Genomic DNA, 62271 nt, shown 5'->3' on the forward strand with positions numbered 1-62271 from the left:
AGAGAGGATGAAAAGACAGAGGGGGAGAGACAGACAGACACCTGCAGACCTGCTTCACCGCCTGTGAAGCGATTCCCCTGCAGGTGGGGAGCCGGGGGCTCAAACCAGGATCCTTCCGCCGGTCCTTGTGCTTTGCGCCACATTCACTTAACCTGCTGCGTCACCACCTGGCCCCCAAGATTATAATTTTTAAATTAGTTTCATTTATGTATTTGATACAGAGAAATTGAGAGGGGAGGGAGGTGGAGAGGGGGAGAGACAGAGAGACCCCTGCAACCCTGCTTCACCACTGAAGCTTTCCCCCTGAAGGTGTGGACCAGGGGCTCGAACCCCGGAACCTTGCACACTGTAATGTGTGCGCTTAAGCAGGTGCGCCACCGCCCGGCCCCCCAAGATTATGACTTTGTTAAAGATTCCCCAGAGCGGAGGGAAGTGATCCAGATGAACAAAAGTCACCGTCTGCAAGGACCCGGGCTCAAGTCCCACCCTCTCCACCTTTCTGTATTTCTCTGTCTCTGTCCAATAGTAAATAAATAGATGAAAAGATCTTTTAAAAGAGAAACACTGATCTTAAAAAGGGAGAGAGGGGCCGGGTGGTGGTGCACCTGGTTGAGTGCACCTATTACAATGTGCAAGGACCAGGTTTGAGCCCCCGGTCCCCACCTGCAGGGGGAAAGCTTCAAGAGTGGTGAAGCAGGACTGCAGGTGTCTCTCTGTCTCTCTCCCTCTCTATCACCCCCTTCCCTCTTGATTTTTAGCTGTCTCTATCCAATAAATAAAGATAATAAAAATTAAAAAAATTAAAAGGGAGAGAGAAAGCTATTTTTTTTCTATTATTATTTTTTGCCTCCAGGGTTATTGCGGGGGCTCGGTGCCTGCACCACGAATCCACCGCTCCTGGAGGCCTTTTTTTTTGTTTTGTTTTTTCCCTTTTGTTGCCCTCACTGTTGTCGCCTTGTTGTGGTTGTTATTGTTGCTGTTGATGTCGTCGTTGTGGGATAGGACAGACAGGAATGGAGAGAGGAGGGGAAGACAGAGAGGGGGAGAGAAAGACAGACACCTGCAGACCTGCTTCACCGCCTGGGAAGCGACTCCCCTGCAGGTGGGGAGCCGGGGGCTTGAACCAGGAGCCTTATGCCGGTCCTTGTGCTTTGTGCCACCTGCACTTAACCCGCTGCGCTACCGCCCGACTCCCTTGTTGTTTTTTTTTTAATTTATTTAATTAATTTATTTATGTATTTATTTATTACCAGAGCACTGTTTAGCTCTGGCTTATGGTGGGGGGGGACTGAACCTGGGACTTCAAAGCCTCAGGCATGAGAGTCTGTTTGCATAACCATTATGCTGTCTACCCTCCGCCCTGCTTTTTTTTTTTTAAGGTGGGGAGACCACCATCCACATTGGGCCCCTCACAGCACCCCCTACTTCCAAGCGCCTCCTCCACCAAGAAGCCCCCGGGGTGGCCCAGGCGCCCCTGGCTGTCAGGCTCTGGTGCCTCCCCCATCCGCCACAGCTGCAGGGAAGGGGCTCCGGAGGCCAGGAGATCTTTCAGCAGCCGCCCTCCTCTTCCCTGGCTGTGGCGGGGGAGGGGAGGGGGACAGACGCCCCTCAAGGGTCCTCACCACCTCGCTTCTGCTTCTGCTGCTGCAGCCCATTAAGCCTCTTTCCCTCCACTTACAGCTCCCGCCACCCGCAGGCGGCTGAGACCCCAGGACCTGGGCGGGGACTCCAGGAAGATGCTCCCGGACAGCTCCCAGCCCGCTGGGGCTCCGGAGAAGCGAGCCTGCAGGCGGCAGCTCGGCCTGCGGGAGGTAGGGCTCCAGGCCGCAAGTTCAAGTCCCAGCCCCGCCTTCTGCCAGAGCTGAGCCGGACTCTGGGCCCTCTCTCATAATCACCACACAGCTCTATGTTTTAAATAAGTTTTTATCTTAAAAATATGAGAGAGAGAGAGAGAGAGAGAGAGAGAGAGAGAAGCAGGGCATCCCTCTCTCTGGCACCTGTGATGCCAGGGGTGAACCTGGGGCCTCAGGCCAGCGAGTCCAGGGCACCGTCTCAGGGGCATAGATAAACCTGTGTTTTAAATATTTCATGGAGTTATTTCTTTTTCATTTTTTAAAAGATGTTTTCTTTTTTATGGTTTAAAATTTTAAAAAACTATTTATTCCCTTTTGTTGCCCTTGTTTTATTGTTGTCATCATTGTTGGATAGGACAGAGAGAAATGGAGAGAGGAGGGGAAGACAGAGAGGGGGAGAGAAAGACAGACACCTGCAGACCTGCTTCACCTCCTGTGCAGCGACTCCCCTGCAGGTGGGGAGCTGGGGGCTCAAACTGGGATCGTTACGCCGGTCCATGTGCTTTGCGCCACGTGCGCTTAAACCACTGTGCCACCGCCCGACCCCCTATTTTTAATTTTTTAATAATTTATTTATTTATTCATAAGAATGATAGGAGGAGAGAAAGAGCCAGACGTCACTCTGGTACATGTGTTGCCGGGGATTGAACTTGGGACCCCCATGGTTGAGAGTCCAGTGCTTTATCCACTGTGCCACTTCCTGGACCACTTTATTTTTAATTTTTTATTGTTTTTATTGGATAGAGACAGCCAGAAATCAAGAGGGGAGGGGAGAGAGACAGCTGCAGCCCTGCTCCTCCACTCGTGAAGCTTCACCCCTGCAGGTGGCGGCTTGGGGCTTGAACCCGGGTCCTTGTGCCCTGGAATGTGTGTGTTTAACCAGATGAACAGCTGACTGGTACAAATTTTTATTTATTTTAATGAGAAAGAGAGAGATTGACTGCTGAGCCCTGCCGGAGCTCTGGCTCATGGTGGTGCTGGGGCTTGCACCTGGACCCTCGAAGCCTCAGGCAGGAGAGTCTGTCTGCAGAACCCCTGTGTTATCTCCCCAGCCCTCAGAAATACAAATAAATTAGCAGACCTCTAAAGAGAGAGTAAGAGCAGAAGCGAGCACATGTCACCAGGCACAAGGACCCAGGTTTAAGCCCCCAGTCTCTACCCTCAGGGCTAACGCTTCATGAGGCAGAGCAGGGCTGCAGGCATCTCTCTGTCTCTCTCTGTCTCTATCCAGTAACAAAAATAGAAAGAAAAAGGCAAGAATGGCTGTCAGACCGGTTTCGCGGTTGGGGGTGGGGTGCCGCTCTTGGTCTGTCTGTCAGGATTCCCAGGGCCTGCGAGGGAGCTGGGGGGACACCGAGTGGGCCGTGGGGGCCCCAGATGGGGAAGGCAGCACGGGGTGGGCCTGGGAAGGCAGAGGGAGTCAGGGAAGTGCGGGCACTGGGGTTGGGGCTTTGTGGGTAGGATAGGAGTTTCCTGGTTCGTGATGAGGAAGGAGAGGGTGGCAGACACCCGAGAGATCAACATGGGGGAGCCGCCCACCCCGTGAGAAGTCAGCGCTGTCGGCAGCGTCCACCCATAGCTCCCCCAGGCGCCCAGATAACAAACAACTCAGCTCAAAGGAGGGGTGGGGTGGGGGGCTGCTCAGAAGGGAGCCGGGCCCATGAGGGTGCAGAGTCCCCCCCCAGCCCCGGGCCCCGTCTGTCCCACCCCCTCGCTCCAGGTTATTAATTTTCAGAGAAGATGCTTTTTGTATTTCTTTCCAGGCAAAATATTGATAATGGGCTTAATGCATCTGAGGCCTTTGTGTGCTGAGCACGCCGGGAGGCCCCCTCCCACCCCAGACGCGGCCCCCCTCCCGCAGCCCCTCCCGCAGCCCCTCGCCCCCACACAGCCAGACGCCTGCCGCTGGCTGGTCGATGCCCTGCGCTTCCTGGCCGCTCAGCCCCTCCCCCCCAGCCGCTCCTTCCTGCCCCCCTGCGGGACCCTCACCCAGCCCAGCGCTGGCCAGCCATCCGTCCTTCATCTACCACCCATCCTGCCATCCATCCACCTACTCTCTGTCTCTCTCTCACTTTATCCATCCATCCATCCATCTATCTATCCATCCACTCAAACTTTATTCATCCGTCCATCCTCCCATCCATCTGTCCACCTGCCCACTCACTCACCCCATTTATTCATCCAGCCATCACCCATTTTCTCATTTATTCACTCCCTCACTCCCTAGTCATCTCTTCCTCCCTCCATCTACCCATCATGTACCATCCACCATCTATCCATTCATTCACCCTTCCATCCATCCACAATCCATCCATCCATCCATCCTTCCATCTATCCATCCTCCATCCATCCATCCATCCACCATCCATCCATCCTCCATCCATCCATCCATCCTCCATCCATCCATCCTCCATCCATCCTCCATCCTTCCACTCAACCATCCATCCATCCATTCATCCATCCATCTATCCATCCATTCATCCTCCATCCATCCATCCATCCTCCATCCATCCATCCCCCATCCATCCATCCATCCATCCTCCATCCATCCATCCCCCATCCATCCATCCATCCTTCCATCCATCCATCCTCCATCCATCGTCCATCCATCCATCCATCCTCCATCCATCCATCCTCGATCCATCCTCAATCCATCCTCCATCCATCCACTCAACCATCCATCCATCCATCCATCTATCCATCCATCCATCCTCCATCTATCCATCCTCCATCCATCCATCCATCCTCCATCCATCCATCCATCCTACATCCATCAATCCTCCATCCATCCATCCATCCATCCATCCATTTTCCATCCATCCATCCATCCATTTTCCATCCATCCTCCATCCTCCATCCATCCATGAATCCTCCATCCATCCTCCATCCATCCATCCATCCTCCATCCATCCATCCTCCATCCATCCATCCTCCATCCATCCATCCATCCATCCTCCATCCATCCATCCTCCATCCATCCATCCATCCTACATCCATCAATCCTCCATCCATCCATCCATCCATTTTCCATCCATCCATCCATTTTCCATCCATCCTCCATCCATCCATGCATCCTCCATCCATCCATCCTCCATCCATCCATCCATCCATCCTCCATCCATCCATCCTCCATCCATCGTCCATCCATCCATCCATCCTCCATCCATCCATCCTCGATCCATCCTCAATCCATCCTCCATCCATCCACTCAACCATCCATCCATCCATTCATCCATCCATCTATCCATCCATCCATCCTCCATCTATCCATCCTCCATCCATCCATCCATCCTCCATCCATCCATCCATCCTACATCCATCAATCCTCCATCCATCCATCCATCCATCCATCCATCCATTTTCCATCCATCCATTTTCCATCCATCCTCCATCCTCCATCCATCCATGAATCCTCCATCCATCCATCCTCCATCCATCCATCCATCCTCCATCCATCCATCCTCCATCCATCCATCCTCCATCCATCCATCCATCCATCCTCCATCCATCCATCCTCCATCCATCCATCCATCCTACATCCATCAATCCTCCATCCATCCATCCATCCATTTTCCATCCATCCATCCATTTTCCATCCATCCTCCATCCTCCATCCATCCATGCATCCTCCATCCATCCATCCTCCATCCATCCATCCATCCATCCTCCATCCATCCATCCTCCATCCATCCATCCAACATCCATCCATCCAACATCCATCCATCCATCCATCCACCATCCATCCATCCTCCATCCATCCATCCATTATCCACCATCCATCCACCCATCCATCCTCCATCCATCCATCCATCCTCCATCCATCCACCATCCATCCATCCTCCATCCATCCTCCATCCACCCATCCATCCTCCATCCATCCATCCATCCACCATCCACCCATCCATCCTCCATCCATCCATCCATCCACCATCCATCCATCCATCCTCCATCCATCATCCATCCATCCATCCTCCATCCATCCATCCTCCATCCATCCATCCATCCATTCTCCATCCATCCATCCTCCATCCATCCATCCATCCATCCATCCTTCCATCCTTCCATCCATCCACTGATACTTCCACCCATTCACCCACTCGTTTATCATTTTGCTCCCAACCCACACATTCTCTTTTTTTACCATTGGACAGAGACAGAGAGGAGTTGAGAGGGGAGGGAAATGGAGAGGGAGAGAGACAGAGAGACCCCTGCAGCCCTGCTCCCCCACTCATGAAGCTTCCCCCCTGCAGGTGGAGAGCGGGGGCTGGAACCTGGGTCCCTGTGTGGGTTCCTGCGCTCAGCACTGTGTGCTTAACCAGGTGCACCGCTGCCACGGCCCTGCACCACATGAGACGTGGCCCTGGGGCAGTGCTGGGACCCGACCCCCCCGTCTTGGTAACGTGTGCGCTCTGCCCACTGAGCTACCCAGCCCACACCCCTCAGCAGCCACTGTGCTGTGTAAGTCACGTGAGGGGAGAAGCCAGCCAGCCGCACACGGCCGGGGCCGAGCCAGGAACCGCGGGCGTGCAAGGCATCCACTCTACCAGCTGAGCTGTTTCTTCTCCAGCTGTTCATTATCCATTATCCATGCACTCATCCACTCCACCTGTCCCTCCATCACCAATTCACCCATTCCCTCACTGACTCCTCCATTCTCACAGGTCTATCCCTCCACTCAGCCATCCATCCATCCACCCACTCATTCACTTACCCATCCTTCCCTTCAGTCACTCACTCGTTTGTTTAACCATCCGTCCATCCATCCGTGTATCCATTCATACTACCATTCACCCATCCTTCACTCCTTTATTGACCCACCTCTCCATCCACTGTTCAATCACCCATCCTCCACCCATCCTGCATCCATCCATCCATCATTTACCAATCATCCATCCATAATCTATCATCCAACATCCTCCATCCTCCATCCATTATCCATCCATCCATCCATCCATCCATCCATCCATCCATCCGTCCATCCACCCTTTTTCCCATGCATCCATCCACCCACCCATCTCCCAGTCTCCAGGCCCGCACTAGGCACACCCCCATGCAAGGTGCTGAACAGGGAGGGGGCTCCTGAGGCCTGGGGGCTGGAAGGGTGACGTGGAGGGGCAGGGGCAGCGGGAGCAGACTGCAGCCAGACTGGTCACACTTCAGGGTCCCCTGCCTGCAAGAGTGGCTGCAACCAGACGGCCGGACCCCCGCTTCTGGAGGACCCCAAAAGCAGGGCCAGGTGGAAGGCAGAAGGTGCTTGGCCATGGCAGGAACTTGGGTGCAGGGGCGAGTAGGGGCGCTCTCCTGAGTGCCTGAGTGCCGGTGCCTCCTAGCCCAGGGGCTTCCCCACGCTCTGCTCAGAGTCCAGACCTTGCATCTCCTGTCTTTCTTTTCCCCTTCCTTTCTTTCCCTTTCTTTTTTTCTTTCCAGTGCCCAAGTCATCATGCTCCAGGACCTGGGTTCAAGCCCCTGGAGCGGTGCAGCAAGCGTCTCCTTCCCTTCCTCTCTGCCTCTCTCTATTTCTCTCTGTCTCTGTCAAACAGAAAACAAAGGGGCCGGGTGGTAGCACACCTGGTTGAAAGCACAGGTTACAGTGCACAAGGACCTGGGTTCAAGCCCTAGGTTCCCCCCCCCCACCTGCAGAGGGGAGGCTTCATGAGGGGTGAAGCAGGGCTGCACATGTCTCTGTCTTTCTGTCTCTCCCTTCCCTCTCAATTTCCGTCTTTCTCTATTTAATTAATAAGTAAAGATAATTAAATGAAAAAAAAACCTATTTTTAAAAAATGTTTATTCCCTTTTGTTGCCCTTGTTTTATTGTCGTCGCTGTTGGCTAGGACAGAGAGAAATGGAGAGAGGAGGGGAAGACAGAGAGGGGGAGAGACAGACAGACACCTGCAGACCTGCTTCACCGCCTGGGAAGCGACTCCCCTGCAGGTGGGGAGCCGGGGGCTCGAACCAGGATCCTTGCACCGGTCTTTGTGCTTTGTGCCACGTGTGCCTAACCCGCTGCGCTACCGCCCGATTCCCAAAATAACAGCTCTTTTTAAACAGGTCACAGATGGGGAACTGGGTTGTGGAGAGTCCACAAGTGTGGGGCTCCCTGCCCAGGCCCTGGAACAGCCCCTCACCTGTACCCGGAAGCCTTGGGGCCCTCACCTGTGAGGAGAGCCAGCTCACACCTGTTGGCCCTGGGCTGGCGGGGTAAACTGAGGCCCTGGGCCCGGGACAGAATCAGGGAGTGGGGGCTCAAAAGCCCACCCTCCTGCCCCAGGTCAAGGCTCAAGCTGCCCCCACCTTGATCAGGGGTGGGGGCAGGGCTGGGTGTCCCCCAGAATCCTCTGAGCACCTCACCCACCGGTGAGGCCACTGAGATGGGTGGGGGGCTCCCAGGGGCCCTGTTCCAGAGCTTTCCTGGGTCTGGTGGGAGACCCCAGGCCACCGGATGTCCCTTGGGATCCTGGATAACCCCCAATCCCCCCCCCCCCTGCAACCCCTTGCCCTTGCCATGCGGGGTCTGAGGGCCCAGTAGGGCCCTTGGTGTGGGGACACCTGGGGACAGTGCAGACCCTCAGCCCCTCCGCAGCTCCCCCTACCCCCCCAGGCCTGAGGACTCACCTGGGACCCCATCCCCATCCTGGGGGGGGGGGCTGGACTGAAGGGAGGTCTCAGGCCCCCCTCCCTCCAGCGGTGAATCCCAGAGATAGAGACCTGTCTGTCTGTCCTATGGGCGAAGAGAAGGGAAGCTGAGCCTTTGGGGGGAGCTTCTTGGAGGGACCCCCAAGCTTGTTAGGGAGATGGGTTAAGGGGAGTTGTAGTTGTTAGCGCCTAAGGAGGAAGGAGGGAGGGAGAAAGATGGAAGAGGGGGTGGAGGTGGGGAGGGGACAACGGGAGTGGGACAGGAAGGGAAGGGGAGGGTCTTTCTTCCCTGCAGTCACCCCAGATTGGCCCCTCTGAACCCCCAGAGTGGGGATGTCAGCCCTCAGCAGAGGGGAGGGCTCCCCAAGGGCCGGGCCCTGGAATGGGTGCAGAAGGTAACCCCCATTTCCTTTAGGGAGTCTTCTCCCCAGACCCACCCTGCCTGCCCACCCCCAGGGTGCCCCCCCATTGCAGGCCAGACAGTCCCCCAAAAGTCTAGATGGTCTCAGGGGGGGGGCGTGTCTCATCCCAGCACCTGGGGAGTCCTGCCTCAGTTTCCCCAGCTGCCCCCACGTGGGGGTGCAGGGTGGGGGGGCAGAATGGGGGCTCTGTGAGCCCCCACTTAGTGACAAAAGGGGCAGAGAAGCCCCAAGACCCCCAGCCGGCCAGTCAAGGCCTGAGAGACGCCCCTCTTAGCCCCCTTTAAAAAAATAATTTATTTATTCCTGAGAAAGATAGGAAGAGAGAAAGAACCAGCCATCACTCTGGTCCATGTGCTGCCAGGGATCGAATTCAGGACCTCATGCTTGAGAGTCTAACGCCTTAGCCACTGCGCCATCTCCCAGACCACAAGCCCCCCATTTTATTATTTTTATTTATAAAATGGAGATGTTGACAAGACCATAGGGTTAGCGGGGTACAGCTCCACAGTCCCCACCCCGACTCCCTTTCCACCCTCCCCTCTTTTATCTGACTGAGTCATTGAGCTAACAGCCCGGCACCGGGCTGAACCCCCTTCTTTTCTGGGCTGGGGGGGCTCGGACTTCACGACCCCCAACTCCTACACCCCCAGCCCCTAGTCCACCACCTCCCGGTGAAGGTGAAGCCCTGTCCCAGCTGGGGGGCTCCCTGGGGTGGGCCCCTCTCGGCTCCACTTCTCTGTGGGCCTTCCGCGGCTCCCCAGAGGCCGGGCGGGGAAGCGGCCGGGCAGCCCCGGGGAGGTGGGGGGCCGCCTCCGACACACCCCGGGCAAAGCAAAGCAAAGGGCGAGGGCGTGCCGAGATTAATGGCGCCTTAATGGGGCTCCGGCACGCCGGCTCCTGCGCCCGGAACTCACCTGCGGGCCAGGGCGGGGTCCCCACTCCCGCCCCCCACCGTGTCCTGGTCCCAGTGCAGGTGCGGCCTTTCCCGGGAGCCCTGGGCCGCGCCGGGGTGGGGGTCCTGTGCCCCCCAGGGCAGCCCGCCCGAGCCCCCCAGCTTGGCCGCCCCCAGCCCAGCCCCAAGGACCCCAGGGCGGGCGGCGGGAGCCTCGCGGCCGCGGGGGAAGCTCGTTCAACGCGGGCTTCGTTGCGCGCGGGGAGCGGCGTCCTGCCGGGCCCTTGGCCGCTCCGCCAGCCGGATGGGAAAGGAAGGGGTCGTCTTCGGGGAGCCCCCCTGCGCCCCCCAAGTTCCCCCGCTGGGGTTGGGGGCGCGCCGGTGGAAGGGAGGACGGGGCGACTCGGGAGCTGAGGGGCGCAGTCCGGGCCAGGGGTGTAGGGGGGTGCGTTCAAGTCCCCACCGAGCTGCTTCCGCCGGGCCCTCCGGGGTCATCTGGGGGAGCAAAAGGGGGCGCAGGGCCCCACCCGCCTCCGGGCGCGCGCCCACCCCACACAGTGGGACACGCAGGGTGTGGGCGGCTGGGGCTCCGCACCCCCCAGCCGGCCCAGCCCGGGGTCCCCGCCGCGCCCCCGCACCCCCAGGCCCTGCGCTGCAGCCCCCACCCCACTCCACCCCGCCGCCCAACGGCCCCCCAGCGCGCATTTTGGGGCGCCGCTCTGGCCCCTCTCCAGACCTGGGGGGGGGCCGGCGGCTGCCCCCCCAGACCCCAATGCCCCCACAGCCGGTGGGCAGGACCCCGCGTCTGGGGGGCGCAGGTTGAGGGGGTTGGAACTGGGTTCCCTGGAGTTGGGGTGCTGGGGCGGGTCTGGAGGGGTGTCCTCACGCCCTGGACACGGTGCAGCTCCGCCGCCCCACCCCTCACCTTTGGGTGCCAGTGACTCTGGCTGCAGCCGGAGGGGGAGGGGCTGGGAGGCGGGGGGGGGGGGGGGGGGGGAGGGAGCGGCTGAGGTGGCTGGCAGGGGGTCTTGGCTGCCAGCACCCCCATATTAGGGGGCAAGGCTGTCCTTGTCAAAAGGGGACGGAGAAGCTGGGGCATGGCCCTGGGGGCCGTGGTTGGGGCTCCAACCCCACTCCAGTTTTTCCTAGAAATCTCTGAGGGTCTGTCTGCAGGAGCTGGAACTGGGGAAGCTGACCCCCCCAACTCATTCTCTGCTAGCCCGCCAGCAATTTGCCTAATGACCCCAGATCCATCGATCTATTGGTCCTGAGCCAACCCCTCCCCCAAGCTCTATTCTATTTTACTAATTACTGGGGTGTGGTGGTGGGGGTCAGGATGGGTCCCCAACATAGGAAGCGTTTGGCTCATCTCTGTGTCCCTGGGTGGAGACTGAGACCCCCCAATTCTGGGGAGTGCAAGTCACAGGCAGTCAGGGCCCCTCCCCAACAATTCGGGGGAAGGGGAAGCCCCCAGGCCAAGGAGAGAGAGGGGCCCCCTCCCCCCTTTCTCCATGGAGCCTGTGATGATCCAAGAAGTTGAAGAAAAGGGTCGATTCTCTGTCCCTAGCTTGTTTGGGGGCCTGGGGGCACCTCTCCAATTTGCACAGACCCCCCTCACTCCCCAGGCTCTGTCCTCCGTGGCTAGGAGGGGGAGATTTCAGCAGAATCATCGACTTCCAACTCTCACGATTATTTTTAATGATTGAGACGGTTGCAGAGTGGACTTGTTGGGGGGGAGGGGGCTGGGCAACTCAAAACTGCCCCCCCCTCCAGTCTCTGGATTCAGCCGGCACGGAGTGGGGTGCCCGGCTCCCCCACCCCACTCCACCTCGGTCTCCCCAGCTGCTGAATGAGCCTGAGGACCCCAAGCTGACCTTAGAGAGGCCCTGTGGTGTGGGGGGCCGCCAGGGTATGGAAAGACAGCCAGAGGACCACGCCCCCCCCCCGTAGTGTCAGGGACCCCCTAGGAGTCACCCACACTAAATTCTGAGTGCCACCGGGGTGCCCTGTACCCCAGACCCCCAAGCCATTCCCGGGCTTGGATCTGAACCCCCAAACCAGGCGCCAGCAGGGTGGGGTGGAGGGTGGCTACAGGACCCACCACGGGGCTCATTTGGGGGAGACACATTTTTAAGATTCAGGGACCAGGAAAGACACAGGGTGGGGTTCAGACCCCCACAAAAGGGTTTTCCCTCCACACAGCCAGAGGCCTGCTCCCCCAGATGAAGGGGGATCTGGGGGAAGCCCCCCTAAGCACCCTCCTCCCTGCTCCCCACAGGTGACAGAGAAGGGGGGCACTGACCTGGGGGCTCCCTCCCCGCTGGACTCTAGCCTGCAGGTGGAAGCACCTTTGGGGGTCTCTCCTGCCTCCCAGAAGCGGGGACCCCTCCCCCATAAGTGCGGGAGTCCCTGGGCGCCTCTCCTGTGTCCAGGCCTTCAAGGAAAGGTGTCCCCCTCCCCAAAGAGGAAAGGGGGGTCCGGGCAAATGCAGGTGGGGCTTCCCAGGAGCTCCAGAACGGGGTGGGGGGCGGCACAGGGAAGAGAGAACCGGCCCAGAAGGGAGGGTCTTTGGTGCCCCCAGCCCAAACACAGAGACCCCAAACATCTGTGGCTGGTGGGTGGTGTACCCAACCTCCCTTCCCTAGAGAGGATGGGGGCGGCTGTGTCTGTGTGGGGGTGGGAGGCTGAGTGCACGGCCCCGCCCGGCAAAGGGAGGCCTGGGGGTGTGCTTGGGACGCTGTGAGGGTGGGGGGCTCGTGGGCTGGGCGCTCATGCGGGGCTTTGAGGTGGGGGCTGGTGGGGTACGTGTGGGTGGGTGGGTGCTGTGGGAATGGGGGACCCTGGGGTGCGTGTGGGGGGCTCTGGAGCTGGGGGCTAGGGTGGGGGGCTATAGGGGAGAAGGAGGGTCGTGGGGCGCTCTGGGGGTGCGTGTCGGGGACCCTGGGGGTCGGGCGCCCCTGGCAGCCCCCCAGGGAGAAGCAGGGCGCGGGAGTGGGGGCAGAGCCAGGGTCCCCCCAGCCTGTGTCTCCGCGGCGCCCGCAGTCGGGGCGGCGGGGGCGGGCGTGACGTCAGGCCCCTCCCTCTCTGCTCCCTGACCGCCGGTCCCTCCTCCTCCTCCTCCCCCTCCTCCTCCTCCTCCTCCTCCTCCTCCTCCTCCTCCTCCTCCTCCTCCTCCTCCTCCTCCTTCTCCTCCTCCTCCTCCTCCTCCGGCCGCCGGGCCGCGCAGTCGGGCGGGCGGACAACGGCATGGAGCTGGGGCTGGAGGCGCTCGGGGGGCTGCCCGGCGTGGCGCACACGGGGGCGGCCGAGCTGCTGGGCCCGGGCCCTCCCCGAGGGACGGGCTCGGGGGCGCAGCACCGCGGGCTGGTGGCGCCGGGCCGGCCGGGGCTGGTGGCGGGCGCGGGGCCGGCGGGGGGCGCGGGGGGCCCCGACTTCCGCGGGGAGCTGGCAGGCGCGCTGCACGCGGGGCTGGGCCTGGCCTGCGAGGGGCCGGGGCTGGGCGGCTCGTACCCGCCCCTCGCGCCGCTGCAGCACCTGTCGCCGCTCGGGGACAAGTTCCACCCGCACGCGGCCGCGGTGTCGGGCCCGCACGGCGCTCACCCGCACCCGCACCCGCACCCGCACGCGCCCCCGCACGCGCACCCCGGGGCGCCCCCGCCGCCGCCGCCGCCGCCGCCCCCGCAGCGCCTGGGCGCCCCGGTGAGCGGCACCTTCACGCTGCTGCAGGACGAGCGCGGCGCGCTGGCGCCCGTGGGCCCCCTGTACGCGCCCTACCGCAAGGACCCGCTGGCCCCGCTGTCGCCGCTGCACGGCCCGCAGCCCCCGCCCGCGCCCCCCGCGCTGGGCGCCTATGGCCCCGGGGCTCTGGCCGCCGACAAGCTGCTGCCCGGCGCCTTCGAGCCGCTGCTGGGCCGCGCGGAGGACGCGCTGGGCCGGGGGCTGCCCGGGGGCGCGGGCGGTGCGGGCGGCCCCGGGGGCGCGGGGCTGCTGGGCGGGGGCGCGGCGGGGGCCGGCCCCGGGGCGGCGGGGAGCGCGGCGGCCGAGGAGATCAACACCAAAGAGGTGGCGCAGCGCGTGACGGCCGAGCTGAAGCGCTACAGCATCCCGCAGGCCATCTTCGCGCAGAGGGTGCTGTGCCGCTCGCAGGGGACCCTGTCGGACCTGCTGCGCAACCCCAAGCCCTGGGCCAAGCTCAAGTCGGGCCGCGAGACCTTCCGCAGGATGTGGAAGTGGCTGCAGGAGCCCGAGTTCCAGCGCATGTCGGCGCTGCGCCTGGCAGGTACGACCGAGCCTCCCCGGGCGCCGCGGGGGGCTCGCTGGGGGCGGCGGGAGAGGCTCCGCGGGGGCGGGGGGACCCCATTGTGTGCCGGCGCGCTGGCGGGGGGAGCCCCGCACCCTGCCGCCGCGGCCACTCCCCTCTCAGACCCGGGGCCAAGCGCGCACCGGGTCCCCCCAGCCTCCACGCCCCGCGCTCTTTGTGGCCGGCCCGCGAAGGTCAGTGGGGCGCCCCGGCTCCCCAGTCCGGCGCACGCGCGCGCTCTGGTTTTCCCGCCTGCTCTGTCTGTCTCTCTGTCTCCGCATCTCTGTGTCTCCACACACGCAGCTCCCCCGGGACCCCGGGTCCTGTCCCTGCCCCCAGGCCCCGCACACACTGTCCCGACAGGGCCCGCGGGGTCTTCAGCCACGCAGCAGCGCCAGGACAATGGCCGCTCCAGGCTCCACAGACCCGCCCGGCCGGCCGATCGATGACTTCTAGGCTCCGCCTGCCCGCCCCGGCGGATGGAGGGGGACCCCGAGCTGGGGAGGGGGCTCGGGTTGGGGGCCCCGGGGAAGCGGACCCCTTCTCTTCGCCCTCCCTGGCCTGGCCGGCCACCGTGCCTCAGTTTCCCCGCTCTGCAAAGAGAGACCTGGAGGGCTTCCCGCAGGGTGGCCAGAGTGCAGTCCAGGGGGCTGGCTGGGGGCCATGGCACAGGTGGGGGGGCGGCCGGTAGGGGACACAGCGGGCAGAGCGGACCCGAGCTCAGGCCTGAGGCCCTGGGTTCCTGCTTTGGGGGGCCAGAGGGTGGGTGTCGCTGTCTCTCTCCATCTCTCTCTCTCTCTCTTGCTCTCTCTCTCTCTCTCTCTAATAAAGGCAGGTTTGCATTTGAGGGGGGCCGGTCAGGTCACGGGGGTGCGCTTGGAGGGGATCCCAGACATCGCAGGGGATCCTGGTCCCAGAGGAGGCCACCGCCACCTCCCGACTTCTGACCCTGGGTGCTGAGGGGTGTCCCAGGTGAGGGTCCGCTCTCCCACCTGCCGTATATTCCAGAGCTCACCGATGGCCCCGGGTGGGTACACACCCCGCACCCCCTTTTTCTCCAAAGGACCCCAGAGTGGCACTGAGGTGGTCACACCTCGGCCCCCCACCCATCTCCCCGACAATACCCCGTCCTGCTCTGCCCACCCCAGGCCCTGTGGGTCAGAGACAGAGAGAGAGAAGCAGCGCTAGGGAAGATAGAAGGAGTAAAACAGACAAAGAGAGGCAGAGCAGGGGGTGCGGAGGGCTCAGGCTGGGGCAGAGCAGGGGGTGCGGAGGGCTCAGGCTGGGGCAGAGCAGGGGGTGCGGAGGGCTCAGGCTGGGGCAGAGCAGGGGGTGCGGAGGGCTCCAGGCTGGGGCAGAGCAGGGGGTGCGGAGGGCTACAGGCTGGGGCAGAGCAGGGGGTGCGGAGGGCTGCAGGCGGGGGCAGAGCAGGGGGTGCGGAGGGCTACAGGCTGGGGCAGAGCAGGGGGTGCGGAGGGCTACAGGCTGGGGCAGAGCAGGGGGTGCGGAGGGCTGCAGGCGGGGGCCCACTCCATGTAGGGCCTGCACCCCAGGTCTCCCCGTGCCCCTCCAGCTCCCCATGGGCCCCAGAGCCTGGAGAAGCTGGGTCTTCAGTTCCTCAGAAGCACCCAGAAAAATGGGTTCTGGATGCTCAGTTCACACATCTGTCAGCACAGGGTGGGGAGGCCAGGGCCTGGCTCTGACCCTGTGACCTGGAGAGAGAGAGAGAGAGAGAGAGAGAGAGAGAGACTGTCAGTAGCCAGCCGCCTCCTCCTAGCAGCCCTCCAGGACCGGTAGGCCACGGGTGAGCAGGGCTGGGGGAGGGGCGGTCGATAAATTCGAATTACCGTCTCTAATTCATCACTGCCGGTCGATGGCTTCGGGCCGGCTTCAAATATTGTTTAAATTGCAACTCCCAAGGAAAAGGCTTCCCCCTTTCATTTTTATGGTAACAGATCAGGAAATAATATATATAATATATGTCATATATATATATATATATATCAGGGGTGGAAGCTGGGCATGGAGGTCCCCCTCCTGATGGGGGGGACTCGGGCTCCCTGGGGGACTGGGGTAACTGAGGCGCGGGTGGGAGGACCCCATTTCTGCAGGCAGGCTCAGAAGTGGAGGAGTAACCAGGGAGCCCTGTGGGTGGCCCCAAGATGGGGGTCTGGGGGGGTGGAGGAGCCAGGCAGACACACAAAATGCCCCCAGCTTGTGGCCAGCCCCTTACCCCCCCCAGAGGGCTGAGGGACCGAGGGGCTTTCCACCAGCTCAGTCTGGGAGGGTGACCTGCAGGGAGGGGGCCCCAGTCCCCCAGAGTAGCACAGAAGGTTCAGCTCCCACAGACCCCCTGGCTGCACCTCAGGGCTCCCCGTCACCCCAAAACAGGGGTCTGGAGGTCCCCACCAGGCAGGGGGAGGCTTGCTGGGGTCCCTGACCCCAAATGCTGGGGGGCAGCACCAGGACCCTCGAGAGTGATCGAGGGAGGGACAGGCTGGGGTGACCTAGACCCGGGAGACAGCTCAGACCCCACGGTGACCCCCAGAGCTGAGCAGGGCCCTCCCCTCCCTCCCTTCCCACCACCCTTCCCACCTCCCTCCCTCCCTCCCTCCCTCTGCCTCTCCCTCCCCTGCAGTCTCTCCCTCTTCTTTTTTGTTTAATTCTTTATTGAGGAATTAATGTTTTCCATTCAACAGTAAATACAATAGTTTGTACATGAACCACATTCCCCATCTCCCTCTCCTTCTGTCTCTCCCTCTCTCTCTCCCTCTCCTTGAGTCAGTCTCTCTCTCCCTCTCAGTCTCTTCCTCTTCCTTTCTCCCCCTCTCCCTCTCCCTGTCTCTCCCTCTCCTTCAGTCAGTCTCTCCCTCTCTCTCTCCCTCTCAGTCTCTTCCTCTTCCTTTCTCCCCCTCTCCCTCTCCCTGTCTCTCCCTCTCCCCCACTTCCTCTCTCTTTCTCACTCTCTTTCCATCTCCTCCTTCAGTCTGTCTCCCTCTTTCTCTCTCTCTCTCCTCCCTCTCTCTGCCCCTCTCTGTCTTCCTTTCCTTTCTCCTCACAAGTGTCCAATTCATGTCTTTTCTCGCTTGTCACGGGAGTTCTGTGCCTGCATGACCCCGCTGCTCCCGTTTTCTTAAGAGGGTGAGAGACACAGAGAGGAGAGACAGCACGGTCTTGCTTCCCCTGTGCCCCCATGAGTGGCAGGCACAGAAACCCGGGTTCGAGCCCCCGTCCTCACCTGCAGGGGGAAAGCTTCCCGAGTGGTGAAGCAGGGCTGCAGGTGTCTGTCTCTCTCCCTCTCTGTCTCCCCTTCTCTTTCCATTTCTGGCTGTCTCTGTCCAATAAATAAATAAAGACAGTAAAATGGTTTTTAGTAAAGTATTTTTTAAAAATAAGCTATCAATAATGTAACAATATAAAGATCACAGCTCGGGCTGGGGGTCAGCACAGGGGTTCTGCAAAAGACATTTCTGCCTGAGGCTCCAAGGTCTCAGGTTCAGTCACCAGCACCATCATCAGCCAGAGCTGAGCGGGGCTCTGGGCCCTCCCTCCCCTCCCCACCCTTCCTTCCCTCTCCCCTCTCCCTCTCTCCCATATAGGCTCTTATCCTCCTTTTAAAAAATCACTTCTTTTATGAGACAGAAGCAGAGCCTCACTCTGGCACATGTGGTGCTGGGGTTCGAACCCGGGGCCTCATACCCACCGGTCCTAACCCTCCCTCTCCCCCTCCCTGCCTGGGAGCTCTGCGTGATAGTGGGCTCCCCCCAGTCTGCCCTGCCCCCCCACCATGGGTGCCTGGCTCCCCCTGAGTGGAGTTGGGGGTACCCCAACTGAGGTGGCTCAGGACCCACCTCCTGCACGGGTGGGGGTCTAGGTCTGGGGTCCCTTGAGACCTGAACCCCAAGAACATCAACTAACCAATTGCCCACGCCACCCCAGCAGTCTGAGCAGTGGCCTCCAGGCTCTGTGGTCGGGGGTGGGGGTGGGGGGGTGGGCTTCCTCGGAGCCTGTAAGGGAAAAGCCCTGGGGGGGCACAGTGCCCCGGGGACCCCCTTCCTCACCTTGGTTTCCCCGCTGGCTGGTGAGAGGGCCGGCAAGAGTCCTGGTCTTTTGGGCCTGCAGGGGCAGCGCCAGGATGCGGATCTGGGGGGGGGGCAGTGCAGACGTCTTTGTGCACAGACCCCAACTCCAGAAGCCCCTGCCCCCAGACTCAGAGTTGGGGTCACCCTTGGGCGGGCCTAGGCTGCCCTCTGGGTGCTGCATGGACCCCATGAGCCCCCCAAGCCCCCTCCCGCGGCTTCTTGGGGCAAGCCCCACCCCCACCACACCCCGGGTTCCGGGTTCCGGGGTTTGACCTTCCCAGCACTACCTGTCATGGGGGGCCTGTCTCTGTGTCTCCATGTCTCCATGTCTCTGCCTCACTCTGAAAAACAGGACCCAGGGGAGTCTGGCAGTAGCGCAGCAGGTTAAGCGCAATTGGCGCAAAGCGCAAGGACCGGCGTAAGGATGCGGGTTCGAGCCCCCGGCTCCCCACCTGCAGGGGAGTCGCTTCACAGGCGGTGAAGCAGGTCTGCAGGTGTCTGTCTTTCTCTCCCCCTCTGTCTTCCCCTCCTCTCTCCATTTCTCTCTGTCCTATCCAGCGACAACGACATCAATAACAACAATAATAACTACCACAATAAAAACAACTAGGGTAACAAAAGGGAATAAATAAATAAATAAATACTTAAAAAAATAAAACAGGACCCAGTGGAGGGTGGGAGTGAACTCCCTCGTGGTGCCGTCTGTCTGTCTGTCCCAGGGTTTAACAGAGACGAGAGATACAGAAGCTCTCTCCTTTCTCCCGCAGCTGGCAACACCCCCGGTTCTGGGGAGCCTCCCACCCCACGAGGGCTGGCTTATCTCTCTCATGTTTTCAATATTCATTATTTATTATTATTGTTTTCTTCCAGAGCCCTGCTGAGCTCTGGCTGCTGGTAGTGCTGGGGGTTGAACCTGGGACCCCCCGAGCCTCAGGCAGGAGAGCCGAAGCCCTGTGGCCTAAGCCCGCCATGGAGGCCCCACACTGTTACTGACTGGTCCTCGTTGTTGTTGGTTCTGGAGCCTCACAGCCTGGACTCTGCTGATCCTGGCCAGTGTCCTGGCTTATGCCAGGTGCCCGGGGCGGCCCAGTAGGGGCGGGGGGGGGGGGGCTCTGCTTTTGCTGGGTCACGGGCCTCGAGGGTTGGGCACCGAACCCAAGGGGGGCTGCGAGGAGTCTGTCAGCTCCTGGTCTGGGCCCCTGTGGCTGTGGTGATGGGCTGCCACCCACCTTCTTGCAACCCTCTGTAGGGCCGGCTCTAGCGGGATGCAAGCCCTGTGAGTCTGCACGTCTGCCTGCCCGCAGGTGCAGGGCATCTCCGAGAGCGAGGCCCCCCCACAGCCCCCAGACCCATGTCCCCCCAGACCCATGTCCCCCCAGCCTCCAGACGGAGCCCCGGGGTGGGAGACAGCCAGGTGGGGGAGACAGCTGGGTGTGAGGGGGAGACGGCCGGATGGGGGGAGAGAGCCAGGTGGGGGGAGACAGGGGACAGGACAGGTAGGGGCCATTCTGTCATGGCTGGCAGAGTGAGGTAGGGAGAGGGTGGAGGGCTGAGCCCCAGATGGTGTTTCCTCTGGCTGGGTGCAGGGAAAGAGGGAAGGAGGGAGGGATAAGTGAAGGGATGGTGGGTGGATGTGGGGTGGGCTGCCGGCCTCCAGCTTCCACACTCACTCACTTTCCACCCTTGGCCCCTTTGTGGGCAGACAACCCCCCAACCTAGAGTCAAGGTCACAGGACCGAATTCTCCCCAACCCAGGGACACCCGGGGAGGAGAGGACGACGGGGGGGGGGGGGGGGGGGGGGGGCGGGGGGGGAGGGAGAGAGAGGAGGGGAGGGGCTGAGTGGGGAGGGTGCTGGGCCTTGGGGTGCCCTGGCCACGCCTGCAGGATGTGGTGGGCGCCCTGACTTTGGAAGGAGGGTCCCCAGGCCCTGCGGGCAGGGGGGCTCAGCTGGCCTGGGTGGGCACCGAGGCTGGGTGTCGGCCACTGCCCATCCCCCCACAGCCTGGCCCTAGTGTGTGACGTGGGGACCCCTGTGGGCAGTCAGTGAGCAGGTGAGACTGGGGGTCCAGGTGATGGAGGGGGAGGTGACGGGGTGTCTGGGGTGCAGCTGGGCAGGGAGAGCCCAGCACTAGTGCACAGCGCCCCCTCCTGGCCCCACAGGGGCCAACGTGGTCAGGTGCAGAGGCTGGACAGAGGGACAGATGGATTCAGGACCAGGCCCACCAGAGCTGGGCACCTGATGATGGGGTCCCCCCCCAAACTGGGGAGGAGAGGGATTCCGAGTGGGCGACCGAGGGGCCGGCTTGGTAGAGTGGGGACGGGGGCACCCTGGGTTTCAGGGGCCACCCCAGTTCAGACCTCATGAGGGGGGCTGGGGGTCAGCTCCCAGAGCATCACCACCCCCCACCCCCGCAGACAGACACAGGTCCGGCAGATCAAACCCGGGACTAAGCACTGAAAGGCTGTGATGACCACTGCGTCCTGGCCAGCAGGGACGGGGTGCCTTCCTCCAGTCACTCACTCACAGATTCATCCATTTACTCATCCATTCACTCACTTGCTCCCTAGACAGTGGGCTCCTCAGACAGGTCCACCATCCCCGTGGAGCCCCAGCCGTGACCGTCCCCACCCCTCGCCTGGTCCTAGGGGGGTCTTCTCACTCAGAGCCCCCCAGGACAGGAAGGTGGGTGACACACCCCCTCCCTCAGCACCCCACTGGTGCCTCCCCCCTCGGCCCCCCACAGAGGCTGGGGGAGGGGCGGCAAAGGGGAAAATCACAGAAAGCAGCAGAAGACCCCTCCCCGCTCCATGACCCTGGATCACGGCCAAGCCCCCAGCCTGGTCCTGCTGCCCTCCAGACGGAGACCTTGCCCCCCACAGCCCCCACCTTGGGGAGAAAGGAAGGCTGGGAGAAGGCCCCAGAGCCCCTGCCCCAGGCACAGCACTCAGTGCCCACCATCACCTCCACTGCCCCTCCACCATCCCCACCTCCATCCCCTCCTCCATCGTCTCCATCATCCCTTCCTCCATCACCTCCTCCATCATCTCCATCATCCCCTCCTCCATCCCCTCCACCATCATCTCCATCATCCCTTCCTCCATCACCTCCTCCATCATCCCTTCCTCCATCACCTCCATCATCACCTCCTCCATCATCTCCATCATCACCCCTCCATCATCTCCATCATCACCTCCTCCTTCATCTCCATCATCCCCACATCATCTCCATCATCACCATCTCCATCATCCCCACCTCCATCACCTCCTCCTCCATCTCCTCCATCAGGTCCTCCTCCATCTCCTCCATCATCTCCTCCTCCATCTCCTCCATCAGCTCCTCCTCCACCTCCTCCATCAGCTCCTCCTCCATCTCCTCCATCATCTCCTCCTCCATCTCCTCCATCAGCTCCTCCTCCACCTCCTCCATCATCTCCTCCTCCATCATCTCCATCAGCTCCTCCTCCACCTCCTCCATCATCTCCTCCTCCATCATCTCCTCCTCCATCTCCACTCCATCAGCTCCTCCATCATCTCCTCCATCATCTCCTCCATCATCTCCATCATCTCCTCCATCAGCTCCTCCTCCATCTCCTTCACTGCCACCCCAACCTGCAGTTACCACTCTCTCCCTCTTGCCTCATTAATAAGTGAATAAGAGGTTTTTTATAAGTACATTATTATTACGTATTATTACTACTATTTTGCCTCCAGGGTTATTGCTGGGTTTTGGTGTCTGCACTAGAAAACCACTGCTCCTGGAGGCCATCTTTTTAAAAATTATTACTATTTTTTTTTTTGCCTCCAGGGTTATTGCTAGGTCTCAATGCCTGCACCATGAATCCACTGCTCCTGGAGGCCTCCCCCCCTTTTGTTGCCCTTGTTGCTATAGACTTGTGGTTATTATTGTTGTTATTGATGTCGTTGTTGTTGGGTAGGACAGAGAGAAATGGAGAGAGGAGGGGAAGACAGAGAGGGAGAGAGAAAGACAGACACCTGCAGACCTGCTTCACCGCCTGGGAAGCGACTCCCCTGCAGGTGGGGAGCCGGGGGCTCGAACCGGGATCCTTATGCGCTTAGCCCACTGTGCTACCACTGCCGCCTGGCCCCCACAAGCATGTTATTTTAAAATAATAAGGAACTTGCCGCTGGGGAGGTGGCTCAGCAGAGAGCCGGAATCACAGGTGTCAGAACAAGGCTCTGCTCCTGTCTCTGGCTCTCTACTGCTAGCGTACACATACACCCCAACACTCTGTGCTCACCCACACTCATCCTGTTCATGGGGGGCACAACCTGCCCCTGCCCCCACCCCTGGGGGCAATGATCTTTTATTATTATTATATTTAAAAAATATTTCATTTTATTTTTGAGAGATGCAGACACAGAGAGAAACCAATATTTATTTATTGCCTTTTGTTGCCCTGTTGTTTTATTGTTGTTGTCGTTATTATTATAGTTGTTGTTGTTGTTGGATAGGACAGAGAGAAATGGAGAGAGGAGGGGAAGACAGAGAGGGGGAGAGAAAGACAGACACCTGCAGAACTGCTTCACGGCCTGGGAAGCGACTCCCCTGCAGGTGGGGAGCCAGGGGCTCCAACCGGGATCCTTACGCCCCCGGTCCTTGTGCTTTGCTTTGCGCTAACTGCACCCGCTGCGCTACCGCCAGACTCCTGGCAATGATCTTTTTTTTAAAAAATATGTTACACTATGTGGGCTTAACCCTGTGAACCACCGCCAGGCACCCAAAAGTACTTTATTTATTGTGTGGGACCACACGCCCCCACCACCTAGCAGGGTGTGAACAGGCGCAGAAGCGGACGATAAAAACGAGCGTCCTGGCGTCCACGGGGCAGGGCAGCAGCTGTCTGCAGCCACAGAGCCAAGCCCCGTCTTTGCTGGTGCTGGGGGATGGCAGAGGCAGAGTGCCAGTCACGCCCTTTCCCCACCGGCTGCGGGAGGCAGCTGGTTAACAAAGCGCCAGGACTGGCGGGAAGATCCGGGTTCAAGCCCCCGGCTCCCCACCTGCAGGGGAGTCGCTTCCCAGGTGGTGAAGCAGGTCTGCAGGTGTCTGTCTTTCTCTCCCCCTCTCTGTCTTCCCCTCCTCTCTCCATTTCTCTCTGCCCTAACAACAACGACATCAATAACTACAACAATAAGAACTACAACAATAAAACAAGGACAACAAAGAGGAATAAATAAATATTTTTTTTAAAAAAGGGGAGCCACTCTGCTCTCCCGGGCTAGGCGGGTGCCTGGGGGGGAGGGTGCGGGGCCTCTGGCCCAGATCTGTGCTCATTCTCCCCCTCTCCCACTCCACCTTTCTCGGACTCCCCTCCCCCTCCTCCCCTCTGGCTCTGTGGCCACCCCGCTGCCTTCCCCGCATTCACCTGTGCTCCTGCCTCGGCCACCCCCACCCCCGTGTGCGCCCCCTCCCTTCCACGCACCCTCTGCCTGTACCCCCCATCCTGTGCGCCCACCCCGCCCTTGCGCACTTCCCCGTGCACCCCTCCCCACGGGCCCCCATCCCCTGTGCCCGTCCCGGGCGCCCCTGCCACGTGCGCCCCATCCCGTTCACTCCTCCCCGTGCGCCTTGGCCCATGTGCCACCCACCCCGTGCGCTCCCACCCCCTGCGCCCCTCTCCCCTGCGCCCCTGCCCCGTGCGCCCCGTCCCGTGCGCCCCGGTGCTCTCCCACCCCCTGCCCTCCCCGTGTCCCCCCCCCGCGCCCCCGTCCCGCCTCCCCCCCCCCCCCCAGCCTGCAAGCGGAAGGAGCAGGAGCAGCAGAAGGAGCGCGCCCTGCAGCCCAAGAAGCAGCGGCTGGTGTTCACGGACCTGCAGCGCCGCACGCTGGTCGCCATCTTCAAGGAGAACCGGCGCCCGTCCAAGGAGATGCAGGCCACCATCTCGCAGCAGCTCGGCCTGGAGCTCAACACCGTCAGCAACTTCTTCATGAACGCGCGGCGCCGCTGCACCAACCGCTGGGCCGACGAGCAGGGCGCCGCGCCCGGGGGCCCCGCCGCCACCTTCCCCAAGGCCTGAGCCGCGCGCCCCCGCCGGCTGCAAAGCACAGAGCGAGGCGCGGTGTTTGGACGCGGGAGCTCAGCAGGAGCCCTCCCGCCCCAGCCCCGCGCGGACCTGCCCCTCTCCACCCACTTCTCTGCAGAGTCGCCAAACCCCCACGTAGAGCCCCGACCCCAAACCCAAAGCAAATGTCTTTCTCCGCCGGCAGAACCGCCCTCACAGGGCCGAGTGCCCAGGGGCCCCGTCCCGGCGCCGGACCCCTCGTGTCAAGAATCACCTGCCTTAACCCGGGGAGGCGGCGGATGCCGGGGCGCAGCTCGGACCCCGGCCCCGTCCGCCGGCGCACCCAAGTTCACTCGGGCACCTTCATGGAGTGGACAACCCCCAAACCCGTGGAACACGGGGACCCCGGGAACTCACCCCCCCACGCACCACCCTGCTGCCCGGGTCCCCAGAGGGGAGGAGGGGGCTGGTTCTGGTCTCTCTCCAGGGAAAGAGACGGAGACGGAGGACCAAGACGGGGGTCTGCCGCCCCCCCCCAAGGTGCTTCACTCTGCTTCTCTGATTTTTGCCAAAGTAAAATGTTTTGGGCGGGGAGGGGAGGGAGACGAGGCCCTGGCCTCCTGCTGCCCCCCCCAAGTCCTGGGGACCCCAGAGCGCTGCCCCAGCTCCGGCCACTGCCTCCCAAGGAGGTGGCCCCCCCCCAGGTAAAGGCTACCTCAAACTGTCTTCTGTGGTTGAAGAAATCACACCTGATACCAAAGACCCCCCCACACACACACACAAGGACTTGTGCTGGTCGCCTGATTCTGGCCAGGGGACCAGGTGTGTGTGAGCCCCCACCTCCAACCTACCTCCCCACCTGGAGAGAGAGAGAGAGAGAGAGAGAGAGAGAGAGGGAGAAAAGAGCTAGGTCGATGAGTGCCTTTTTCTTGAACCAAAGATTGTGTGAAACATTCTCTTGTCGACTGGCTACTGGACCCGAGTGATGCGTTATTTATTGTCTATTGAAGGCCTGCGGGGGACCCTGAGTGCCCCCGCCCCCACAACCTTGTCCTACCCAGGCCTACCCCCCTAAAACACACCAGCCCCCCACCCCTCCAGCTTCCCTGTTCCCTGAGCTCCTTTGGGGGGACCCCTACCCCCACTTGTCCCCTGAGCTCCTTTGGGGGGGACCCCCACTCCCACTTGTCCCCTGAGCTCCTTTGGGGGGGACCCCCACCCCCACTTGTCCCCTGGGCTCCTTTGAGGGGATCCCCCCAACGCCACCTTGTGAGCAGGTGGTCACACACCAAAGACCCATCCAGACAGGGGCAGAAGCGCCCCCACCCCCTGCCAGCACAATTCTTTTGAGCCTTTGACAATTTTTCTGAAATACCTCAAGATATTTAATGTATAGTTTATGTGAGAAAGGGAAGGAGGGGAAAAGAAAAGAAAACCACACAAAAACCTTAGCTAGTTTTTGGATCGCGTGACTTGAAGCTTTCTACCATTCAAATTCTAATTTTGCAAAAACGCCCTGTGGATTCTGGGGTGTGGGCGGGGGGGGGGGAGGGGGCGGGGGGCTGGGGACTCGGGGGTCACGGGTGTGAAGGTTCCGGATGGAAACGGGTCAGGAGGGGGGGCGCCTTCCTTGTGCTGTGTTCTGTGGTGGTCCCCACCCCAGGTGGGGGGTTCCTGTCTCCTGAGAGTGAATGGGACCCTCTGGAGTCTGTGTTCAAATGTAATTTAAAAGAAAAAGACAAAAAACAGCTTTGGTTGGGGTTCTATTTGCTGCATGGACTTGTGCTTTCTCTTGGTGACTGTACCTGGGGGGGGGTGAGGCGGCGGGGTGGGGGGTCTCGGCCTGGGATAGGGTCACGCCCCATGGATGGGGGGGGTCTGTTTCTCACAGTGTTTCCTAAGGAATTGGGGGGAGTGGCTGGGGGGTCTCAGGTGAGAGTCAGAGGGACGCCCCCCACCTGCCCGGCAAGCCAGCCCCCCATCCCCTCTGCTTAGGTTTTGCCTGACCCCCTCCCAAAAGAAAAACCCTTTTTCACGTTAGCATGAACCCCCACGTGTCTTGTTCAGAGAAGACAATCAAAAGTGTTATGAGTCTTGTCGCCTGGAGGGGGGCTGTGGGAATCCTTCCAGGGGCTCCCCAGAAAGCAGCCCCAGATCTGCTAAGCCTCCTGGGCCCTGGGGAGTGTCTGCAGGGTGAAGGCAATGGGGGAATGCAAAGTCTGGGCCAAAGAACTTGGGGAGCCTGGAGGGTGGGAGGCCTGTCTGGCGGGCTGTCCAGAGCAGGGTCAGCTGCAGCCCCTCTGCGAGCCCCCGGGCTGGCCTTGAGGTGGTGTCCCCCGGGGGAGCAGAAAGGCCTCCCGATTGAGTCCAGCTGGGATGGCGGGACTCAGGGGGGGCCCTCCCAGTGGGAGACGGGCCCCCACCTCTAGCCCAGGTCCAAAGATGTTTTTGTTTTGTTTTTTCTTGTTGTTTGCTTTGACTTTCGCCAACATGTTGCCCTTGTTAACCAGGCTGCTCGGTCTAGTCCTGCTTTTCTCCAATAAATCATCTTGTGGTCACTCAGCCTGACCCAGTGTGTGTTGGGGGCCAGGGAGGGGCACCCTTTTGTGAGGGTGGGATGGGACATGAGTGGGTGGGGACAACCCACAGGACTCTGCATCCAGTCCTCCTGATAAAGCGGAGTCCCCATCCCAGCTCACACCCCAGAGAGCCCTGCAGGGAGGGGGGCAGGATACCTCCACTGGGATTCATCCCATCATGGAGAAGGGGCCTCTCCTGCCAGCACCAGGCACAGCACCAGGGAGCCCCATGGAGGGTGGGCAGGGCTGTGGGGTCTCTCCTCTCTCAGCACCAGGCACAGCACCCAGGGAGCCCATGGAGGGTGGGCAGGGCTGTGGGGTGTCTCCTCTCTCAGCACCAGGCACAGCACCCAGGGAGTCCATGGAGGGTGGGTAGGACTGTGGGGTCTCTCCTCTCTCAGCACCAGGCACAGCACCCAGGGAGTCCCATGGAGGGTGGGCAGGGCTGTGGGATCTCTCCTCTCTCAGCACCAGGCACAGCACCCAGGAGCCCATGGAGGGTGGGCAGGGCTGTGGGTCTCTCCTCTCTCAGCACCAGGCACAGCACCCAGGGAGCCCCACGGAGGGTGGGCAGGGCTGTGGGTCTCTCCTCTCTCAGCACCCTGCACAGCACCCAGGGAGCCCATGGAGGGTGGGCAGGGCTGTGGGGTCTCTCCTCTCTCAGCACCCTGCACAGCACCCAGGGAGCCCATGGAGGGTGGGCAGGGCTGTGGGGTCTCTCCTCAGCACCATGGACAGCACCCAGGGAGCCCATGGAGGGTGGGCAGGCCTGTGGGGTCTCTCCTCTCTCAGCACCCTGCACAGCACCCAAGGAGCCCCATGGAGAGTGGGCAGGGCTGTGGGTCTCTCCTCTCTCAGCACCATGGACAGCACCCAGGGAGCCCCATGGAGGGTGGGCAGGGCTGTGGGGTCTCTCCTCTCTCAGCACCCTGCACAGCACCCAGGGAGCCCATGGAGGGTGGGCAGGGCTGTGGGGTCTCTCCTCTCTCAGCACCAGGCACAGCACCCAGGGAACCCATGGAGGGTGGGCAGGGCTGTGGGGTCTCTCCTCTCTCAGCACCCTGCACAGCACCCAGGTAGCCCATGGAGGGTGGGCAGGGCTGTGGGGTCTCTCCTCAGCACCATGGACAGCACCCAGGGAGCCCATGGAGGGTGGGCAGGGCTGTGGGGTCTCTCCTCTCTCAGCACCATGCACAGCACCCAGGGAGCCCATGGAGGGTGGGCAGGGCTGTGGGGTGTCTCCTCTCTCAGCACCCTGCACAGCACCCAGGGAGCCCATGGAGGGTGGGCAGGGCTGTGGGGTCTCTCCTCTCTCAGCACCAGGCACAGCACCCAGGGAGCCCATGGAGGGTGGGCAGGGCTGTGGGGTGTCTCCTCTCTCAGCACCAGGCACAGCACCCAGGGAGCCCATGGAGGGTGGGCAGGGCTGTGGGGTGTCTCCTCTCTCAGCACCATGCACAGCACCCAGGGAGCCCCATGGAGGGTGGGCAGGGCTGTGGGGTGTCTCCTCTCTCAGCACCCTGCACAGCACCCAGGGAGCCCATGGAGGGTGGGCAGGGCTGTGGGGGTCTCTCCTCTCTCAGCACCCTGCACAGCACCCAGGGAGCCCATGGAGGGTGGGCAGGGCTGTGGGGTCTCTCCTCTCTCAGCACCAGGCACAGCACCCAGGGAGCCCATGGAGGGTGGGCAGGGCTGTGGGGTCTCTCCTCTCTCAGCACCAGGCACAGCACCCAGGGAGCCCATGGAGGGTGGGCAGGGCTGTGGGGTCTCTCCTCAGCACCATGGACAGCACCCAGGGAGCCCATGGAGGGTGGGCAGGGCTGTGGGGTCTCTCCTCTCTCAGCACCAGGCACAGCACCCAGGGAGCCCATGGAGGGTGGGCAGGGCTGTGGGGTCTTTCCTCTCTCAGCACCAGGCACAGCACCCAGGGAGCCCCATGGAGGATGGGCAGGGCTGTGGGGTCTCTCCTCTCTCAGCACCAGGCACAGCACCCAGGGAGCCCATGGAGGGTGGGCAAGGCTGTGGGGTCTCTCCTCTCTCAGCACCCTGCACAGCACCCAGGGAGCCCATGGAGGGTGGGCAGGGCTGTGGGGTCTCTCCTCTCTCAGCACCAGGCACAGCACCCAGGGAGCCCATGGAGGGTGGGCAGGGCTGTGGGGTCTCTCCTCTCTCAGCACCAGGCACAGCACCCAGGGAGTCCGTGGAGGGTGGGCAGGGCTGTGGGGTCTCTCCTCTCTCAGCACCAGGCACAGCACCCAGGGAGCCCGTGGAGGGTGGGCAGGGCTGTGGGGTCTCTCCTCTCTCAGCACCCTGCACAGCACCCAGGGAGCCCCATGGAGGGTGGGCAGGCCTGTGGGGTCTCTCCTCTCTCAGCACCAGGCACAGCACCCAGGGAGCCCATGGAGGGTGGGCAGGGCTGTGGGGTGTCTCCTCTCTCAGCACCAGGCACAGCACCCAGGGAGCCCATGGAGGGTGGGCAGGGCTGTGGGGTCTCTCCTCTCTCAGCACCATGCACAGCACCCAGGGAGCCCATGGAGGGTGGGCAGGGCTGTGGGGTCTCTCCTCTCTCAGCACCAGGCACAGCACCCAGGGAGCCCATGGAGGGTGGGCAGGGCTGTGGGGTCTCTCCTCTCTCAGCACCCTGCACAGCACCCAGGGAGCCCATGGAGGGAGGGCAGGGCTGTGGGGTGTCTCCTCTCTCAGCACCAGGCACAGCACCCAGGGAGCCCATGGAGTGTGGGCAGGGCTGTGGGGTCTCTCCTCTCTCAGCACCCTGCACAGCACCCAGGGAGCCCATGGAGGGTGGGCAGGGCTGTGGGGTCTCTCCTCTCTCAGCACCAGGCACAGCACCCAGGGAGCCCATGGAGGGTGGGCAGGGCTGTGGGGTCTCTCCTCTCTCAGCACCATGGACAGCACCCAGGGAGCCCCATGGAGGGTGGGCAGGGCTGTGGGGTCTCTCCTCTCTCAGCACCATGGACAGCACCCAGGGAGCCCATGGAGGGTGGGCAGGGCTGTGGGGTCTCTCCTCTCTCAGCACCAGGCACAGCACCCAGGGAGCCCATGGAGGGTGGGCAGGGCTGTGGGGTCTCTCCTCTCTCAGCACCCTGCACAGCACCCAGGGAGCCCATGGAGGGTGGGCAGGGCTGTGGGGTCTCTCCTCTCTCAGCACCCTGCACAGCACCCAGGGAGCCCATGGAGGGTGGGCAGGGCTGTGGGGTCTCTCCTCTCTCAGCACCCTGCACAGCACCCAGGGAGCCCCATGGAGGGTGGGCAGGGCTGTGGGGTCTCTCCTCTCTCAGCACCAGGCACAGCACCCAGGGAGCCCGTGGAGAGTGGGCAGGGCTGTGGGGTCTGTTTTCTCTCTTTTGGTCTCTCCTTTTTTCCCTCTATTTCTCTGAAGCTCAAAGGCAATAAATCACATGCCCGGAGTCTGAGTTGGTGAGCACAGGCGCTGATCGCTGGACTCTCGGCCATCTGGCCCCGATTTCCATCCCGGGCACTATCTCTTGCTAGGGAATAAACCTTTTAAAAAAGAAAAATAGTAAAAAAGAAAAAGGACAAGAGAAAATACCAGTCAGGTGGAGATGAAACACACACAATGCCGGGAGTCCAAGGAACAGCAGGTTGAACGCCAGCCGGGGCAGGCGCTCACCGCCGTGCGGCCACGAGAGGGCAACACTGTCCGTCTGTCCTTTCACACTGGTGGCCGTGGACCTACCCCCCAGAAGGAAGGGCCATGGGGAGCTGGGACCATGGAGCCCATGGCCCGTGGCGGGGAGGCTCTGCGTCCCTCTCCTCCTCATGCGCCAGTGAAGCCTTTTCAAGGAGAGAACAAGAGAGGCAGCCAGCCTGAGGAGCCCAGGGGCCAGGGGCACCTGGTTTACTGGATGAAAAGGTGGGCCCCTCACGGTGGGTGTCCCCCACCCTCGTCCTGCCCCGGGGTGTCTGCCCCCTCCTGCGGCTGGGCCTTTGGGAGTGCCAGGCCCCGCTCCTCCTTGGTGGGTCTCCTCCACCAGACCAGGGGCCACAGGAAGTCCCACTGGAGCAGCCTCTCGTGGGAGCTCTGCTGGTACTCGGGGGGCTGGGGGCTCCCCGGGATGGGGGGCTCCGAGGGAGGCGGCGGCTGTGCGTCTTCGGGGGTTGCGGGGCTCCTCGGGGCGGGGGACTTTGGCCGCTCCTTGGTCATGGAGGAGCTGACAGAGGACTGGGTGTGGTCCGAGGAGACCCTGCCTCGTGGCCTCAGCCACCGCCTCCCCAGCCACTGCCGGGGCTCCCGCTGTTCGGGTCCCAGGTCCACGTCGGACTGCACGCCCGGGTCCCTGAGGATGTCGCTCTCCATGCCGCCAGACCGCCGCAGGATGGTGCCCTGCGTGATGAGGTCGGCGTAGCCCTCGCGGTGGGAGAAGGCGTAGCTGGAGCGCCGGGCGCGGGTGTCCCTCCGCAGGTAGGGGACTGGCTCCTCGATCGGGATGGGTACTGGCACCTCCACCTACAGGGCAGAGGGCAGAATGCAGAGGGCAGGGCAGAGGCGAGGTAGAGGGCAGAGGGCAGGGTACAGGGCAGAGGGCAGGGCAGAGGACAGAGGGCAGAGGGCAAGGCAGAGGCGAGGTAGAGGGCAGTGGGCAGAGGGCAGAGGTCAGGGCAGAGGCGGGGTAGAGTGCAGTGGGCAGAGGGCAGGGTAGAGGGCAGAGGGCGGGGCAGAGGCAGGGTAGAGGGCAGAGGGGGAGGCAGAGGCGGGGTAGAGGGCAGGGTAGAGGGCAGACGGCAGGGCAGAAGGCAGAGGGCAGGGCAGAGGACTGAGGGCAAAATGAAGGGAAGAGGGCAGGGCAGAGGTACTCCCAGAAATTGCTGTGCCCCCCAGGACCTGCTGTGCCCCCCCATCACCCTCACCTTGCGACGTGGCTTCCTGAGGGCCTTATGCACCAGGCGCAGGGCCAGCACGGGAAGCGTGTTCACCGCCACGTTGAGCAGCACCACCAGGAAGGTACAGGGCTCCCTTAGCACGTTGAAGTCCACGTCTGGGTCAGGACAGACGGCCATGAGGCCTTGGGTGCCCCTCGCCCCCCGCCCCCCACGTCCCCCGGCCCGGAGCTCACACAGGAAGGGGAAGGTCTTGGGGGAGAGGCGAAACAGCCAGTAGCTCTGCGTGGCCCAGGTGACAGTCACGTAGGCGCCCAGGCTCAGGCCCAGCGCCAGCAGCGCCAGCACCGTCCAGTACCTGATGATGAGGACGACCTGAGGGCAGCGGGGTCCAGGTCACAGGGGTCACAGGGGTCAGGGGTCGGGGACAGAGGAGCCGGGGGGCAGGCGGCAGGGGGCCCGGGCCCACCTCCACGGTGACGGACAGCAGGCAGGACATGGCCACGGCCTCGGCGAAGGCCTGGTAGCTGTGCAGGGGCCCCGAGTCCCAGCCGGCGCCCAGCGTGAAGAAGAAGTTGACCATGGACGTGGCGGCGCCGTGGGCCAGCGCCCGCAGGAACACCCGCAGGTTGAAGAGCTCGTCCCGCTGCCCCGCCACGTACAGCTCCGGCCGGCGCATGCTCTCCTCCGCGCTCACGTCCTGGTACGCGGGCGACTGTGAGCCGCGGGACAGCGCAGGGCTCCCAGGCCCGGCCGCAGGTCGCGGGTTCGACCCCCGGAGTCGTGCGTGTCCAAGGGAGGCTCTGCCCCTCCCCCCATAAATAAGTCAGGGCCGGGGAGACAGCACAACAGCCCTGCACACAGACTCTCCTGCCTGAGGCTCCAAGGTCCTGGGTTCAGTGCCCAGCACCAGCAGCAGCCAGAGCTCAGTAGGGCTCTGGGAAACAATGAATCAGTAAGATCATCATTATTGCTACTGTTATTCCTGGGTAGAGACAGAGAGAAATCGAGGGTGGGGACACAGAGAGGGAGAGACAGACACCTGGGTGTCGTATGCTTTACATTGGTTTGTTCTAGCCCTCCCCCGCCAAGAGAATTGGATGAGTCTTGTTAATTTCGCGGGCCTGCTTGGCCCCGCCCCAAGGAACCCCGAGAGAGGGTTCCTGAGTGAGAGGGTTCCTGAGTTCGAGAGTGACAGAGTTCCTGAGTTCCTGAGTTCGAGAGTTTCAGGGTTACAGAGTAAGAGAGAGTTCCAGTGTGCCAGAGTTTCAGAGGGCTCTCAAGTACAAGAGTTCCAGAGTGCCAGAGTTGGAGAGTTTCAGAGTTACAGAGTAAGAGAGAGTGTTTGTGCCGCCGCAAAGAGACAGCAGAGTTCTGTTTGGTGATTAGTTTGTCTTAGTTTATGAATCGTTGTTCCTGAATAAAGAAATACAGCTTCCCTGCCCAGCCGTTGTATCCGCGTCTCTGTTACCCGCCCGTGAAGCCAGCCCGGCCGGCTAGAGCCGAAATTTTAACACCTGGGGTTCAGTTAGTGCCGCCCCTGGTTGAACACACACACTACAGCGCACACGGACCTGGGTTCAAGCCCCTGGCCCCTACTTGCAGGGGGGAAGTTTTGTGAGTGGTGAAGCAGGGCTGCAGGGGTCTCTCTTCCTTGCTGTCTACTAGCATCCCTCTCAGATTCTCTCTGTGTCTATATAATAATAAGTAAGCAAAACATTTGAGAGAGAGAGAAAGAGAGGGAGAGAGAGACGGACCTGCAGCCCTGCCTCACCACTGTGAAGCTTCCCCCCTTGCAGGTGGGGACCAGGGGCTTGAACCCGGGGCCTTGCTCAAGGTAACAAGTGCACTCAGCCAGGTGCGTTACTGCTTCGCCCCAAATCTTAAAGAAAAAGGAAGAGGAGGAGGAGGGCGAGAAGGGTGAGGAGGAGGAAGGAAGGAAGGAAGGAAGGAAGGAAGCCAGCCCGTAGACCACATAGGTTACCATGTGCAAGAACCTGGGTTCCAGCCCACACTCCCCACCTACAGGGTAAGGGGGAAAAGCTTCAAGAGCAGTGGGGCGAATCTGCAGCTCACTCGGGCTCTCCCCCCTCCTCCCCTCCCCCCTCCACTCTCAATTTCTACCTCTATTCAAAAAGAAAAAAATACTTTAGACATTGAATGGGAAGTGAAACGCAGGGACAGAGCAACAGGGCCACCGCGAGCGCCCTCCCGGGGCTCCCGCACCCCAGTCCCGGCGCAGACGGGTGGCGCCCGGCTCACCTGCTCGAAGAGGCCGATGTAGAGGACGGGCAACGTGCTGTACAGCAGGTTGAACAGCGCGAGGAACCAGCCCTCGTAGAGCGGCTGTGTGTGTGGGGGGGCCAGCTAGTGCACCTCACCTGCACCCAGCCAGGGAGACCCTGACAAGCCCCTCTCCCCACCCCATCAGCCCTGGAAGCTCCTGACGAGCCCCTGACCCATCAGCACTGGGAGCCCCGCTCACTCCCACAGGCAGCAAAGCCCCTGGGAGCCCCCAACCCAACAGGTAATTGAACAGTAGGGGTGAGGTGGGGCTGGAGATAGGGAATCTGAGCATAGCTGTGCCCCTCCTGCCTCACCTCAAGACCCCAGGAGTCTACCAAGCCCAGGGAGCCACATACCCCTGGTAGCCCCACACATGCTGGTAGCCGCACACCTTGGTAGCCACACACGCTGGTAGCCACACACCCTGATAGCCACACACACGCTGGTAGCCACATACCCTGGTAGCCACACACCTGGTAGCCACACCCCCTGGTAGCCACACACCCTGGTAGCCGCAAACCCTGGTAGCCACACACCCTGGTAGCCACACACCCTGATAGCCACACACCCTGATAGCCACACACACGATGGTAGCCACACACGATGGTAGCCGCACACCCTGATAGCCACACACACCCTGGTAGCCACACACTATGGTAGCCACACACCCTGGTAGCCCCACACACCCTGGTAGCCACACACCCTGGTAGCCCCACACACCCTGGTAGCCACACACGCTGGTAGCCCCACACACCCTGGTAGCCACACACCCTGGTATCCCCACACACCCTGGTAGCCACACACCCTGGTAGCCCCACACACCCTGGTAGCCACACACACCCTGGCAGCCCCACACCCTGGCAGCCCCACACTCTGGTAGCCACACACCCTGGTAGCCGCAAACCCTGGTAGCCACACACCCTGGTAGCCACACACCCTGATAGCCACACACCCTGATAGCCACACACCCTGTTAGCCACACACACCCTGGTAGCCACACACCCTGGTAGCCACACACCCTGGTAGCCACACACACCCTGGTAGCCACACACCCTGGCAGCCCCACACTATGGTAGCCACACACCCTGGTAGCCACACACCCTGGTAGCCCCACACACCCTGGTAGCCACACACACCCTGGTAGCCACACACACCCTGGTAGCCACACACCCTGGTAGCCACACACCCTGGTAGCCACACACACCCTGGTAGCCACACACCCTGGCAGCCCCACACTATGGTAGCCACACACCCTGGTAGCCACACACCCTGGTAGCCCCACACACCCTAGTAGCCACACACCCTGGCAGCCCCACACTATGGTAGCCACACACCCTGATAGCCACACACCCAGATAGCCACACACCCTGATAGCCACACACACGATGGTAGCCACACACCCTGATAGCCACACACCCTGATAGCCACACACACGATGGTAGCCACACACGATGATAGCCGCACACCCTGATAGCCACACACACCCTGGTAGCCACACACACCCTGGCAGCCACATACCCTGGTAGCCACAGACACCCTGGTAGCCACACACCCTGGTAGCCACACACCCTGATAGCCCCATACCCTGGTAGCCACACACCCTGGTAGCAACACACCCTGGTAGCCGTACACCCTGATAGCCACACACACGCTGGTAGCCACACACCCTGGTAGCCACACACACCCTGGTATCCACACACCCTGGTAGCCACATACCCTGGTAGCCACACACACCCTGGTAGCCCCACACACCCTGGTAGCCCCACACACCCTGGTAGCCACATACCCTGGTAGCCACACACACCCTGGTAGCCCCACACACCCTGGTAGCCACACACCCTGGTAGCCACACACACCCTGGTAGCCCCACAAACCCTGGTAGCCCCACACACCCTGGTAGCCACACACCCTGGTAGCCACACACCCTGGTAGCCACACACACCTTGGTAGCCCCACACACCCTGGTAGCCACACACCCTGGTAGCCACACACACCCTGGTAGCCCCACACACCCTGGTAGCCCCACACCCTGGTAGCCACACACACCCTGGTAGCCACACACCCTGATAGCCACACACCCTGGTAGCCACACACACCCTGGTAGCCACACACCCTGGTAGCCACACACACCCTGGTAGCCACACACCCTGGTAGCCACACACACCCTGGTAGCCACACACTATGGTAGCCACACACCCTGGTAGCCCCACACCCTGGTAGCCACACACACCCTGGCAGCCCCACACACCCTGGTAGCCCCATACCCTGGTAGCCACACACCCTGGTAGCCACATACCCTGGTAGCCACACACCCTGGCAGCCCCACACCCTGGCAGCCCCACACTATGGTAGCCACACACCCTGGTAGCCACACACACCCTGGTAGCCCCACACCCTGGCAGCCCCACACTATGGTAGCCACACACCCTGGTAGCCCCACACACACCCTGGCAGCCACACACCCTGGTAGCCCCACGCCCAGGCAGAGCCCAGCCACTGCACCTGCGCAGAGAAGCCGCTGTAGAAGGCGAACCAGACCTGCACCAGCATGCTGGCCACCGTCTTGTAGAAGAAATAGCGCAGGAACTTGCACACGCGCAGGTAGGACCAGCGGCCATGCACCAGCAGCAGGCGGCGCAGGAAGCGGAACTGAGCCAGTACGTAGTCGCTGCTCTGCACGGCCTGCATGCCCTCCGCGCCCGCCAGCCCCACACCGATGTCCGCCGCTGCGGGGGGGGGGGGGGGAGCACGGTGTGCCTGGGCCAGGGCGGGGTACTACCCCGTGAGCCCCTGCCCGCACCACTGTCCCCACCACAGGTGGCTGTCGTGATCCCATATGTCCTCATGTCCTGTGTCCTCATGTCCCATGTCCCTATGTCCCATGTCCACGTGTCCTCATGTCTCTGTGTTCTCAAGTCCCCATGTCCTGTGTCTCATGTCCCCATGTCCAAATGTCACGTGTCTCTTTGTCCCACATCCCTGTGTCCTGATGTCCCATGTCCTCATGTCCTGATGTCCCGTGTCTCTTTGTCCCATGTCCCGTGTCCCCTGTCCCGTGTCACATCCCCCTATGTCCCCTGTCCCGTGTCCCCTGTTCGTGTCCCCAGGCCCCGTGCGTGTCCCGCATCCCTGCCCGCGTCCCCGCCCGGCACCCACTCTTGATCATGTGGATGTCATTGGCGCCGTCGCCGATGGCCAGGGTGACGACGTTCAGGTGTTTCTTGACCAGCGCCACGACCAGCGCCTTCTGCTGGGGTGTCACGCGGCAGCACAGCACGGCCTGGCACCGGGCCGCCAGGTCCACGAAGGCCAGCTCCTGCCGCCGCTCCAGGCTGGCGCGCTCCTCCGCCTCGGGGTCCCGGCCCCCCAGCCCCGCGCCCCGCAGCGGCATGTCCAGCGCCCGCCACAGCAGCGACACCTTGCGCCGGCCGAGCGCGTCCTCCTCGAGCGGCCCCGGCTCCTGCCACGACGAGCTGTCCAGCGGCCCACAGCCCGGCAGGCCGGCGTCCCTGTGCAGCAGCTGGTCCTGGGGCGCGTCCGCCCGATCAGGGGTCCCTCCGGCCGCTCAGGGTACCCCCCCCCCCCGCCTCCCCGCAGGCCCACCCAGCCCCGGGCCTGCCCCGACACCCACCAGGAAGTCCCCATTCAGCACCATGGCCATCTTCAAGTGCGCGGGCAGCCGGTTCTTGAGGCGGCTCCGCTTCTCCTCCCCGCCGCCGCCGTCGCCGTTGCTCTCCCAGTAAGCCTCCAGGATCTGGCTGCGGGGGGGGGGGGGGGCCGGCCGTCATGCCCCGAACCCGCGCCCCCACCCGCGCCCACGCCCCCGCCGCGGCCCTTCCTCACAGGATGTCCTTCTCCTCCAGGATCAGCATGTCCTCCGACAGCAGCTGACAGGCGAAGCCGATGTTGACAGCAGTTTCTGCAGAGAGCCACAGGCTGCAGCCGGCCCTCCCTACCCCGGACTGGACCGGCACCCGCCACGCCCCGGCCCCGGCCCCCGCCCGCGCACCTTGCTTGTCCCCCGTGAGCACCCACACTTTGATGTTGCCCTCCTTCAGGCACTGGATGGTCTCGGGGACCCCGTCCTGCAGCCGGTCCTCGATGGCCGTGGCGCCCAGCAGCTGGGGAGGGGCCAGGTGAGGGGGGTCCTCCGCCCGCCCCCGGGGCTGCGCAGGGAGCAGGGGGGGGGGCCGGCCCGACCCACCTGCAGGTCGCGCTCCATCTCCTCGTAAACCTGCTGCAGCGCCTGCGCGCGGTTGTGCAGCATGATGCTGGCCTCCTGGTGGCGCTGGTGCCAGCTCTCAAAGTCGCTCTTGTCCACCTTCTTGTAGGCCAGGCACAGGGTCCGCAGGGTCTGCTGGGCGAAGCTCTGGGGGGCCCTGCCCCTCAGCCCCCGTTCCCCACCGTCCCGGTCCCTCCCGGCCGCAGCCCCCAGCCGCCCCGGACACGCGACAAGCCACCGGGGGTGAGCCGGGGACTCGGCGGAAGCCAGGCGGAGAGACGCCGATGCCTCCAGTGTGGGCAGGGACCCGCTCACCAAACCAGAGCCCACTCTCCACCAGGAGCCAGGCCGCCCGCCGGGGACTCACGGCTAAGGCCTCCTCCGTGTTCCACTCGGTGACACCCTTCCGACGCAGACGCTCGAAGATGACGGTGTCGGCGCCCTTGGTGTACAGGACGATGGTGCCCTCGGGGTCCCGCACTGGGGACAGAGGCCGCTGCCACACCAGCTCCCGGCCGCCCCGCCCGCCCGCCCGCCCAAGGTGAGCACCCGCGCACCGAGCACCGACATCCGCTTGCGGACGCTGTTGAAATCCATCATGGCCAGAACCTGGTAGACTCGCTGCTCGCCGAGCTCCACCAGCGTGATGCTGTCCTGCGTGCGTGCCAGGAACACGAAGCCAAAGTTGCGGGCGGCCGTCACCAGCGCCTCCTCATCAGGGGAAGCCGCCTGGTACACCAGCTGGTCTGCGGGCGAGCGGCCATGGTGGGCAGGAGCTGCGGCATGTACACAGCCCTCCCCAGGCTACCTGGGCATTCAGGGTGGTGGGGCAGGGCTATGGATCTCTAGCACCCTGCACAGCACCCAGGGAGCCCATGGCGGGTGGGCAGGGCTGTGGGGGTCTCTCCTCTCTCAGCACCAGGCACAGCATCCAGGGAGCCCCATGGAGGGTGGGCAGGGCTGTGGGGTCTCTCCTCTCTCAGCACCATGGACAGCACCCAGGGAGCCCATGGAGGGTGGGCAGGGCTGTGGGGTCTCTCCTCTCTCAGCACCATGGACAGCGCCCAGGGAGCCCATGGAGGGTGGGCAGGGCTGTGGGGTCTCTCCTCTCTCAGCACCAGGCACAGCATCCAGGGAGCCCCATGGAGGGTGGGCAGGGCTGTGGGGTCTCTCCTCTCTCAGCACCATGGACAGCACCCAGGGAGCCCATGGAGGGTGGGCAGGGCTGTGGGGTCTCTCCTCTCTCAGCACCATGGACAGCGCCCAGGGAGCCCATGGAGGGTGGGCAGGGCTGTGGGGTCTCTCCTCTCTCAGCACCAGGCACAGCATCCAGAGAGCCCATGGAGGGTGAACAGGGCCGTGGGGTCTCTCCTCTCTCAGCACCAGGCACAGCACCCAGGGAGCCCATGGAGGGTGGGCAGGGCTGTGGGGTCTCTCCTCTCTCAGCACCAGGGACCCCTGAGGTGGGCCTCACCATCCTTCTCCTGCGCCATGACGGTGTGGCAGAGAGCCAGCAGCCGCCAGAACTCCTGCACGGAGGGGTCCTGCCCTGTGCGCACGGCCGTCAGCAGCTCCCGGTTGAAGAAGCGCAGCTTGCCATCCGCGAACTTGTTCCAGGCGTAGGGGTTCTGCTGGGGGACGGGAGGCGGCTCGTGTGGGCTCCCCCCCGGCCCCGCCTGTGGGCACCTGGGCTCACCTCGGAGGCCGCCTCTTCATCAGGACCTGGGGAGGAAGACGCTGCTCAGCCCGGGACCCGGGTGGGTCGTCCCCGGGGTGAGGCCGCACGGGACTTGGCACAGACACACGTGCCGGCTCGGACCCGGGCCCTCGGCGAGCACCCTCAGGGCCCCAGGCCGGCGGCGGGGGTGCCGCGTGGGCAGGGTCTCCGGAGCCCGGCCGGTGCCGGGGCCGCTAGCTGCAGTGGCACTGAGTCTCACCGTAGACGCGGCCGGCCACGCAGCACTTGTTGAAGGTCATGACGTTGCGCGTGAGGGTGCCGGTCTTGTCGGAGAACACGTGCTGCACCTGGCCCAGCCCGTTGCTCAGGCTGGTGCTGCGCGCCCGCGCCCACAGGCCCCGCTCGGCGTCCAGCAGCTCCGCGTCCCAGCCGATGAACACGCTGTTGCCCAGATGGACGAACTCCGCCCTGCGGGCCGGCAGCAGCCTCGCGGGACTCGCCGCACACCTGGTGCCCGCACCCGAGCCGCCCGGCGCCCAGTCACCCAGTCACCCCATCACCCAGTCACCCCATCACCCAGTCACCCCGTCACCCAGTCACCCGTCACCCCGTCACCCCAGTCACCCCATCACCCAGTCACCCCGTCACCCCGTCACCCAGTCACCCCGTCACCCAGTCACCCCGTCACCCAGTCATCCCGTCACCCAGTCACCCCCTCACCCAGTCACCCAGTCACCTCAGTCACCTCAATCACCCAGTCACCCCAGTCACCCCAGTCACCCCAGTCACCCAGTCACATCAGCACCCTCCACCCCAGTCACCCCGCATCACTCCAAGTGTCCTTGTAGAGCGCCCGAGTCCCCTCCCTGCCGCCACCCCGTGCCTCCTGTGCCGTGTGGTGCCGCGCCGCAGGCTCACATGATGAACATGGCCATGGGCACCATGACGCTCAGCAGGATGAGGAAGCCCCAGAAGAGGAGGAAGCTCTCGGCCTCGGCGCTGCGGGGGTGGCTGGCCCACAGGTAGTGGTGCTTGGCCTTCACCTCCCGCACCTTGTCCCAGAAGCCCACAGTCAGCAGCAGCGACACCAGCACCAGCAGCAGGAAGATCTGGGCGAGGCAGGGGCACGGTCGCTCGCCTGGGGCCCGAGACCCGCCGCCCGCCCGCCGGCGCCGCTGGTGGCCCGCGGCTCACCAGCACCACCAGCCTGTTCATCAGGACGTCGATCTTGGTTCTCTTCAGCCGCACGTCCCCGCAGTTCCTCATGATCTTCGTGTCGAAGCCTAGGCGGGCAGGGGGCGCTCGGCTCGTCCTGCAACATCCCGCCGTCCATCCACCGTCTGTCCATCCACCATCCATCCACCTGTCCATCCATCCTCATCCACCATCCGGCCTTCCATCTGTCCATCCATCCAGCATCCACCATCCATCTGTCCGTCCATCCAGCATCCACCATCCATCCAGCACCCACCATCCACCCTTCCATCTGTCCATCCATCCAGCATGCAGCATCCACCATCCGTCCGTCCATCCAGCATCCACCATCCAGCCTTCCATCTGTCCATCCATCCGCATCCACCATCCAGCCTTCCATCTGTCCATCCATCCGCATCCACCATCCAGCCTTCCATCTGTCCATCCATCCGCATCCACCATCCAGCCTTCCATCTGTCCATCCATCCGCATCCACCATCCATCCTTCCATCTGTCCATCCATCCGCATCCACCATCCATCCTTCCATCTGTCCATCCATCCAGCATCCACCATCCATCCTTCCATCTGTCCATCCATCCGCATCCACCATCCAGCCTTCCATCTGTCCATCCATCCGCATCCACCATCCATCCTTCCATCTGTCCATCCATCCGCATCCACCATCCAGCCTTCCATCTGTCCATCCATCCGCATCCACCATCCAGCCTTCCATCTGTCCATCCATCCGCATCCACCATCCAGCCTTCCATCTGTCCATCCATCCGCATCCACCATCCAGCCTTCCATCTGTCCATCCATCCGCATCCACCATCCAGCCTTCCATCTGTCCATCCATCCGCATCCACCATCCTGCCTTCCATCTGTCCATCCATCCGCATCCACCATCCATCCTTCCATCTGTCCATCCATCCGCATCCACCATCCAGCCTTCCATCTGTCCATCCATCCGCATCCACCATCCATCCTTCCATCTGTCCATCCATCCGCATCCACCATTCATCCTTCCATCTGTCCATCCATCCGCATCCACCATTCATCCTTCCATCTGTCCATCCATCCGCATCCACCATCCATCCATCTGCCATCCACCATCCATTGTTATCCCTCCATCCATCATCCCTCCACTATCTGAATACACATCATCCATCCATCTCTCCATCCATCATCTATTCATTCATTCAACCACCAGTCCATCCATCATTCATTCATCTACCCATCTATCCGGGTTACTAACCATTTGTTGTCCAACCACCCCATCTGACCATTTTCAGTCTTCCATCCATCATCCACCCGCTACCTACTCATTCATTCATTCATTCATCCATCACCCATTCCCTCAGTCACCCACCACCCACTGAGCCACCCGTCTCCCTCCATTTTTGCCCCTCTGTCTGTCTGCCCACCGTCCCACAGGCAGACAGATGCCCCTCTTCACCTACGTCTCAGGCTCAGGCTCAGTGCCGCCCAGGTATGGGGAGCCAAGCGGGGCCCCTCCAGACATTTCTTTGAATAATCTTTATTTATTTATTGTATAGGAACAGCCAGAAATCAGGAGTCGGTTAAGCGCACATGGCGCAAAGGGCAAGGACCAGCGTAAGGATCCCGGTTCGAGCTGCGGGCTCCCCACCTGCAGGGGAGTCGCTTCAGTCTCTCTCTCCCCCTGTCTTCCCCTCCTCTCTCCATTTCTCTCTGTCCTATCCAAGAACGACGACATCAGTAACAACAACAAGAACAACTACAATAACGATAAAAAACAATAAGAGCAGCAAAAGGGAAAATAAACATAAAAAAATTAAAAGAAAAAAAAGAAGAAACAGCCAGAAATCCAGGGGAAATAGGGGGAGACAGAGAAGGCAAAAGAGGACCCTGAGACGCTCCCCCTGCAGGTGGGGCCCGGGGCAGCGCGGGACTCCAGGTCCTTGCGCCCTGTGACATGCGCCCCGCCAGCCAGCCCCCCAGCCCGCCAGACGCGCCCTGAAGCAGCGGCCCTACCGGCATAGACGACCATCCCGTAGCAGGTGTCTGTGTTTCGGATCTTACAGCCGCGCAGCAAGATGTTGCCGCTGTCCAGCGGGTACTTGTGGCCCTTCCACTCCAGGCAGCCCACGAAGTGGTGCATCCGGCTGTTGGGCTCCTCGCACACCACCTTGCCTGGGGGCCCGGGGGTCAGCGGCAGGCAGGGCTCGAGCCCCCCAAAGCACAGCCGTCACTGTGTGTGTGTGTGTGTGTGTGTGTGTGTGTGTGTGTGTGTGTGTGAGAGAGAGAGAGACAGAGACCACCCAGTCTCACACCTGTGAGAAGCCACTGCTCGTGGCACACTTGTTTTGGCTTTTTAACTTCAGGCACAGAGAAGGAAGGAAGGGCTGGGGAGTCAGCACAATAGCTCGGCAAAAGCCTTTTAGCCTGAGGCTCTAAAGTCCCAGGTTCAGTCCCCAGTACCACCATAAGCCAGAAGTGACCAGTGCTCTGGTCTCTTTCTATCTCTTGTTATCTTTTCTCTGTTATCTACTTCTTCTCACTAAAATAAACTAAACAATAAATAAATAAGTGAGAAAAAAAGAAAAGAGACACCCCACAGCCCTGCCCACCCTCCATGGGCTCCCTGGGTGCTGTGCCTGGTGCTGAGAGAGGAGACACCCCACAGCCCTGCCCACCCTCCATGGGGCTCCCTGGGTGCTGTGCATGGTGCTGAGAGAGGAGAGACCCCACAGCCCTGCCCACCCTCCATGGGCTCCCTGGGTGCTGTGCCTGGTGCTGAGAGAGGAGAGACCCCACAGCCCTGCCCACCCTCCATGGGCTCCCTGGGTGTTGTGCCTGGTGCTGAGAGAGGAGAGACCCCACAGCCCTGCCCACCCTCCATGGGCTCCCTGGGTGCTGTGCAGGGTGCTGAGAGAGGAGAGACCCCACAGTCCTGCCCACCCTCCATGGGCTCCCTGGGTGCTGTGCCTGGTGCTGAGAGAGACCCCACAGCCCTGCCCACCCTCCATGGGCTCCCTGGGTGCTGTGCCTGGTGCTGAGAGAGGAGAGACCCCACAGCCCTGCCCACCCTCCATGGGCTCCCTGGGTGCTGTGCCTGGTGCTGAGAGAGGAGAGACCTCACAGCCCTGCCCTCCCTCCATGGGGCTCCCTGGGTGCTGTGCAGGGTGCTGAGAGAGGAGAGACCCCACAGTCCTTCCCACCCTCCATGGGCTCCCTGGGTGCTGTGCTGGGTGCTGAGAGAGGAGAGACCCCACAGCCCTGCCCACCCTCCATGGGCTCCCTGGGTGCTGTGCCTGGTGCTGAGAGACACCCCACAGCCCTGCCCACCCTACATGGGGCTCCCTGGGTGCTGTGCCTGGTGCTGAGAGAGGAGAGACCCCACAGCCCTGCCCACCCTCAATGGGGCTCCCTGGGTGCTGTGCAGGGTGCTGAGAGAGGAGAGACCCCACAGCCCTGACCACCCTCCATGGGCTCCCTGGGTGCTGAGCCTGGTGCTGAGAGAGGAGAGACCCCACAGCCCTGCCCACCCTCCATGGGCTCCCTGGGTGCTGTGCCTGGTGCTGAGAGAGGAGACACCCCACAGCCCTGCCCACCCTCCATGGGCTCCCTGGGTGCTGTGCCTGGTGCTGAGGAGAGACCCCACAGCCCTGCCCACCCTCCATGGGGCTCCCTGGGTGCTGTGCAGGGTGCTGAGAGAGGAGAGACCCCACAGTCCTGCCCACCCTCCATGGGCTCCCTGGGTGCTGTGCCTGGTGCTGAGAGAGGAGAGACCCCACAGCCCTGCCCACCCTCCATGGGCTCCCTGGGTGCTGTGCAGGGTGCTGAGAGAGGAGAGACCTCACAGCCCTGCCCTCCCTCCATGGGGCTCCCTGGGTGCTGTGCCTGGTGCTGAGAGAGGAGAGACCCCACAGTCCTGCCCACCCTCCATGGGCTCCCTGGGTGCTGTGCCTGGTGCTGAGAGAGGAGAGACCCCACAGCCCTGCCCACCCTCCATGGGCTCCCTGGGTGCTGTGCAGGGTGCTGAGAGAGGAGAGACCCCAAAGTCCTGCCCACCCTCCATGGGCTCCCTGGGTGCTGTCCATGGTGCTGAGAGAGGAGAGACCCCACAGCCCTGCCCACCCTCCATGGGCTCCCTGGGTGCTGTGCCTGGTGCTGAGAGAGACCCCACAGCCCTGCCCATCTTCCATGGGGCTCCCTGGGTGCTGTGCCTGGTGCTGAGAGAGGAGAGACCCCACAGCCCTGCCCACCCTCCATGGGCTCCCTGGGTGCTGTGCCTGGTGCTGAGAGAGGAGACACCCCACAGCCCTGCCCACCCTGCATGGCTCCCTGGTGCTGTGCAGGGTGCTGAGAGAGAAGAGACCCCACAGCCCTGCCCACCCTCCATGGGGCTCCCTGGGTACTGTGCCTGGTGCTGAGAGAGGAGAGACCCCACAGCCCTGCCCACCCTCCATGGGCTCCCTGGGTGCTGTGCAGGGTGCTGAGAGAGGAGAGACCCCACAGCCCTGCCCACCCTCCATGGGCTCCCTGGGTGCTGTGCAGGGTGCTGAGAGAGGAGAGACCCCACAGCCCTGCCCACCCTCCATGGGGCTCCCTGGGTGCTGTGCAGGGTGCTGAGAGAGGAGAGACCCCACAGCCCTGCCCACCCTCCATGGGCTCCCTGGGTGCTGAGCCTGGTGCTGAGAGAGGAGAGACCCACAGCCCTGCCCACCCTCCATGGGCTCCCTGGGTGCTGTGCCTGGTGCTGAGAGAGGAGACACCCCACAGCCCTGCCCACCCTCCATGGGCTCCCTGGGTGCTGTGCCTGGTGCTGAGAGAGGAGAGACCCCACAGCCCTGCCCACCCTCCATGGGGCTCCCTGGGTGCTGTGCAGGGTGCTGAGAGAGGAGAGACCCCACAGCCCTGCCCACCCTCCATGGGCTCCCTGGGTGCTGTGCAGGGTGCTGAGGAGAGACCCCACAGTCCTGCCCACCCTCCATGGGCTCCCTGGGTGCTGTGCCTGGTGCTGAGAGAGGAGAGACCCCACAGCCCTGCCCACCCTCCATGGGCTCCCTGGGTGCTGTGCAGGGTGCTGAGAGAGGAGAGAACCCACAGTCCTGCCCACCCTCCATGGGCTCCCTGGGTGCTGTCCATGGTGCTGAGAGAGGAGAGACCCCACAGCCCTGCCCACCCTCCATGGGCTCCCTGGGTGCTGTGCCTGGTGCTGAGAGAGACCCCACAGCCCTGCCCATCTTCCATGGGGCTCCCTGGGTGCTGTGCCTGGTGCTGAGAGAGGAGAGACCCCACAGCCCTGCCCACCCTCCATGGGCTCCCTGGGTGCTGTGCCTGGTGCTGAGAGAGGAGAGACCCCACAGCCCTGCCCACCCTCCATGGGGCTCCCTGGGTGCTGTGCAGGGTGCTGAGAGAGGAGAGACCCCACAGTCCTGCCCACCCTCCATGGGCTCCCTGGGTGCTGTGCAGGGTGCTGAGAGAGGAGAGACCCACAGCCCTGCCCACCCTCCATGGGCTCCCTGAGTGCTGTGCCTGGTGCTGAGAGAGGAGAGACCCCACAGCCCTGCCCACCCTCCATGGGCTCCCTGGGTGCTGTGCAGGGTGCTGAGAGAGGAGAGACCCCACAGCCCTGCCCACCTTCCATGGGGCTCCCTGGGTACTGTGCAGGGTGCTGAGAGAGGAGACACCCCACAGCCCTGCCCACCCTCCATGGGCTCCCTGGGTGCTGTGCAGGGTGCTGAGAGAGGAGAGACCCCACAGCCCTGCCCACCCTCCATGGGCTCCCTGGGTGCTGTGCCTGGTGCTGAGAGAGGAGAGACACCACAGCCCTGCCCACCCTCCATGGGGCTCCCTGGGTGCTGTGCAGGGTGCTGAGAGAGGAGAGACCCCACAGCCCTGCCCACCCTCCATGGGCTCCCTGGGTGCTGTGCAGGGTGCTGAGAGAGGAGAGACCCCACAGCCCTGCCCACCCTCCATGGGCTCCCTGGGTGCTGAGCCTGGTGCTGAGAGAGGAGAGACCCCACAGCCCTGCCCACCCTCCATGGGCTCCCTGGGTGCTGTGCAGGGTGCTGAGAGAGGAGAGACCCCACAGCCCTGCCCACCCTCCATGGGCTCCCTGGGTGCTGTGCCTGGTGCTGAGAGAGGAGACACCCCACAGCCCTGCCCACCCTCCATGGGCTCCCTGGGTGCTGTGCCTGGTGCTGAGAGAGGAGAGACCCCACAGCCCTGCCCACCCTCCACAGTGCTCGCACCCCGGGCTCTAAGTGCACTTGCCCTGACTCCTGGCCCTCACCTTGGAAGTTGGCAATGTTCCGCACGCTGGTGAGGGCGTGGTGGGTGACCATGGGAGCCTGTCTGAATTTCAGGTTCGTCTCCCTGGGGGAAACAGGAGGGGGCAGGCGGGGGGGGGGGCAATGGCACCGGGAGAGACGCCCCCACCCGGGCTTCCCCGACAGCTACCATAGCTCGTGGAGAGGGGTCTCTGCTGGGGACGAGGTGGGCACCAGTGACCCAGGTCCTCCTGGAGCTGGTCTCTGGGTGCTGGCGCTCAGTCCCTCCCCGGGCCTCCTGCCCTCCTGGGCCCCCAGCCTCTTGGCGACCCCGCCTCACCCGTCAATATCCGCCGTCTCCACGTAGCAGAGGCTGCTGGGCTCCGTGCTGACCAGCAAGAGCAGGTCGGCCTGGGGAGGGGCGGCGTCGTGGGGGGCCGGGGCCAGGGGTCCCCACAGCCCGACCCCCGAGGACCCCCGCTCACCGGCACGGTGTTGTCCTTGTGGAGGCACACCAGGTCCCCCACGCACAGGTTCATCCATCTTCTCCACAGGAAGCTGGGGGCACAGTGGGCACCCGACAGCCCCGCCTCAGGGAGCCCCACACGTGGCCCCTCCCAGGGGCGTCAGGGGTGCAGACACCCCTCTGCAGCTGTGGGCGCCCCCCCGTCCTCCTCTGCCCACCGTTAGGAGCTGAACCCCTCCGTTCTGCAGAGGTGACTCTGGGGCCCCGACTGGGAGACCTCAGGAAGCCCCCCCCCCCGCCGCTCCCCGGGACCGAGGCCCCCCCGCTCACCTCTTCCCCACCAGGATCTTGCAGGGCCTCCGGTTGACAATCCTGTCACTCCGGTGTCGCCCCTGTGTGAGGGGTGGTGTCAGAGGGTGGGGGCGCGGGAGGCCGGCCCTGCCTGACGCTGAGGAGGGGTCTCCGGGGACCCCCAGACCCCGGGCCACTTACGATATCGTCCACCAGGTCCCGAGCGGCTCGGAGGCTGATGAGGCAGACCAGCGGGGCAAAGAGGGTGAACCAGGGCAGCGTGGAGATTTCGGGGATGCCCTGGGAAGGCACGTGGGGATCTGGGGGACGCCCTGGGAAGGGCAGGTCTCGCCCACCACGGCTGGCCCCCCACCTGCCCACCGGATGCACCTCCAGGACTCTGCCCCCAGGTGGAGCCTGGGTGAAGGGTGGTGAAGGGCAGTCCCGGAGGGCTTCCTGGAGGTGGCACCTGGAGGATGATGATGAGGAGGAAGTAGAGGTTGGACATGCGCTGGAACTGCTCAAACAAGTTCAGGGGCAGGAAGGAGAAGAAGTTGTATTTGGCCGTGTGGATCACATTGGTCTGCAGGGGCAGGAAGTAGGGTGGGTGTGGGGCCTCGGCCAGGGAGGACCCAGGGGTGAGCCCCCAGCTAGCCCGAGGGAGGGAGCACCGTGCACAGGGGACAGGGCGGAGGGCTCCACCAGCAGTGGGTCTGTAGGTGCTGTTTCTTCTCCCTCTCTCTCTCCCTCTCTCTCTCTCCCTCTCTCTCTCTCCCTCTCTCCTCTCTCTCTCTCCCTCTCCCCCCTCTCTCTCTCCCTCTCTCTCCCTCTCCCTCCTCTCTCTCTCTCCCTCTCTCCCTCTCCCTCCTCTCTCTCTCTCTCCCTCTCCCCCTCTCTCTCTCCCTCTCTCTCTCTCCCTCTCCCCCCTCTCTCTCCTCTCCCTCCTCTCTCTCTCTCCCTCTCCCCCCTCTCTCTCTCCCTCTCTCTCTCCCTCTCTCTCCTCCCTCTCTCTCCCCTCCTCTCTCTCCCTCTCCCCTCCTCTCTCTCTCCATCTCTCTCCCTCCCTCTCTCCTCCCTCTCCCCTCCTCTCTCTCTCTCCCTCTCTCTCCTCTCCCTCTCCCTCTCCCTCTCTGTCTTCTCTCCCTCTCAGTAAAAAATAAGTGAAAAAGGGCCGGGTGGGGGCTCACCTGGCTGAGGGCACCTGTTCCCAGGCACAAGGACCCAGGTTCGAGCCCCCAGTCCCCACCTGCAGGGGAAAAGCTTCACAAGTGGCGAAGCAGGGCTGCAGGGGTCTCTGTCTCTCTCCCTCTCTGTCTCTCCACCACTCCTCCAATTTCTGGCTGTCTCTATCCAATATATGTAGAAGAAAATTTAATAAATTAATTAAAAGGGGAAAAATCAAAGGCAAAAGTGGTTAAGCAGCACAAACGCACAAACTGCCGGCAGATGGGGGGGCTTGGCCCTTGGCGGGGTGGGTGGGGGGCCCACCTTGTACTTGTGCCGAGTCCAGCAGAGAAAGACTTTCTCCTTGAACCGCTGGTTGAAGGCGCGGCTGTTGGCCTTCACCTCCCAGGTGAAGCCTGTGGCTGCCAGCAGCGGGGTGGCATCGGGCGGGTGGCCTGGGCTAAGGGTGCCCCGGGGGGGCCGAGCGCGCAGGGAGGGGACCCACGGGGGCGGGGGACTCAGCAGTAAACAAACCCGGCGGGAGGGGGGGAATGATGGGTGGGCGGCCCCCCGGGGACCCCCCCAGCCCCCCCCGCCCCGCCCCCCCCCCGCACCTGTGTCCTCCTCCATGTCCTGGTACACTTCTGGGTCCATGCTGCAGGGTGGGGGCAAGTGACACGGAGGCCCCTGACCCCCACCTACTGCCGGTCACGCAGGGAGGGCAGCTCGCCACCCCGCAGCCTCTCTGGGGGGGGGTCCGGCTGCCCCCACCCCGCCTCCCGACCCCCGACCCCCGAGCTGCTCAGCAGGGCCCCCCAGGGCCCGGGGACCCACCCCGCCGCCTCCCGCGGGCCCGGCCGGCTTCTCACCCTCCTGCTCCTAGTTTATACTTCTCCTCCCGCCCAGCCTTGGCGGGGCGCCTCCTCGGGGCACCCCCTCTGCGCGGGGACCCCCCCATCCTGTGCCGCGTCCGCTACGCCCGGCCTGGGCCGCCCGCTCTGCTCTGCTCGGCAGCCGGAGCCGCGTGGGGGGAGCGCCCGGAGGGAGAGGGAGAGCCAGCAGCCGGCAGCTGGCCCCGGGGACCGGTGCAGGGGTGAGGCGGGACGGCGCCCTGCCCCTCCTCCCCTATGTCCCCCGAGCCCCAGGGCCAGGTGGCGGCCCCGCATCTGCGCGAGGCGGGGTCCTGACCTCGGGGATCCCCTGACACCTGGCCAGGGGCAGGCGGGGAGCTGGGCACCAGGGGCCGGGGGGGGGGGGACCCGAGGACTGGGGGGGCCAGGGGACCGGGGGACTGTTGGGGGTGCTGGGAACTGGGGGTGCCGGGGACTGGGGGTCTGGGGGGCCGGGAACTGGAGGGGCTGGGGTCTGGTGGGCAGGGACTGGGGGACTGGGCGGGCCAGGGGCGGGGACAGGGTGGCCGGGGTCCAGGGGACTGGGGGTCTGGGGGCCGAAGGACTGGTGGGGCCGGGGACTGGGGGGGCCAGGCTGGGCCAGGGACTGGGGGAATGGGGGCAAGGAGACTGGGGGGGCCGGGGACTGGGGGTCCAGAGGCCATGGGACTGGGGGTCTGTGGGTTCCGGGGGACTGGTGGGGGTGCCGGGGTCTGGGGTCCGGAGTACTGGGGGGGGCCTGGGACTGGGGGTCACCTCTAGAGCTTGGGGTCTCACCCCGGGTCCTGGAGGGGCTCCCCTCTAGGGTCTGGGGGTCACCTCTGGGGTCCTAGGGACCTGGGGCCTGGGGTTCAGCCGGGGGTCGTGGGGCCCCTCAACTCTGGGGTCCTGTAGGGGCTCTTCTGGGGGCCGGGAGCCCCCCCTGGGGTTGGGGGCTCCCCTGCAGGGCCCGGGTTCACTGGGGCTCACCTGTGGGGCCTGGGGCTCACTCCGGGCTGCGTGCCTCACCTGTGTGGCCTGCAGACCCACCTGGCGGTGAGTCGCCGCCCTGGGCTTGGGGGCCTGAGCTGGGGGCGCGGGTTGTGCGGGTCTGGGGGCGCACTTGCAAGGCCTGGGGGGCTCACTTGGGGGTGGGGGCTACCTGCGCAGGCCTGGGGTGACCGGCCGGGCTGCTGGGGGCGAGGTGGAGCCGCCCGCCCGGGGCCAACGGGCCTGAGAGCGGCCTGAAACGGGCCTGAAACGGGCGGCGGCACGGGGGCGGGGCCCCGGCAGGGGCGGGGCCGGGCGGGCCGGCGGGGGCGGGGCCTGGGAGAGGAGCCCGGCGGCGCGGCGGCCTGTGGGCGTGTCCAGTGGGGGGCGGGGCCGAGCACCCGCCGGGAGCCGTCCCCGTCCTGTGTGGGCGGGACCACGTATGCAGAGAGGGGGCCGGCCCGTCTGTGGGCCGGGCCGGGGGGGGGGGGCCATCGTAGAGGAGCGGGGGTCGGGCATGCAGATGGCGGGGCCGTCTGTGGGCGGGGCCATCGCCGAGGGGCGGAGCCAAGGGAGCAATCAAAAGCGGCTCCTGCTCAGACCTTCTAGGAGTGGGACCACCACCTCCCCTGCGGTCCCTCGGTCACAGAGCCGGGGAGGGCGGCTCAGTCCTGAGGATGGGTGGGGCGGCAAGGGTGCCCACAACTCTCCTACGGGGAGCGCTCTGTCCAGGGTTGGACAGTCCTGGAGGACCTCCTGGAGGTGACCCGATGGGGAACTTCCCGGGGAGGGCCACACAGGGGAGAAAGGGATCTGCAGGCTGCACATAGCCCCCACTCCCCCTGCAGGTGGTAGCCGGGATCCCTGTTCCCCAGGCGCCATGCCCCTGCTGTGGAGGAGACAGGAGCTGCTGCGGCGCTGTGGCACTTGCCATGAGGCGCTGGGCCTTTTTACCTGGACGGCAGCGTGGCGGTGACCGTGACGCACCCCCCCTCAGGCTGCTCCCCAACAGGTTCCCCTCCCAAGGGCGGGGGGGGGGGGGGAAGAGGCTCCAGGACATGCCCCCGGCGGGGCGCCCAGGAAGGAGCGGACCAGGACCCGAGCTAAACTCCATACAAACGTTTATTCCCCCTTGGCGGGGCGGGCGGGCCGGGTCTGGGCCTGGCAGAGCCTGGGGGGGGTGGGAGACTGCGGCCCCAGGCCCTGGGGTCGGGGTTGGGCGGGGGCTCCCAGAGGCCGCAGGGGCAGCCTCCGGCCTCGGGGTGGGGGACCCCAGCACCAGGGCCTGGCTCCTCCGGGCTTTGGGGGGAGGGAGGGCGGGGGGGGGGGAGACAACTGTGCCAGTCATCCGGTTTAAATTAAGAAAATAATAAAAAGAAAGTACAAATGAGCGGGAGAGCGAGAGGGCGGGGCGGTGGCGGCGGCGGGGCGGCTGAGCAGCTGTTTATTGCACTGTGGGCCGGCGGGTGAGGGCGGGTGAGGGCGGCCGGCACCTCACCGGTCACCGCCGGGTCTGGGCATCCTGGCGGAGCTTCCAGACCACCAGGTGCATGCAGGCGATGGCGTCCTCGCTCGAGCTGTGCCCGTCCACTGCACACAGCCGGTCGACCGGTCGGGGTCAGGAGCGGGGCCCAAAGCACCCGCGCCCCGCGCCCCGCAACCCGCGCCCGCGCCCGGCTCCGCTCACCGCTGTCCTGGATGATCTGTCTGAGGTAGTCAGCCATGAGGTTCCGCAGGGAGCGCTTATAGGGGAGGCCCAGGCGGTGCGGGAAGAGCACGGCCGTGTCCACCACGGTGCTGTGGATCACCTGGGGGCGGGCCGGGAGGAGGGGCGTCGGCACCCACAGGCCCCGCCCCGGGACCCCGCCCTCCCATAGGCCCCGCCCCGGGACCCCGCCCCTCCCATAGGCCCCGCCCCGAGACCCCGCCCTCCCACAGGCCCCGCCCCGAGACCCCCACCCTCCCACAGGCCCGCCCCCACCTTGAGCGCCAGCAGGTCGCTCTCCAGGCTGTGGCCGATGAGCACCGTGTCGGCGCTGAACATGCTGAGCAGCACGGCCTGCACGTCCCGCAGCGAGGTGCTCGTGCCCGCCAGGTCGGCCTCCGTGACGCCCGAGAACCTGGGTGGGGACGGGAAAGCCACTGCTTCCTATGGCCCGCCCGCCCGGTCCCGGTCCGCGCCTCCGGCTGTCGGCCCAGCCCACCTGGTGTTGTAGTCCACGATGTCGTTGTCCGGCCGCACGAAGGTGTCGTAGACCACCTGCAGCTGCGTGTCCACCACCGTCACGCGTGTCAGCTCCAGGCCGTAGGTGGTATAGGACTGCGGGGCGGGGTCGGGACTCATGGGCTGGGGCTCGTGGGCGGGGCTCGTGGGCTGGGGCGGGGCTCGTGGGCGGGGCTCGTGGGCTGGGGCGGGGCTCGTGGGCTGGGGCGGGGCTCGTGGGCTGGGGCGGGGCTCGCGGACGGGGCTCGTGGGCTGGGGCGGGGCTCGTGGGCTGGGGCGGGGCTCGTGGGCTGGGGCGGGGTAGCAGGGCCCCAGCAGCTCACCATCTCGCAGTCCAGGGCAAAGACCCCGGGGTGCGCGTCGGGGGGCAGCTCCTTGGCGAAGGTCCTCACGAAGCCCTCCAGGTTCTCCTTGCGACCGTCCTGCACGTGTTGCTGGGGCCAGGTGGGCGGTGAGGGATGCGGGGGTCGCGAGGACCGGGAACAGGGGCTGGCGGGTGCGTGAACGGGGGCGGGGGTGCAGGGCCGCAGGGACGGGTGACAGCAGGGGCACCGGGCACAGCCTACCTTGGCGACCTGGCATCCCGCAGAGCCGATGGCGGCCGCGCAGCACAGGTACTGGGCCTCCCAGCCGCCGGCCACTGTGGGGGCAGCGTCAGCCGAGACCACCCTCGGGTGGGTGCCCCGCCCCGGCCAGGCCCGGCCCGCCCCGGCCCTGCTCACCGCGGGCCCTGCGGAGGCGGCCCCAGTGGTACAGACACTCCTCCTCACGCAGGCAGCGGCCCGTGGGCGACACCGTGTACTCCGCCCCGCAGCGGCAGCAGACCCTGCAGGAGGCTGGGGCCGGAGGGGGCGGGCGGGGTCAGGGCGGGGTCTGGGGATGGCCGCCCCCAAGGTCGAGGGTCTGCGGGACACTCACCGTCCTTGGGCTTCTTCTCGTCAGCCGTGAAGAGCACGGCGCCGCCGGGCCGCGAGGGGTGCGGGAAGGGGTACCCGTGTTCCTTCAGCTGCTCCTCGCTCAGGAGATAGTCACGCAGGCGGACGTACAGCGCGGGGCCTGGGCGGCAGAGGGGGCTGGGACGGGGGACGGGGACCGGGCGGGCGGGGGGCACCACAGGGGCCTGGGCGGCAGAGGGGCTGGGACGGGACAAGACAAGGGGACAGGACGGGTGGGCACCAGACCGCTGGGGCGGGCGGGCAGGGAGTGCGGGACGGGACAGGACGTGGTGGCGGGGCCGAGGGCGCTCACCCTTGAGGTCCTCCGTGCGGGGGCTGCCGGGCCGGCCGAGCGAGAAGCTGGTCTTGGCGGCCAGCCGGCCCCCCAGCACCACCTCGTGGGACACCAGCTTGCGGCCGCTGCTCTCTGGGGCAGAGTGGGCGCGGGGCGGGGTGAGGGGCTGCCCCCGCGGCGTCCCTGCCCCTGCTCCCCGCTGCCCGCACCTACTGCCTGGCACGGAGCTGGAGGCGGCCCCGGGCGCCAGGCCGCGCAGCTTCTTGAGGGCATTGACGGCGACGCTCAGGTAGACATTCTTGCTGGGGCTGCGGTCGTAGGCCACCTTCTCCTCGCTCAGGGCCTACGGGACAAGACGGGACGGGTTGGGACGGCTGGGGGGTCGCGCCCACGGGCCTGCTCACACCTCCACCCGCCCGGCCCCACACCTTCTCCACTGCCTCCTGGCTGGAGGCGCAGAACTTGAGGCACTCCTCCATGAACAGGTTGAGGTAGCGCTGGCGGACCACGGTGGGGACCTTGCCCCCAAACTCTCTGGGGATGACGGGCCTCTTTAGCCCCTGCGGAGACAGCGGCCCCGGGGCCAGGCTTCCTTGGGGTGGGCCGGGCCGGGCTTGCCGGAGGGGCCGCACCCCGGGGAGGACGCTGCTCCTACGCACGGCGCCCCGGGACGCCCCCTACCTGCAGAGATGGGCTGTGAGCCACACGCTTGGGCACGGCGACGGTGGTGGTCTTGGACGCCATGCGGGCGAGCGTCCGGGCCTTGAGCGCGGGGCCGGGCGGGGGGTGGCTGGCGCCGGCGGGGGGTGCGCGGGGGGCGGCCAGGGCTGTGGGGGCGCGCGGACCGTGAGCACGGGCAGACAGGACGCCCATGACCGCACGACACAGCACCAGGCAGCCGCGGCCTGGGGGGCCTTGCGGCGATAGCAACAGCGGCGGCATGGCGGGGGCCGGGGCCCGGGACCCGGGGGGGCCGAGGGCAGGGGCGCGGGGGGCCGGCACAGCCGGGCGCGGGGGCAGGCGGGCGGGCATGTTCCGGCCCGGACCAGACCCGGTGGGCAGCTGGGTGGGCGGAGCTCTGTGACCTTCTGCTGAGGTCACAAACAGCCCCCCGCCTGGCCCCGGGTTCCACTCTCTCCAGGCCTCAGCCCCCTCCCCTGCACGTCCGGGGCCCTCCCCTCCCACCTCCTTCCCTTCGCCCCCATGTCCTCTGGCCGCTGCTATCTGCGGCCGCGAGCGGGGGAGGCAGGGACAGTGCGGCCAGGCTCAGGGCCATGGGGGAAGGCGGGGCACCCAGCACCCAGCCCCCAACCGCAGCCCCTGTGGCCCTGGCACTTCAGACACCCACCTGTGGCCAGCCGGGGGTTAGGAGCGTGTGCCACCCTCCTCCTCTTCTCACCGGGCACGGATATGTGCACGGAGGAGGGCTTCCCAGAGGGAGGCTCGCGCGCCGCCTGCAGCCAGTGGGCAGAGTCCCGCTGTGCCTGCTCGGCTCGCCGGTAGCACACCTCCTGGGCCGTGGGAGGCCGGGCGGGGGGCGCAGGGGCACTCCTGGTGGGCTCTTCCTAGGGGTCGGGCGGGGCAGGCCTGAGTCCAGCGTCCGTGGGGCCGCGGTACCGTCACGCGAGGACACTGGCCCCAGGCCTCACGGCCCAAACCAGAGGGCGGCAGACCAGCGTCCACCCCTGCCCGCCCGCCCGCCACTGCCCCGGCCCCCACCTCCTTGCCCCGCTTGGCTAGGTGGGAGATGCGCCGCTTCTGCCCGGGCAGCAGGGTGCTGGGCGCCGAGGGCCCCTTGTCTCTGCGCTGCTCCCGCTCCTGTGGGCACAGAGAAGCCTCAGCCCCGCCCCCCAGGCCAGGGCCTCCCGGGAGCCAGGGACGGGCTGGGCGCTGGGGGCTGGGGACCGACCTGTCGGGCTGGCCGGCTGCGGTCCTGGTCCGGGGCCTTGGCGCGGCCGGCCTCCTGGAAGATGCGCAGGCACTCCTCCATGGGGTCCCCCTCCAGGTCCACCTCCCCCGCCAGGGCCGCCAGGTTCCCGCCTGAGGAGGAGGAGGACGAGGACGACGAGGAGGAGGGGGAGCAGGGCGGGCAGGGGGGAGCGGGCCGGGGGGAGCGGGCCGGGGAGGCGGGGGCCGTGCCCGGAGAGGCCTTGAGCCTCTTGTCGGAGGCCCGGGGCGGGGGGGCGGCCGCCTCAGGACTGGAGTCCGAGTCAGAGTCTGAGCAGCCAGAGCTGAGGCCGGGGGTCTCGGGGGGCTGGGCGGGGGGCCCCTCGTCCTCGCTCTCATCCCCGAACAGCTCAGCATGGCTCAGGGCGCGGCGCTTGGGCTCGGGGGCGGCCTTGCGCTCTGGGGGCGGGGGGGCGGGGGCGGCTGGGCCCAAGGGGGCTCTCCGGTCCGAGGCCGGCCCCTTGGGGCCCGGGGCCTCCTCCTCCTCCTCCTTCTCCTCCCCTCTCTTCTGGGCGCCCTCCTGGCGGTCCCGCCGCTTCTTCTTGGGCCACGCTGGGTCCCGGGTCCCGGGGGACGTCGGCTGGCCCAGATCCCCGCCGTCACACTGCACGGCGGTCTCCCGGGTGCCCCGGAGGCCGGCGTCAGCAGGGGGTTCCCCGGGCGCGGCGGGGGTCCGGTCCCCGTCCCCCTCGTCCTCGTCCTCGGAGAAGCGGGCCTCGGCGTAGGGCTCGCGGGGCCTCTTGAGCGCGGGGCTGTAGGGCTGGGGGCCGCGGGGTCGCTTGGGGGCGCGGCCCAGCAGGCGGGCGGAGAAGTTGGAGAGGGGGTCATACTCCAGGTCGGTGCTGGGCCTGCTGCGGTCGAGCACGTACTTGCCCCCCGGCCGGCCGGGCACGTACTCCGGGGTCCCACGGCCATGCGCCCGCTCCGGGGAGGCAGCCGAGTACTTGGGGGGCGCGGGGGCCTGGCCGCTGGCCTCCAGCAGCTCGCGGTAACGCCTCTGCTCCCGCTCCACCTCGCAGCGCACGGCCTCGATGGCCTGGTTCACCAGCTCCAGCTCCAGCAGCCCAGGGCCCGGGGTCCCGCCGTCTGTCTGCGGGGGCGGCTGTGGCGGCTCGGTGTCGTAGAGGTCGTAGCCTGGGAGGAAGCGGGCATCAGGCGCAGCTGGTTGCCACCCCCCCAGTCATGCGCGCAGCCCATGGCTCAGGGTTCAAGTCCAGCCGTGGCGACGGCTGTCTGTCTGTCCAGGCCTCCAGGAGCTGGGGGCTCAGGCGGCTGATTAAGGCGACACGGCCGGCCTGCTGCACCCGCTTCTCCCAGGGCGCCCGGAACTGCCCGTGGGGCTGACCTGCCTCCCAGGTGAGGGGTCCGACCCCCAGGCCCACCCGACCCAGCCCCAGAGGCAGGGGAGCCTGACTAATGGCGGCAGGGAGGGTGGGCGAGGCAGGGCCGTGGTTTCTCTAGCCGACCGGCGGCCACCCAGCTCGTGCCCGGGGCGTCCAGCCGCAAGCCCCACGGCAGCCTGGAGGGTCCCGGCTCCTCGCCCGCCCGGCCCTGTGCTCAGCCTCGGCCCCCAGCCCCCGGGACATCCGGCACCTCGAGGACCCTCAGGGGCACCCGGGTTCCAGGTCTTAGGGGTCTAGAGGTGCCCGGCCCAGGTATCGGGGGTCCCAGTCTTAGCTCCATGGGGCACCAGGCTACGGGCTGCGGGTGTCCCGGGTGTCGGGGTGTCCCGGGTGTTGGGGTGTCCCGGGTGTCCCGGGTGTTGGGGTGTCCCTGCTGTCGGGGTGTCCCGGCTGTCGGGTGTCCCAGGTGTCAGGGTGTCCCTGATGTCGGGTGTCCCGGGTGTCGGGGTGTCCCTGATGTCGGGTGTCCGGCTGTCGGGGTGTCCCGGGTGTCGGGGTGTCCCAGGTGTTGGGGTGTCCCGGGTGTCGGGTGTCCCGGGTGTCGGGGTGTCCCAGGTGTTGGGGTGTCCCAGCTGTCGGGGTGTCCCTGCTGTCGGGTGTCCCGGGTGTCGGGGTGTCCCTGCTGTCGGGTGTCCCGGGTGTCGGGTGTCCCTGCTGTCGGGTGTCCCAGGTGTCAGGGTGTCCAGGCTGTCAGGGTGTCCTTGATGTCGGGGTGTCCCGGCTGTCGGGGTTTCCCTGATGTCGGGTGTCGGGTGTCCCTGCTGTCGGTGTCCGGGGGTGTCGGGGAGTCCCGGGTGTCCCGGCTGTCGGGGTCCCGGCTGTCGGGGTCCCGGCTGTCGGGTGTCCCTGCTGTCGGGGTGTCCCGGGTGTCGGGGTGTCCCGGCTGTCGGGTGTCCCTGCTGTCGGGGTGTCCCTGCTGTCGGGGTGTCCCTGCTGTCGGGGTGTCCCGGGTGTCGGGTGTCCCGGGTGTCGTGGTGTCCCGGGTGTCGGGTGTCCCGGGTGTCGTGGTGTGTCGGGTGTCCCGGGTGTCGGGTGTCCCGGGTGTCGGGGTGTCCCGGGTGTCAGGGTGTCCCGGGTGTTGGGGTGTCCCAGCTGTCGGGGTGTCCCTGCTGTCGGGTGTCCCGGGTGTCGGGGTGTCCCTGCTGTCGGGTGTCCCGGGTGTCGGGTGTCCCTGCTGTCGGGTGTCCCAGGTGTCAGGGTGTCCAGGCTGTCAGGGTGTCCTTGATGTCGGGGTGTCCCGGCTGTCGGGGTTTCCCTGATGTCGGGTGTCGGGTGTCCCTGCTGTCGGTGTCCGGGGGTGTCGGGGAGTCCCGGCTGTCGGGGTCCCGGCTGTCGGGGTCCCGGCTGTCGGGTGTCCCTGCTGTCGGGGTGTCCCGGGTGTCGGGGTGTCCCGGCTGTCGGGTGTCCCTGCTGTCGGGGTGTCCCTGCTGTCGGGGTGTCCCGGGTGTCGGGTGTCCCGGGTGTCGGGTGTCCCGGGTGTCGTGGTGTCCCGGGTGTCGGGTGTCCCGGGTGTCGTGGTGTGTCGGGTGTCCCGGGTGTCGGGTGTCCCGGGTGTCGGGGTGTCCCGGCTGTCGGGTGTCCCTGCTGTCGGGGTGTCCCGGGTGTCGGGGTGTCCCGGGTGTCGGGGTGTCTCGGGTGTTGGGGTGTCCCAGCTGTCGGGGTGTCCAGGCTGTCAGGGTGTCCCTAATGTCAGGTGTCCCGGGTGTCGGGGTGTCCCGGGTGTCGGGGTGTCCCGGGTGTTGGGGTGTCCCAGCTGTCGGGGTGTCCAGGCTGTCAGGGTGTCCCTAATGTCGGGTGTCCCGGGTGTTGGGGTGTCCCTGCTGTCGGGGTGTCCCTGCTGTCGGGTGTCCCGGGTGTTGGGGTGTCCCTGCTGTCGGGGTGTCCCTGCTGTCGGGGTGTCCCGGGTGTCGGGGTTTCCCTGATGTCGGGTGTCGGGTGTCCCTGCTGTCGGTGTCCGGGGGTGTCGGGGAGTCCCGGGTGTCCCGGGTTGGGGTGTCCCTGCTGTCGGGTGTCCCGGGTGTCGGGTTTCCCTGGTGTCGGGTGTCCCTGCTGTCGGTGTCCGGGGGTGTCGGGGAGTCCCGGGTGTCCCAGCTGTCGGGGTGTCCCGGCTGTCGGGGTGTCCCGGCTGTCGGGTGTCCCGGGTGTCGTGGTGTCCCTGGTGTCGGGGTGTCCCGGCTGTCGGGTGTCCCGGGTTGGGGTGTCCCGGCTGTCGGGGTCCCGGCTGTCGGGTATCCCGGGTGTCGGGTGGTCCCGGGTTGGGGTGTCCCGGCTGTCGGGGTGTCCCGGCTGTCGGGGTGTCCCGGGTGTCGGGTGTCCCGGGTTGGGGTGTCCCGGCTGTCGGGGTGTCCCGGCTGTCGGGGTGTCCCGGGTGTCGGGTGTCCCGGGTTGGGGTGTCCCGGCTGTCGGGGTGCCCCGGCTGTCGGGTGTCCCGGGTGTCGGGTGTCCCGGGTTGGGGTGTCCCGCCTGTCGGGGTCCCTACCTGCGCTGGGGGGCCTGCGCTGGGGGGCTGCGCCCCGGGCCCCCGCGCCCCGCGGTGCCGGAAGTGGCAGTAGGGGCGGCGGCAGGGCCCCCCGGGCGCCCCGGGCCCGTAGGGACAGTCGATGGCGCGGAAGAAGCCGGTGGGACGCAGCATGGCGCGGCGGCGGGGGCCGGGCAGAGCCCGGGGCTGCGGGCCGCTCAGAGTCGCCGCCGAAGCCGCCGCCCGCGCCCGCGGACCCCGCCGCCGCCATCTTGCGCCGAGGCCCCAGAGGCCCCCGGGACCCGCCGCGAGGCACGCTGGGAGCGGCTGCCCGCGGCGCGCCTGCGCAGACTCGCCGGCTCCCGGGGGACCCGGCGCCCCCAGACGCCGCCCCGCCCCGCCCCGCCCCGCCCACGGCCTCCGGTAGCCTCGTCTGCGGCCCGGACCCCCCGTCCGCATAGGTGGCCCCGGCCCCGCGCGCTCCAGGCCCCGGCGGTGCGGTGCTGTCCGAGGCGCGCCTGACCAGAAAGACAAAGAAGCCCCCGCGGGCCTGGGGGCAGCGCGTTGGCCTGGGGCTGCGGCGCCCTCTGCTGGCCACGGCCTGTATGGCGGCCGCGGGCCGGGGCTTGGCTTAATTGTCTTTATTATTTGGACAGACAGATTGAAGAGGGCGGGTGACAAAGAGGGAGAGCGACAGACACCTGCAGCCCCGCTTCACCACTCGTGAAGCTTCCCCCTGCGGATGGGGACCGGGGGCTAGAACCCGGGTCCTTGAACATGTGACAAGGGCGCTCCCTCAACCAGGAGCACCACCGCCCAGCTCCGATTGTTTTTTTTTTAATTATTTGTTTCTTGCCCTTGTTATTTTATTGATGTCGTTGTTGTTGGCTAGGACAGAGAGAAATGGAGAGAGGAGGGGAAGACAGAGAGGGGGAGAGAAAGACAGACACCTGCAGACCTGCTTCACCGCCTGGGAAGCGCCCCTGCAGGTGGGGAGCCGGGGGCTCGAACCGGGATCCTCACGCCGGTCCCTGCGCTTTGCGCCACCTGCGCTTAACCCGCTGCGCCACCGCCCGACTCCCCCTGATTGTTTTCTTAACCTCTCCCTCCCCCCTCATCTGTTCACTTATTTTATTACTTTTTCTCATTGTATTACTGGATGCGCACGTTGAGAGGGACAGATATGGGCCAGAGACCCGCACATGTTCTCAGATTCTAAAGATTCCTTCGTTCTCAGGAGCCACCGCTCAGCTCTGGCGCCAGGGGGCGCGGGAAGTCGAACCTGGAGCCTCTGCCGCCCCAGCCATGAGTTAGGTGTCCCAGTGCCATCCGCTTTTAATCTTTTGTCACTTGTTTCTTTCCACCTGGGTTGTCGCTGGGGCTCGGTGTAGGCACTCTGAATCCGCAGCTCCGGGTGACCATCACTGACTCTTCTTTAAAAGAATTTTGTTGTTATCTTTGTTTATCGGCTAGAGACAGCCAGATAGTGAAATGGCGTGATGGACGCCTGCAGCCCCATTTCACCACTCCTGAAGCTTCCCCCCTGCAGGTGGGCGACGCAGGGGTTTCGAACCCTGGTCTCTGCACCGTACCTGGTCTCTGATACAAAGGGGCATCTAGGGAGAGCCTGGGGGGTTTGAATCCATGTCCCTGGAAAGGCGGGCCAGCCTTCAGTTTGGGAGTGGGGGCATGGGGCGCCCCAGGCTGCTGCTACACCCTAGGGACCCGGGGCGAGGGCTGGGAGGCAGAGTGGGGCCCAAGAGTGGGCCCCAAGGAGACGGCACTTTGGGGGTAGCACCCGGGCCAGATAGTTGGGTGGCGGGCAGAGACTTCAGGGAAGGCAGGGTGCACCCCAACCCAGGCTGCTGTGTGCGGGCCGCGCGGAATAGCAGCACGGGTGCCCCCACGCCCGCAGGTCTGGGGGCGCTGGAGCGGGTGATGGGCGCGCG

At 64.7% G+C, this 62271-nt stretch overlaps 3 protein-coding genes across 10 annotated transcripts; 1 reads left to right on the plus strand and 2 right to left on the minus strand.

The window, feature by feature from the left end:
• Positions 1 to 13027: 13027 nt before the first annotated feature.
• On the plus strand, positions 13028 to 24393 carry ONECUT3 (one cut homeobox 3). The gene is made up of 2 exons (XM_060182028.1): positions 13028 to 14079; positions 23935 to 24393. The coding sequence occupies exons 1-2, from the start codon at positions 13047 to 13049 to the stop codon at positions 24216 to 24218; spliced, it is 1317 nt and encodes a 438-aa protein (XP_060038011.1). The 5' UTR covers positions 13028 to 13046; the 3' UTR covers positions 24219 to 24393.
• A 6237-nt stretch (positions 24394 to 30630) lies between these two features.
• Positions 30631 to 51166, minus strand: ATP8B3 (ATPase phospholipid transporting 8B3). Of its 7 annotated transcripts, none has more exons than XM_060181922.1 (28): positions 51061 to 51166; positions 49816 to 49856; positions 49526 to 49617; positions 48507 to 48620; positions 48239 to 48337; positions 48077 to 48138; positions 47766 to 47838; positions 47621 to 47691; positions 47304 to 47386; positions 43037 to 43195; positions 41023 to 41111; positions 40747 to 40937; positions 40088 to 40296; positions 39847 to 39872; positions 39625 to 39778; positions 38708 to 38896; positions 38518 to 38630; positions 38133 to 38297; positions 37938 to 38049; positions 37772 to 37847; positions 37560 to 37686; positions 37085 to 37454; positions 36431 to 36654; positions 33905 to 33988; positions 32112 to 32342; positions 31879 to 32017; positions 31673 to 31800; positions 30631 to 31271 (listed from the first exon to the last, which is right to left on the minus strand). In XM_060181922.1, exons 2-28 carry the CDS (start codon positions 49853 to 49855, stop codon positions 30687 to 30689), a joined length of 4005 nt encoding a protein of 1334 aa, XP_060037905.1. In that variant the 5' UTR covers position 49856; positions 51061 to 51166; the 3' UTR covers positions 30631 to 30686. The 7 variants fall into 7 exon arrangements, with proteins under 7 accessions (XP_060037905.1, XP_060037909.1, XP_060037908.1 ...); XM_060181926.1 differs by having other exon boundaries at positions 48507 to 48554; positions 49526 to 49623; XM_060181925.1 differs by having other exon boundaries at positions 40747 to 40880; positions 49526 to 49623.
• Positions 51167 to 52164: 998 nt separating this feature from the next.
• On the minus strand, positions 52165 to 60690 carry REXO1 (RNA exonuclease 1 homolog). 2 transcript variants are annotated; one of them, XM_060181936.1, is made up of 16 exons: positions 60358 to 60690; positions 56424 to 57595; positions 56234 to 56332; positions 55863 to 56079; positions 55196 to 55341; positions 54943 to 55074; positions 54728 to 54857; positions 54533 to 54646; positions 54203 to 54340; positions 54007 to 54120; positions 53851 to 53924; positions 53608 to 53718; positions 53265 to 53380; positions 53042 to 53180; positions 52748 to 52767; positions 52165 to 52650 (listed from the first exon to the last, which is right to left on the minus strand). In XM_060181936.1, the coding sequence occupies exons 1-16, from the start codon at positions 60494 to 60496 to the stop codon at positions 52419 to 52421; spliced, it is 3093 nt and encodes a 1030-aa protein (XP_060037919.1). In that variant the 5' UTR covers positions 60497 to 60690; the 3' UTR covers positions 52165 to 52418. The 2 variants fall into 2 exon arrangements, with proteins under 2 accessions (XP_060037919.1, XP_060037920.1); XM_060181937.1 differs by having other exon boundaries at positions 52461 to 52650; positions 52748 to 52868; positions 60358 to 60687.
• Positions 60691 to 62271: the final 1581 nt, after the last annotated feature.

This window comes from Erinaceus europaeus, chromosome 23 (assembly GCF_950295315.1).
Source record: "Erinaceus europaeus chromosome 23, mEriEur2.1, whole genome shotgun sequence".
NCBI lineage: Eukaryota > Metazoa > Chordata > Mammalia > Eulipotyphla > Erinaceidae > Erinaceus > Erinaceus europaeus.

Bases quoted from the DNA above. Each gene is read 5' to 3' on its own strand.
- ONECUT3 (XM_060182028.1), top strand. From the start codon at position 13,047: ATGGAGCTGGGGCTGGAGGCGCTCGGGGGGCTGCCCGGCGTGGCGCAC. The intron at 14,080-23,934 runs GTACGACCGAGC...CCCCCCCCCCAG, and splicing joins GTCGGCGCTGCGCCTGGCAG to CCTGCAAGCGGAAGGAGCAG.
- ATP8B3 (XM_060181920.1), bottom strand. From the start codon at position 49,855: ATGGACCCAGAAGTGTACCAGGACATGGAGGAGGACACAG. The intron at 38,631-38,707 runs GTGCGCGGGTGC...CTCTGTCCCCAG, and splicing joins CAAGCGGATGTCGGTGCTCG to TGCGGGACCCCGAGGGCACC. The intron at 32,018-32,111 runs GTGGGCCCGGGC...CGCTGCCCTCAG, and splicing joins TGCTGTCCGTCACCGTGGAG to GTCGTCCTCATCATCAGGTA.
- REXO1 (XM_060181936.1), bottom strand. From the start codon at position 60,496: ATGCTGCGTCCCACCGGCTTCTTCCGCGCCATCGACTGTCCCTACGGG. The intron at 56,080-56,233 runs GTGGGGGCCGGG...CCCGACCCCTAG, and splicing joins TAGCCAAGCGGGGCAAGGAG to GAAGAGCCCACCAGGAGTGC. The intron at 54,858-54,942 runs GTGTGGGGCCGG...CTTGTCCCGTAG, and splicing joins GCCAGGAGGCAGTGGAGAAG to GCCCTGAGCGAGGAGAAGGT.